The sequence below is a fragment of the Pinus tabuliformis genome, chromosome Q (assembly GCF_031772625.1).
Source record: "Pinus tabuliformis cultivar Carrire ecotype Pingquan chromosome Q, CPIR1, whole genome shotgun sequence".
In the NCBI taxonomy this organism is placed as follows: Eukaryota; Viridiplantae; Streptophyta; class Pinopsida; order Pinales; family Pinaceae; genus Pinus; species Pinus tabuliformis.
This window is the reverse complement of record NC_142296.1, coordinates 536,684,789-536,756,877: the sequence shown is the minus strand read 5'-3', so window position 1 is coordinate 536,756,877 and position 72,089 is coordinate 536,684,789. Positions and strand designations below refer to the sequence as shown.

The following is a 72,089-nucleotide window of genomic DNA, read 5'->3' as shown; positions in this document are numbered from 1 at the left end:
TCCAGTTATTATTAGAAAACAATTGTAGTATTTCAGTTTTCCTAATTCGAGCAAGTTTATGCCTCTGTATTTGTATAAATACTTTCATGTCTCATTTGTAAGAGGGGGATATATTAGACGTCGATACTACTATAACACTTGTTTAGATTAATACAAAGTTCATGTTCTGTTGATCTTGTTGTGTAAACTCCTTTAGCAGTTGAAGGAGTTGTGAGTAAGGGAGGGCCCCCTTTACTCACAACTCCCATAGTTACAGATTGTGTTCTTTTAATTATTTTCATGAATTGATATAGTTTTTACACAGCTTTTGATTCCTCTTTTCTAAATTATAGCAGCACATGTGTGATGATTAAATGGTGAAGCTTATGTGATGAATATGTTTGGAGTATTTGAGTAGGATTTAATCTTACATTTCAAATTGTTGAATTGATTTAATTGTTGTTTGATTGATCTATTATCTTTTTCTAATCGACATCAGCAATTTTCAGAGCTTTAGAGGGATGATTAAATCCACTCCATAGCCTTTGCTGCTAAGTGTTGATGGGAAAAAGGGACATTAGAGTTGTGTGTGTATGTGATTTTGTTTAGGAAAACACTGAAAGTATTAGCCTGCATATATTTTTCGCAACATCTCACTAGGTTACCTAACCCTAGTTGATCATTTATGTCTGTCAAATTATAAGTCTATAATTTGCCCAAAATGTTTGGCGTTGTTGTAGGGGAGGTGCTAAGGAATGATACTGAAAGTGTTTTAGTATGATTTCCTTTTGTTTAAATTTTTTAGGACTCAAGGAGTCGAAGTCGTAAGACTAGGGGTAAGGCCTGCGCACCTGTAGAGATCTGAATTCGCCAAAGCCATGTCCTGAATGTTTAGTAAGTAGAAGTTTTGAAAAAAATAATTGTATGGGCCAATATAAATTATGAAGTATTTTTGGTGGTGGTGTGAGAACCACTTCGTTCACTAATAAACTGACATGGAAAAATTAATTTGCAAATAACAAGGGGGAATCTGAACCAAGGACTGACAGTTCTGAACAGGGATCGACAACTAATCCTAAGCAAAGCAATACCCCCACAGTAGAGAAGAATCCTTCTGACATAGAATCCTTTGTTGCTACTCATCAAGAATCTCCTCATACTAGGAGGACATTGTCTTTAATTAGTGGTCAACCTAAAGAAGAATTCCTCTTCAATATTATTCAAGAACTAGATTTCCAGACAGCTAACTCTGAAGGATCTGTAGTTTATCAGGGTCCCACTCTTTTTTGGTTTAATATGGTTCATTTAGAGGGTATTGGTACTACAAATGGGGACTATCATGAGAAGGAAGGGGAACCATTTACATTCGAATTTCCTATCAAAGATTATGTTGGGACCAGTCAGATGAAAAGCATTCCTCCCTCTGCTTTGCCTAAGTTCGTGGCACCTCTAGTGAAGATCCCAATGCTTTCTTATTCAAGTTTGATGTATTGTGCAAGAGCTGCGATTACTCTTCAAATGCTCAAAAGTTGAAGTTGTTTCCTGCCACATTAAAATATGCAGCTCTCGGATGGTTCATGGGACTAACTATGAATTCCATTTCGACATGGGATGACATGAAGAAGGTGTTCCTGAAAAAGTATTAGGATTATTGTAAGACCAAGGACATTAGGGAAGAAATCTTTGGCATTACCCAGAAGGAGGAATAAAGCCTGGAAGACTTCCTAGAAAGATTCCAGTATAATTTGCAAAGATCCAAGATGAACCAGCTGAACAAGGAAACCCTAAGAACGATCTTACTAAGATCCATAAGATCAGGATCTCTCAAGGTTTTGAACTTGATGGGAGCAGGTGATGTATCAAAATTGAGTTATGATGATGTGTACGAGTTGTGTCGACGATATTCAAGTGGAAATTCTAAGGTTGGAAAAGGATCAATAGATACCTCTTCCAGATTCACTAAATCAGTTGTAGGGGCTGGGGTAACCAAAGCTGAAATGGGAAGCTTATTTGAAAATTTTAAAACTGACATTCTTAGCACTTTGTCTTCACAGTTAGATGTTTTACAGGCTAAGAAGAAGCATGAGGAAGTGGAGAAATCCTTGGTTGTGTTCTGCTCCAAGTGTAGGAAAAAACATCCCTTGAGGGAATGTCATGCAGACAGTATAGAGGTATGATGAATTTGTGAGGTTAATCATTCCACTGATCAGTGTCCTTCTCTTCTAGAGATTAAAGCAGCATATCTAGCAGATCAGGAAGTTTTCAATTCACTCTATGCAATGGCACCTAAAAAACCATGGCAGTCATGTCCTACAGGTATGTCACAACAACATTCTAAATTTCCTTATGCCCAAAATTAGATGTGGAACATTCCAATGCCCTAGTAGCCCTGGCCTCCACAACAACCTTGGCAGGGGAATTTTCCTTATCCTGTTGCATTAAATTACCCCCCCTCAAAAATTTTATCCACCACAACCCATGCCACAGGAAATGGTTCAACCACAACAGCAACAACTTCAGTTGCCTGCCCCACCAAATCAACCACGACCCACACAACTTCTTGCCCAGCCAGTACCCAATCCCAACAATAAATCTGTCAAATATACTCACAATATTGGAGTGGCCACCTATCCCACTTTTCCTACCTATTGTATTACACCACAGCCTCTACAGGAAATTTATGTTCCTGTGCTGCAGGAATTTCTTGTGTCGCTGCAAGAATTTCCTGTGTCACTGTAGGAAATAAAACTCAGATCAGGAAAAGTGGTGACTCAGCCCAGAAAAATTGAAGATATTATAGCGGAAGACACTCTGGATATTCCTAAAGTAGAAAACACACCAGAACCATCTGAACAAACCATTCCAAAGTCACAAGAACCTTCATTGTCTCATACTGTCCAACCTCCTTGTCCAGAGAGGTTGGAGATGAAAATAAAAGAGCCTGAGTTCGATCTTGTGTCTGAACTAAGAAATGTATGCATTAATATATCGTTACTGCAAGAAATCAAGGATATCCCTATTTATGCCAAAACAGTGAGGGAGCTATGTACTAAGAAACGAGGGGGAAAGAAGAAGGGACCTTCTACAATTCAAGTTGGTGGAAAACTTGCAAGTTTGATGTCCACCGGATTTGTTACTGAGATATATGCAGACCCCGGTGTGGTTACCACCTTTATCAATGGGTATCCAATAAGAAACACTCTAATCGATTTAGGTACATATATCAATGTGATTACCATGGATTCATTGTCTCACATAGGATCCTTTGACTTACTTCCTACTCCTACCATGTTAGAATTGGTAGATAGGTCTAAGGTAAAACCAGAGGGTGTATTAGAAGACATTATCATTTCATTGGATTCTTGGGAGTACCCTGCATATTTCTATGTTCTTCAACCTAAGACCAACTTGGGAGGGCATCCTTTGATCTTGGGGAGACCTTGGTTGGCTACGGCTGATGCCTACATAGGGTGTAGGTCTGGAAACATGACCATCACTCATGGGGCTGAAACTAAACACATCAACTTATACCACCTTCCAAACCTCTCCTAAAATCAAAAAATACCTATTGGGATGATGAAGAAAAAAATTCAGAAGTTATTCACCCAGTATTGACACTAGCCCAATCCATGAGCCTTAAGGAAAATTTGGAGGAAAATATGATAAATTGTCATATTTCCAATCCTGACTTTTCACAGCATTTAGAGGGGAAATCTAGTCCTAATCTAGGTATCATTACTAACCTATAAAAATCTTATAAATATGATACAACAGCTGAATTACATTCAACCCTCTTATCTGCATTTCCTGCATATTCAATGACTAAATGTGGAGGTAAGGTAATTGAAATTTTTTCTGGAAAAACCCTAAATATCAATTTTGCCTTGACTCCTTAATACGAGGAGCAATTAATTCAGACATTAAAAGATTTTTCGGATACATTTTCTTGGGAATACATAGACATGAGGGGTATTCACCTGGATACATGCATTCATCATATCTACATAGAGGGAAATTCCAAGCCTATGAGACAACCACAAAGGAGAATGAACCCCGCTTTGAGAGAAATTGTAAAAAATGAGTTGCAAAAATTGTTAAATGTAGGGTTCATTTATCCTATTTCAGACAGCCAGTGGGTATCCCCACTAGTTATCGTCCCTAAAAATAATGGTAAATGGCGAGTGTGTGTGGATTATAGGGAACTAAACAAATCTACATTAAAAGATCAATTTCCTCTTCCTTTTATATACCAAGTGATGGACACTCCAGCAAGGAAGAGATATTTTTTTTTCCTAACAACCAAATTAGGATAGCTCCAGAGGACCAGGAGAAGACAAAATTCACATGTCCTTGGGGAAACTATGCATATAAGGTACTACCATTTGTTTTATGCAATGCACCGGCCACATTTCAAAGGGTGATACTTGGTATTTTCTCTGATCTTTTGCATGATTGTGTAGATGTTTACATGGACAATTTTACATTAATGGGTGATACTTTTGAAGAAGATCTACATAATCTTAGGAGAGTTTTGCAGAGATGTAGAGAAACTTATATTTCATTGAGTAATGAAAAAAAATTCATGATTATGACTGAGGGTATTGTTTTGGGTAATCATGTTCTGCTCTAGGAATTAAAGTTGATCCGGCTAAGATCGAAGTAATTGAAAATTTGCCCCCACCAATTAGTCAAAAGGGAGTTCAAGGTTTCCTTGGACATGCAGGCTACTAAAAAGGGTTTGTTGAGAATTTTACTAAGGTAGCCTTGCCATTGTTTAAATTATTGACCAAAGAATCTGAATTTCATTGGAGTGATGAGTGTAAAGTTGCATTCGATACACTCAAGGAAAAAAATTCTTCAACACCTGTCTTGAGAGGTCTAGATTGGAAATTTCCCTTTCATATTTCCACTGATGCCTCTGATTCAACTATAGGAGCGGTATTAGGCCAAAAGGAAAATCTCGTAACCCATGTTATCTATTTTGTTAGTAAAAATTTAACTCCTGTAGAATTGAATTACACCGTAACTGAAAAAGAGTTCCTTGTTGTAATTTATGCTATTAATAAGTTTAGACATTACATCACTGGTTATGAATTTTTTGTACATACTAATCATTCTGCTATTTGATATCTCATGAACAAACCAGTCACTAATGGCAGGATTACTAGGTGGCTTTTGTTGCTACAGGAATTTGATGTCACGGTATTGGACAGGCCCGGAAAAGAAAATCAAGTAGTTGATTTCCTATCTAGGCTCAACCATGCAGGTGAGGATATTCCTATTAATGATAACTTTCCTGATGAAAATTTGTTTGTTATTTTTGTCAAAACACCTTGGTTTGCAGACATGGTCAATTACCTTGCTACAAGAAAGTTACCACCCTACTTCTCATCTAGTAAAAAAAAGAGAATTATTAGAAAAAGTGTTGATTACTCTTGGATAAAAGGAGACCTCTTTTGCACCGGACCTGACTTGATTATTCGTAGGTGTGTTAGAGAGGATGAGATATATGATATCTTGAGAGCTTGTCATGATGAACCCTGTGGAGGACATTTTGCAGATAAGCGGACAACCTATAAGATCCTCTGCTCAGGTTACTAAGCCAAGTCTTTTCAAGGATGCAAAGGAGTATGTTCATAAATGTGATAGCTGCCAGAGAATAGGGTGACATGTTCAATCAAATGAAATGCCTTTGTAGCCACAAGTTCTCATAGAACCATTCAAAAGGTGGGCTCTTGATTTTGTAGGTCCCATCAATCCTATGTCCAAAGGTAAGAAGTATATTTTAGTTTGTACTAATTATGTTACGAAGTGGGTGGAAGCAAGGGAACTACCTAGAGAAACGGAGAAGGCAGTGGTAGAATTTCTTTTTTCTGATATTTTTGTAAGATTTGGAGTACCAAGGGAAATTTTTACTGATCAGGGTACTCAATTTGTGTCAAAGCTTGTGCAGGGAATTGTACATAAATATCAGATTACTCATCGGAAGTCCACCCCTTACCATCCACAGGCCAATGGGCAAGTGGAATCAACAAATAAGGTGTTGGAGACAATCCTAACTAAGACAGTGCAATTACATAAGAAGGATTGGTCTGATCGACTTTCCAAAGAATTATGGGCCTACAGGATCACATGGAGAAACACCATTGGCTTCTCTTCGTATGAATTAGTGTATGGAAAACAAGTTTTACTGCCAATTGAATTTCATATCAAAACTTTTAAGATGGCAGTAGATTTGGGCATAAACCTTGATGAAGCACAGCAACAGAGAATCCTGCAGCTTAATGAGTTGGATGAGATTAGGCAAGATTCTTTTTAGCATATTGATCTAATCCAACAAAAACGGGCTAGATGGCATGATAGATACATTAAGAAAAAGCAGTTCAAAGAGGGAGACTGGGCATTGTTGTTTGATTTGAAATTTAGGAATTTTAAAGGGAAATTTAACACACATTGGCTTGGCCCCTATGAAATTGAAAAAAAAATGATAATGGATCTGTTCGGGTTAAAATAATTGATGATGGGAATGTTACCTTCTTAGTGAATGGGAACAGACTCAAACTATATCAAAAGCCCCAATCTAAGGAGGAATGTGTGGAAGAGATTTTGAAGTAGAAGGAGATGGAAATGGTGGAGAAGAAATTCATTCCTTTCACTACCTATTCTTGATTTTCTGCCATAATAAAATGAGCTTACTTTGTTCCTTCTCATGCTCAGTAAACCATGAAAGGAAAGTCTATCGGGTATTGGTTTATTCCATTTTTCCGGTTCCAATAGACTAATTAAGGAAAAGAAGCCCCCTTTGGAGTCTCCTTTTTCAGTATTTCACTCTCTAAAATTGAAATTTAGCAAGCATGAACTGCCCTAGGCTCGTTAAAATCACAGGATAGTAGATCCTTTGGATCCTCAAAATAAATTATATCTTTAGTTAATTTTTGGTTTGCTCGTGTTGGACTAATGTGGGATCTCTTAAGGCCCTCCTTCCAACAATCTTGGCCCATCGACATCAGCAAATTATTTGGGTTCGAGATTAGAGACTTTTTTATGCCTTGAAGCTTGTATACCTCAATGACAAGCTATCTCGTTAGCAACAATGGGGATTCATCATGGCTCCTTGACTGTTGGATCCTACAGGGGGTTTGAAAATAGCTCATACATTCACATCTGATAGAATGCATCGGAGGTACCTTGCTCCCCGTTGTCATTAATGGTGATGGACCTCGCGTTGGTTAACAGCTGACCTTAATGGTTGGTAATCCAACGATATTACTGCACATTTGACCTCAACACCTATATTCATGTGCAGTAAATTGTACAAGAAAAGGGGAGAACATGGTTTCCTACAGAAGGATTTCCTGTAGAAAAGTTTGGCAGTTGCATTTCCTACAACAAAGCACTTATTTCCTGAAGAATGAATTTCCAGCAGAACATTTTTTTAAAAGAATCTGGCAAGTACTGATCATCTTCATTATTAGTTGAAGCTATGTAATTACACAATCTGGCACATGATATGGTTTTGAAGGTGGTTTATGATTCCAAAGAGAGTGCAGGCATCACCCAAGGTACTCAACCATTGTAAGGTAAGATCAAGCAGGTATGTTTGGCATCAGAGTACTTAAGGTAAAAAGGTAATGGTATGAAAATTTTGAATTTACATGAATATAAGTCACGGCCACCCTCACGGAATAAGGTGATGATTAGCCGTTATGTCATGACATGAGTCCCCATTCCCAATTATTATTTTGATTATTTTCCCTACATTTGTCCCGCAAAACGAATCATGATGACAATCATGATCATGTTCTGCGTTGTTTGATGTTGCCTTATTACCCTACACCTTTCCTAAATAAACATTCTTGTCTTTATCAGGTTTGGATTATTTCTCTTAGTCTAAGAGGCATATCAGAGAACTGATTGAACTCTGCTCTCTCCCACTCCTAGCGACTACTGAAAATGTGGTCCGTCGTCAGATTCAAACCTTAGGGTCTGGCATTACTTGACGCTTATCCATATAGTAAGAATAGGTTGGAGAAGGTAGGATGGTTTCCTTTGTTCTTAAAGTTTAGCGGGCATAATTTAGAAGTGACGAAGTCTTTTTCTTTAAACCTAAATGGCGACAGGGCGCAGGTGGGTAACATTAAGTTCAAATTGATAGAGGAGTTGGTGGCCCGAGCTTGTGGAGTTCCACAAGAAGGAGAGTGTTGGTTTAAAAACCAATGATTCAACAAGGATAAGTGTGCACCCTTCCTCAGAAAAGAGCATGCAAACCCAGACTAGAGCAAGGGGATTCCGCAGGATTACCTTAGAAGTAAGTATTAGTGGCTCTTGTTCCTCTTACAGAAGTACATCACCTGTGAAGGTCATTTTGGGTTAGCTTTCTTGTTTCATATTCGTCTCCTTGACCATTTCTGAGACAAACCCTTGAATTTACCATATTATCTTAGAATGTCATTGTTGAAGATGGCTACTTCTACCAAGGAAAGGGTATCACATATAGAGGAGAACCTCTATCATCACAGTCTTGTTAAAATTATCATGACAGAGGTTTTGAAGAAATAGGATAAAACGTGGGAAGAGTTTTTAGTAGAAAATTACTTCGTGGATGACGAGAAAGAGCCCGACTTACCAGAAACCAAAGAGGTAGAACCAGCGGAGAAGCCGAGAAAGAAACCCCAGACCCGTGGTCAGCTGACAAAGGAGGTTAAGAAAGATGAGGAGGTGATGGTGATCAGGGAAACTAAGGGGAAGAAGTTGAAGCTGTCAAAAGGTACCCCTGCTCCTGCATGTGTTTTATGACGAGCCAGGTAACGAAGCTAGAGATAAAGGAAACTCCGGAGGAGGAGGTGCAACAAATTAAAATTAAGAAGAAGGATAAGAAGCCCTGAGACTTGTCTAAGGGGAAGCAAGTAAAGATCAAGTCAGCTGTGTTCATTGACAAAGAAGAGTTGGAGGTCGCGTCTTTCCAAGACCCACAGGAAAGTGGGGAGAAAACAGTCGAAGGTTTCACAGGAAAGTGGGGAGAAAACAGTCGAAGGTTGCAGAGAGTGGGAAGAACCAAGTCTGCCTCAGTCCTCTCAAGGGAAGCATGGGGATGAGGAAACCTCTAAAAAGAAGCAGTCCCTGAAGGAGATGGAGGAAGCTATCACCGAGCTCACTGTGTCTGAGCGGGTTCTTCAAAGGGAAAATGAAACTCTAAAAGAGAACAACCTACGTCTGCAGAAAGAACTGGAGGAGTGGAAAGCGAAGCATCAAAAGGCATGTCAAGTCATGAAGAAAAACCAGGCTCAAATCAAGCACCTGGAGAAAAAGAATGAAGAATATCAAGGTAGGGTTCAGGAGGCTGAGTCCAGCAGGGCGCAACTAGATCACCTAGTTGTAGTAGCTACAGCACAGGGCATATAATGATTTTTTTTCTTCCGATGTGCAACATTTTTGCTTGCATAAGGGACATGCAAGGAGCTAGGTGTGGGGGAGATGTTGAGTCTCGATTTTGTCCATTTTTTATAATGTTCTAAGGCCTTGCTCCCCCCTATTTTGAACTCTTTTTTACCCTTCATGACTCTCTTTTTTCCATATCCTATGTGTTTTGACCAAAAGGGTGTTGTGGGCTTTAAGGTATGCAAATTAGTCTAAAAATTATCATTTCCCTTTATTCTTGAGTATTTATGAAGTTAAATGATACCTAATCGAATTATCTACAACTGCAAGAGTATTGACCGAATCCTATGCAGATCAACTATCTTTCGAAGCAGTTCCATGATTTCCTGCAGACAGACTGTGATTTCCTCCAGAGTCGCGAATTTCCTGTAGATATGCCAATTTCCTGTAACCACTCTGATTTCCTACAGCAATCTTGATGGTTGAGTATGTTCCAGTCAGCCTCGAAGAGAACAAAAACATGGGTTTTGTCAAGAAAACCATCTACGATGATGTTGTGCTATTGGTTGCTTCAAAATGGCCACTGAAACCACCGAGATATTCAAACCTCTCATGGATGGCCGAAGTGGGAAACAACCTCAGCAACCCAACGAGATTAGTTTGATCCATGCTTGCAGTCATGGATCAAACTCAGCATGTTTACTTTTATTATCTTTTCCAGTTATTATTAGCAAACAGTGGTAGCATTTCAGTTTTCCTAATTCGAGCAAGTTTATGCTTCTGTATTTGCATAAATACTTCCATGTCTCATTTGTAAGAGGGGGGTATATCAGACGTCGATACTACTGTAATACTTGTTTAGATTAATACAAAGTTCATGTTCTGTTGATCTTGTTGTGTAAACTCCTTTAGCAGTTGGAGTTGTGAGTAAGGGAGGGTCCCTTTTAATTACAACTCCCATAGTTACATATTGTGTTCTTTTAATTATTTTCATGACTTGATATAGTTTTTACACAACTTTTGATTCCTCTTTTCTAAATTATAGTAGAACATGTGTGATGATTAAATGGTGAAGCTTATGTGATTAATATGTTTGGAGCATTTGAGTAGTATTTAATCTTACATTTCAAATTGTTGAATTGATTTAATTGTTTTTTGATTGATCTATTATCTTTTTCTGATGGACATCAACAATTTTCAGAGCTTTAGAGGGATGATTAAATTTTCTCCATAGCCTTTGTTGCTAAGTGTTGATGGGAAAAGGGACATTAGATTTGTGTGTTTATGTGGTTTTGTTTAGGAAAACATTGAAAGTATTAGCTTGCATATATTTTGCGCAGCATCTCACAAGGTTACCTACCCCTAGTGATAATTTATGTCTATCAAATTATAAGTCTATAATTTTCCCAAACAATACTATCTCGGGGTCTATGTACTTTCATACAAACACACACACACACAAACAAAAACACATATATATACATAACATTAGGATTATCGTCATTGTATTAGAATTTGTGACACTAGATTTGGATATGTGCCAGTGCATAGGATAATGATAAAGACTTTACACCATCATAATATGCCACATGGACCATTCCTAGAGGGTGCACTTTCCTTCTTGGACATGTATACCCACACACGTGACTTATTATGCCTTGTTGACAACACATAATGGGTCATTGAGATTTTTGGGGTCAATTATGAAGTGGTTTACATGTTGTTATGAGTTGATATGATTTTTTTATGACTCCACTTGTCCAAGTATTGATGGAGCACCTTTTTTATGATGCCACATATGCTACTTATGCTTGGAGCGCCTCACCTCATATTCCACAGATGCTACATGATGTCACCCTTCTTTGAGGTGTACTTCACCTTGAGATTCATCATCCCTTGCTTCATGGAGTTTTTCAATGGGGCACCTTTTTCCTTAGGCTTCCTCTTGACCAAGCATGTGATTCTTCAAGGTTGTTAGTACATTTTGGAAAGGTGCACTCGCTTAGGAGGTTTTTGTTGATGGTTTTGAAGTTCTTCTTGTCTTTTCCCATGGTTTTATCAAAGCTAGTACTGGTACAAGTTTTTGTATTTACACTTAGTTTCCACTCATAGTTTTGTGACGAAATTTATCTATATGAGGGATCCTCTTCATTTGTGTTTGTTGGAGAATAGTGAGAAGAAACTTGTCTTTATTTGTCAAACTTATTACATCATCTTTGTCTATTCTTTGGTGTTTTCTGAAGGGCATAGTTGAAGAGGTTTGTTATTTGTAGGTATGTTGGAGGAAGAAGCTATTGCAAGGTCAAAGAAGGGCACCATGCCACATTCAAAAGGAAATCAATTCATAGTTATACTTGCCTTATTCCCTGTGATATTTTAAATTTATATTTCTTTTGCATAGAGTGTATAGATCATAAGGTTTCACCCTCTTACACTAGATTGGGTTTATAGTTCACCTTGAATACTTAGGTTGGATTCTCATAAAACCAACCTCCTCAATCATACTTGAGTATTTTAAGTACTTTATTTGATGCTCACGGGGAAATCCTTTAATGGCACATGATGTTCCAATACATGAGAAGCATGAACAACAATTGAACTAGAACTAACAACAATCAAACTAGGACAAGTGACCCAATAACCTAAGTAAGTTAGGCAGTAGTCTATTTTTAGACTTCCCCAACCACAACCTTCAAAATGCTTTCCTTCTTTAATTTATTTGCAATCTATGGATTTAAATATTGCATTCATTAGAGCTAGATTGTTCATTTTCAAGTTCATTAGACTATTAAATTTCACTTCTAATTAGATTGGCTTCTTATAATTGCAAATAATTTTATTTTCATAGTTAAATATTGCATTCATTTTCTAATATTATCTCTTTGTTAACAAGGATTTATTCATTTTAAGGGGATTTTAAACTAGATCTAACAATTTTCACTCCAATGGATTCCATACATCTAATTCCTAAAGCTTTATGGACCTAATCAATGTATTTATTAAGCCAATGATTTGATATTTCCACATGAGTCATTACTGGAATTTATTATCTAAAGGGCCAATTTGATTTCAATGGCATGATCTTGACAAATTGAATCAATTTAATAGTTTGTCTTTTATAACTGGATGGATCTAATAAGCAATGAAATAAGCATGCATTAAATCTTGATTAATATTGTGGTTTTGATCTATTTCTAAGTGCTAGAATAAACTCGCCTATCTCCATCTTAACCCTAGATCTAGTAAGCATCAAGAGGGATCAAATATCTTGAGGTACAAACCACTTTTGGAGTGAAAAACTTGAGGAAAGGTTTGCACATAAAAAGGTTTGATCCTTCTCATCACTTGATAGATATGAGGTTAAGATGGATCTGTGTTGGTTTCAATCATGATGGTTACATAAAATTTATAAATCATCAAAAAAGTGTCTACGTATATCCTTAAAATTAACGTAATCATTTGAAATTTACTCACTTTCCTAATCTAGTTGAAAGTATAGAGATTATTATCAAGAAGGATTAATGACAATCTATCTTCTTTAGTTTTTAGTAGAATGAAGCAATTTGTAATTGATCAAAATTATGTATATGTATATGTTTGAGATAAATCTGATCATTTCAAATTCATACAGTTTCTTCAATCTGTTGAGAAGATAAAGAGTATTATTGAAAATTATATTTCAAGAGTTGCATGAGGAATAAGTTGAATAAAAATAAAGTAAAAATGTTGAATGATGAAAATTTTATATCGAAATCAATACATTGTTTTCAATGCATATGTCAATTTCTAAATGTATTGAATTCACTAGACATGTTCATTTTTGTTTGTGTTTAGTGGGATATATATCATTGTTGATTTTAGTGTACATGTCAATTTCTAATGCATTGATTTCAGTGTATTGTTGATTTCAATTTCTAACACATTTATTTTAGTGTACTTAGTTTCTAGATGTGTTGATGTAGCAACAAAAAAAATGTACATTGAAATCAATACATTGATTTCAATGTCCATGTCAATTTCAATTTGAATTATATTTCAATTTCAATTCCTATGTTAATTTCAATTTCAATTTCCATGTCAATTTCTATTCAATGTCAATCTTGTTTTCAATTTCTATTTCTTTTTATATTTCCATGTCAATTTCTATCCAATCTCAATTTCTATTTATATTTATATTTCTATTTCTATTTCTATTTTATGTCAATTTCTATTCAATCTCAATTTCTATCCAATGTCAAAGTTAATTTCTAACATTTTATTTCAATGTACATGCCAAATTCTAGATGCATTGATCTATCAATATTGAAAATGTACACTAAAATCAATATATTGATTTCAATGTACATAGGCATGCCATCAATTTATTGTGGCACTGACACAAAGAACTGTTCATTTTAGGGTTTGCAAATACAATCAAAACTTTTCAAATTAAGTAAAGGATGTGCTATTAGTTTATTGTTTCATTAGCCTATTTCCCATGAAGTAGAAACATCCAAAACTTTACCTAGCGATAACAAATAGGGGTTCATGGTAAGTGAGATAAATACTATGATTCCATATGTTAAAGCTAATCTCTATTTCTATTTCTATTCAATTTCTAGCGCATTTATTTCAATGTACATGTTATTTTCTAGATGCATTGATTTTAGAAATGATAAAAATGTACATTGAATTCAGTGTACATGTATGTTTCTAGATGCATTAATCTAGTAAGGATGAAAAATGTACATTGAAATCTGTACATGTACATTGAAATTAATATATTTATTTCAATGTACATGTGAATTTCAATTTCTATTTCTATTTCTATGTCAATATCCATTTATATTTCAATTTCTAAGACATTGGTTTTAGTGTACATGTGATTTTATTTATGGATTAATATAGAAAAAACATGCACTGAAATCAACTCATTTACATTGAAATAAATGAGTCGATTTCAGTGTACATGTCAATTTCTATTTATATTTTTTATGTTACTTACATAGTACGTACACATAAAATTATCCAATTAAATCAAACCACAACATATGAGCACCTCACTTCCCTCATGGCAAGTAGGAGAGATTGTATACCTTGAACTATGAATCTTTTTATCTTTTAAGATGGATGGATAATAGTGGTTAATTGTGTTAATATCATCAAGTTTTAATAGAATGAAAAGTATTCACCTACTTACACATCTATGCCTACTTTTTTTTTAAACATATGACATTATTATTTAGCCATATTTAGCTACAAACACAATACTAATGTAAAGGGAGGTCAAAGTCCTTTGTATTCATTCTTATGAGTGAAAAATAAGGCACCCAACTTCCAAGGTTATGAAAATGTGAATCCATAATACATCTTATAGATTAAGAAATCTTCATTGCATAGTGATACTCATCATTTAGTTTCCAAGTGAGTTAAGGTGAACTTATAAGAGAATGGATTTAACTTAGCTAGTTTTTTAGCCCAATAATTGTGAATTGCGTTCTGGTTAGCAACCACCATCATCAAGTTTAGTGGCACACTCACATGAGGGTCAGTGCGCATGCAGATTGGGGAAACCGCAAGATAAGCTAAGGTTCAAGAAATTATCAAGTGATATTGTTTGATCCCATAGAAAGGGAAAAGTGTTATACCAATTCAATCTTGTGACTAGGGTTAGAATACCAATTTTATCATTCTATTAACAATGAAAGAGACCATTCAAGTTCACTTTCATGATAATGATTAGGTTTTTTAGTGCATTTGTTAGGGGTTCCACTATTTTATGATGGCATTGCTCTATCAACCATTTTTTTAGGGTTTGCAACTATGATTAAAAGTATCCAAAGTGAGGAAAGGGCATGTCATAAATTTATTGCACAACTCGTAAAAAGAATTGTTTGTTTTAGGGTTTGTGACTCTGATTAAAACTTTCCAAATTAAGTAAAGGGCATGCCATCAGTTTATTATGTCATTTGTCTCTTTCCTGTGAAGTAGAGACTACCTAGATTTTACCTAGTGATAGTGAATAGGGGTTCACGATAAGTGGGATAAATACTACAATTCCATATGTCACTTTCATTGGATGAAGTGCAAAGGAACATAGAAATGAACCATCACCCTTGTACCCACGATTAGAGTTTCCAATGCATGAGCCAAATGTTCTAACAATTATATATCATTTTATAGCTTTGTTAACTGTGAAGGATGGGGCATTCACCCTTACGTCACTTATTCACTTGTTTGTGATGATCTAAGCATGTTATGGTGAAGGACAGGTCATTCACCCTTAATATATGCTCTATCGGGTGTGGGTTTTTTCCCTAGTTTCTTCATGGGATCATTGTGATCGTGCATTCCATTTGGTAGTTTAATGCTAGTGCTCTCAATGTGGTAAATATATATCATGTTTGGATCTCAGCACATGATACTTCCCTCTCTAACTCGAAATGGTGATGGCACCTATGTGAAGGGATCAAATTGCAGTGGCTAGGGTTTTGCCTTAGCTACACATAAAGTCCCTCAATGACTCAACTTTGACCTCACTCAACCTCTCTCTCTCTCTCCTCCGAGCATAGTTTCTTCACCTTCTTCTTCGATGGATGCAACTCAAAGAAACTCTTACCTTCGCTAGGGTTTTTCTCGTAGCATCACTATGGCCATTTTTGTTTTTGCAATGCCTCCTCTGGTTTAGATCTCACTCATAAACCTCTAGTTTCGATATATGTGATGTGGAATGGAGGTGAGATTTCACACGATGATTTACAACTATTGTAATAGAATGCATTTGGGTTAATTTGAGTTCGTCTAATATTAATCAATTTTTAACCCTGCATCTGTGATAATTGACATGCTTTGAATTTTAATATTTTAATGTAATGTTAGTAACATGACAATATTTTTATTTTTTATTTTTAATTGAGTTTACATTATGTTTTATTATTATTACTTTTTAAGCTAATGATTCATTACAACATCTCCCACATATTGAACTATAGAGTGCCTCCCGATGCAATTATTTAAGGGTTCGGTTACCTACAATATGCTTGGCATGATTTATTTAAACATTTTTGAAATGAATGTGATCTAATTCATCTCAAAATATGAAATGAATGCAAGAGAAATTCTAACAACCTTGGGATCAAAATAATGTAAGATAAATTCTAACAACCTGCTTAATAAACTAAATGAATCACTTAATGTTGGAAAGTTGATGCTCTAAGATACCACAGGTAGGAAGCGTGAACAATATTGAGAGTGGGGTTGAATCAATATTGTGCCCTATGATCAATTATTACCAATTTTTCCTTTCTTTACACAATTACTTAATCATGCATTAGTATGCCAGCAGCACATTAGCAGATCATATAAACATATAAAACATGTGATCAGATAAATACAAACATATAACCATGAGTAACAACACGTCAATCAACACATGAGACACAAGATATAAGGTGGAATCGTAAAGGGTAAAAACCATTGTTCGTTGATAGTCTTTGTCTTTATCTTTCTATTAATCTCAAATCTTCTTTTATATATGATCACTGGCCACCACTAGTGTGCAAGCCACAACTTGTCGATCACGTAAGTTGCTACTCGCTCTGGGCCTCTACTTGTATGAACTTTGCAAGCCACCACCTGCTGGAAGCCACCACTCTCATGACTTTGCAAGCCACCACCTGTTGAAAGCCACTGCTCCCAATAAGTCTTTCCTAGCCACCATTGGATGGAATCCACCACTCCCAAGTTCCCATACCACTACCTGAAGTATGTTGCTACACCTTGAATCTGCAAGCCACCACTTGTTATCATTGAAGGCCCCAACCTTCAAGCTCATCTCAAACTATATCCCATACAAACAATAATCTCATCAACAACTGAATATAAACACTTGCAACACAATACCCTCCAACACACTCAATCTCTACAATACAAACTCAACCAATATATCATCCCAATATCATTTATACACGATAATAGAACATACAAATATTTCCATGGAAGCATATATAAATCTCTTCAAAATTAACAACAACAACAAAACAATATATTAGGAAACTCAAATAATCCACCCTAGCAAACAAACATGTTAGACATAAACAATAGCTCTACCATCCTCTAACATATGCTCTTCATGCAACAACTAAATCGAACAATCTACTACAGGCTCTAATCCATGTGCTCATGAACTGCTACAGCTATATCACTCCTCAAGCATTGGCTCTCAATTCTCCACAATATCTCTCTCCCTCTCTCTATATCAATGTAACCAACCTCTCCAACATGAAGCTACCTCATATATATAGATAATATGAAGTGATTAAACAATAATAGCTCAGAGATGTAGAGAGACAGACGCTCTTGTTCATACTCCGATATTTTTCACCTTGACTTGATCCTCCATCATCTTCATTCAATGAGATACTTATCCTTGACTTAATCACCTTCTAGAATGAAGACCAACTCAAGTCGACTACAACCACCAAATACCATGCGCAAAAACCATAGAAAAGGTCCTTGGAATTGACTGAAATATGCACACAATTTAGGAAATTCACCTACAAGGTATAACACACCTCCTGCACTCGAAAAGTGCATTATAATGCAGGTAAAAGGTCTACTAGAGTATGTTATAACACAGGACCCTTACTCAATTGCACTAACACATATTCACCTCCTTTTCTGACTAGAACCTTGCTTCAACACTTTCAGAACCTTTCCAAGCATCTCAGGAACCTATACATCATCTGCAACCATCAAAAACACCTCAGTAACATGTCATCGAGCCATTGATCATCATGAAAAAACCTCCAATCTTGTTGACATCAATGCCAACAAAATCGATTCCACGATTGACTCATTAGGTAGACATCCTAGGTTGACATCAATTCCAACACCATGAGGCCAACATGCCCAACACTTAAATGTTAACATTGCATGTTGATAAGTGCATATTTACTTTATTTTGCAGCACACTAATACACTTAAATAATGGCAATGAAAAATTAATGATTTAGTAACTTTGAATTTCGTGTGTTGGCTAAAGTTTGATAAAAGATTATAGTGTGTGAACACCTTGCTAATCTAATGTTCCATGTTAAATATGATAAAAATCCTTGGATGTAATAAATTGGTGACATAAGTAGTGGAATTACTTGCATAATAAGACTAATATCTCATTTACTTTGCTGAAAATATGTCCAAAGGAGGGTCCATGTTTCTTTAAATCATTTTAATAACATTCTTAATGATCCAAGTGACATATTAGTACTCAAACTTGGTCTGAAAGGTTAACATTTTAGTTTTCTTGCTCCTAGCTCACTGAATATTTGTTCAAATCATACATGATGAGTGAATGATGCAAGAAACACTCAAATATGCTGATTTAACAACCTCTTCATGGCTTGAATATGTTTATATGAGTACCAAATGTTGGAATGCTTTAATTGGTTCATGTTTCGTACAAACACTAGTTAAATCGATGCTTCATTTTCACTGGAACTTATTGTTGTTTAGGCTATGTTTATGGACGATAATCACATATAAAATCAAGCACTTTTAATGGTTGTTGAGACATATTTCAGTTGATCTACTATGATTTTGAAAAATCTCCATCGTTGAATGTTGACACTCAATTATGCCCATCATGATTTGATCAAATTGCATTGTTGGTATATGTCTTTAAAGTATAATGCTCACATAATTGTTGATTAATCCAAAGTGAATGGTTTTATGAATATGATACACAAATATGTTATAGGATTTTTTGATCATATAAATGGATTCTCTTGCAAGCTTATGATGATTATTTAAATTTGTTTACGTAATCCACATAGTCACTTTGATAATTGAAATTTGTTAGTTTTTCCTCATAGTTCAATCTTTTTCACATGGCATTTTTTTTTAATGATAAACAACATCTTGTGATTCAAATGGTTCATTGGTTTATTGTGGTAAATAATTTTTCATTTAGGCATTTGATAGTCATAGCCAACATTCTAATACAAGTTTAATGGCTAGTCATTGTTAGCGATAATATATATTGGGAAAATTGTGCTATATTGGTTAATCATACAAACATTTTGTATGTTTGATCTCATTTTAACTTAAAGCGATCTAATTTTTTGGTTAATAATTCAAAATCAGTGTAAACTAATATCTCTCCTACTTTGACATGGTTAAGTTTGATTGATTTCAAGGACACTCCCCTAACTAGGATAGTTTCCTTTCCTTTAGTCTTAAGAGTGAGGCAAAGCTATTAATGTGACAGTGGGTGGCTCGCCTATGATTTTCCTCTAGGCTCTCCTGTTGAGGTTAGGACTTTTCCTCTTATATGAACATTTGAGTGGTAACATGTCCTTTATAAACTACACACTTCTCATATAAGTTGATTCTCTGGATTTCTGAAAGCTTATCACAATATCAATAATAAACTATGTGGGCTATAATAATTGTTTGGAATTAACAACAAAATTGGAAATCATTTTATATATTTATAAAGTTGTAAAATCATTGTAACGACTAGGTATCATTGATTCTCAAGCGGAACTATATTAAGGCATTTGAAAAAAAAATTAGAGCAAGCTCGTGTATAAAAGAAGATTCTCAAGAAGAAAGGAATATTAAATGTGTTTTGTAATAATTTTTCTTTAATATAATTATTAGTCTCGTTCTTATTTATTTTTTGTTGTAAAAGTAGTAAGTGTTGATATAGATTAATATCAAAAATATGTTCTATAGAGATAGGGTTCACTCCAATAGAACATAGTGTTGTGTAGTTTAGGTAGTTTTTCATTTTTTGTTGTGTAATTTCATTTATTTATGCAATTATTCATTACATGTTTATTTGCTGGATTATATTTATTTTTCATGTAGGATTTATGTTATATTCGTTTTAGTTTTATTCTTGTAAATCTTAGTTGTTTTATAATTTATATTTATTTCAATAGAATTGAATTTCACTTGTAAATTTTATCATATTTATTTTAGTAAAATTACATCTCATTTATAAATTAGATTTGCAAATTATATTCATTTATTAAGATTGCACTTATTTTAATAAAATAATTCCAATGATTGTATTTATCTCAATAATCGCATTTATTCATGTGTTATAGACCATGATCATGGTTGGTAATACATTACCTTTGCACTCTCCTTTCTTGTAATACTTGATTTTTGCACTCTACTTTCTTGCAATTTACTTTAGTACCATGCTATATAAAGTGGATATCCACAACTTTTACAGTTAAAAAAACTCTATTACAAACCAGTATAAAATGAACAAAGATAGGACAATGTCGAAGCAATAGTAGGCAATGTGAGATACCTACAAGTAGCATAAAATAACCAAGCGTCGACACAATATTCCAAAATTATGGATAACTCAAAAACTATGATTCTCCCCTACTCATAGTTTATTGAAAGAATTAAGCCCTCTGGAATAATTGTCTTGCCAAATAGATAATAGGATGATTGATAAAAAAATTAACAAAGTAATATATAAAAATAAATTAACATATGGTTAATATATAAAACATTTATTATATAATTATAATTATATATAGGGGTGGCAGGAAGGGGAGGGATTATATCTAATCCCGAAGGAAAATTTGTTGCCAAATACTCTTGAGGGATGGGTAGGAAAACCAACAATCAAGCCAAAATGTATGGTTTTTTATTGGGTCTAACTCTAGCTCATGACATGGGAATTTTCAAACTAATAATCCTGGGAGACTCTATGATTACTATAGAACATCTAATTAATGGTTCTTATCCTAAGGAGAATCTCCTCAAGCTCCTCCTCAAAAGAATAAATTGTGCTTTGGACTTCCTGCTCTCAAAGTCTCTCTTCCATATCCTCAGAAGCCAAAAATCAGAGGCAGGTCACCAAGCTTGTTGACATAGATTGTCATTGATGTCAATATGGAAATATTCGAGGAACCAGAGGAAGCAAACAGAGCCATAGGAGGAAGCAAACAGAGCCATCGGAGCAATGGAGGAAGTAGACAGAGCTATCAGGAGCTATCGGAGCAATGTATGCCACAAAAGGGTCATATGCATGCAAATGAGCTATCGGGAGCCATATATGCCACAAATTACACTATCGGGAGCTATCAAAGGAGCAAAGGACGCATTAACACTATCGGAGGCATAAACCCAGATATACATGCGCATTTAACACTATCGAGGGCAAAAAGACTTAGTTATATGGTGAATACACTATCGGAGCAGAGAAGGTTATGTATATAGGCGCATATATACATATGTATCGGCAATGTGATAATCAGCGGTTTGGTTATGTGCCATCACCCCAAACCCCTGACTATGATATCTATATGTATATTATACAACTGCAATACATGCGGACCCGTTGCAACATTGTGCTATGGCTTAATGCTATATCGCATCCGCCCATCACAATAATACACAAAGGGTTGTCACTCTCCCGAGCACAATATTCGAGGAACCAGAGGAAGCAAACAAAGCCATAGGAGGAAGCAAACAGAGCCATTGGAGCAATGGAGGAAGTAGACAGAGCTACCAGGAGCTATCGAAGCAATGTATGCCACAAAAAGGGTCATATGCATGCAAATGAGCTATTGGGAGCCATATATGCCACAGATTACACCATCGGGAGCTATCAAAGGAGCAAAGGATGCATTAACACTATCGGTGGCATAAACCCAGATATACATGTGCATTTAACACTATCGGGGGCAGAAAGACTTAATTATATGGCGAATACACTATCGGAGCGGAGAAGGTTATGGATATAGGCGCATATATACATATGTATTGGCAATGTGATAATCGGTGGTTCGGCTATGTGCCATCACCCCAAACCCCTGACTGCGATATCTATATGTATATTATACAACCGCAATACATGCGGACCCACTGCAACATTGTGCTATGGCTTAGTGCTACATCGCATCCGCCCATCGCAATAATACACAGAGGGCTATCACTCTCCAGAGCGTAGACTGCGATGTATGTCACGGACCCGATGGTCCAATTGTAACACAACTCAATGCTATATCACATCCGCAGGAGGATCGGCCTGTCGGCCATCAGCAATGTCATGGGGTCAATATATAAAGGACCCCCGGAAGCCTCGCTTTGCCGATTGCGATTGCGCAGTGGGACCCGATGGGTTTTATAAACCCGACTATATAAACCTTGAGTTCCGCGCGTAAAGGTTTTTCAATGTATTGGCGGGTTTTGGTGTAAAGACCAAAATACAAAGGAAAAGCCCTGGAAGCCTTGATCGCGATTGCGATTTATGTAGCGGATCTGATACAGGAATAGTTGCGGGTGAAATATATTTGAAGTCCGCCCTTTAGAGTCTTCGTCGCATTTTTTCTCATATTTCTTGTGTAATTGAATATTTTCGTGCACGAGGTTTGGAGGCAAAAATACATTAAGGAATGCTTTCGATAATTCTGGAGGCTGAACTAAAGTCGATTGTGATTGCGATTGGGACATGGCATGTCCGTTAAACAATGTTGCCTCTGTGTATTCCTATTATCATTGAAAAAAACGGGGCTCTGTTACAGTTTTAACACACAGCGACCGAAAAGCCAGGAAGCTAAATGGAAAGCCAGCGCAGAGGAAACCGAAAAGCCAAATCAATGGAAAAGAGGGAAGCCAAAGGGAAAGCCAGTGCAGAGGAAGCTGAAGCAACCATGGAAGAATCTGAAGAGTCAGTGGGAAGTGGAAACGAATAGTCAGAGGCATCAAGTATACAAAAACAGAAAAAACAAAGAAGTGTGTGTGCGAAAAATGAGTGTTAGAGGAAGCCAAAGTGTAGGCTGAGGGAGCAGAGGCAGGGGAAACAGGAGAAGCAGGAGGACAGGAGTGAATCGGAAGCTCAATAGGTTTGGGAGCAGAGAACTACAGCAAAACAGTTTATACCAAGTTTGGGTTGGAGCCTCAGAACTGAAAGGACTGGAATCCTTGGGAGTTGGTGCTCCTAAGTGCAGAACTATTGCCTTGGAAGAGCAGAGTTGGTGCTCTGGAGGTTGGAGCCTCACAAAAGTCTAAGTTGGTGCTTGGCAACTGATTACAACCAGTTATATATTGTATTTATTTCATTGCACTGCTTTTGTTAATAAAAGAAATTATTTCAGCTATCCATTTATGTGTTCCATATATATATGTCTTGGTGATAAAAAGAACAATTAATAAGAAACACTGATTCACCCCCCCAGTATTTCCAACAAATCTAATCTAGCGTGCCTATTAGAAGTGGGTCAAAAGAAAGTTAATGGGATCAAAGATTTACATATTATACCATAATTTCCTCAGTGTGCTCTCTCTACCCCAAGCAGTCATCCCCATATCGTCCCCTCGAATTCACATTAAGGGGCAATTTAAACTTTGGTATTAAATTATTTTGGGCCAAGATAGCCAGTATCGTGGTTGCAACTGAGCACTTGACCAATGCATGGGAAACTCTATTAATTTCACATGCTCCTCCTTGTTGAAATTTCTAAGCCTATCCATTAGAAATTTTATCTGTATTATTTTGGTTTATTTCTCCTACTTGTTAATTACCAACAAGTTATTTAAACATATAAACATCGAAATAAACACAATACAGTCTCAACCATCTACAGATCAGCCATTGAAAAAAATAGCAAACACACAAGTGACACCGTTATTTTTGGACAACTCGTCTCTGGAAAAAACCAATGAGGGAAAACCGGTGCAACAATTCTAAGAGTTATATTATTATGCAGTATATCCTTAAGTACAATTGGGTGCCAAACTGGCTCACCCGACAGAGAAAATATAATCGGCAATAATACCTCTCTATTTGGAAGCAGATATTCAGAAAATCTTCCCCACGAAACCCTCTCCAGCAACATTGAAGCACTGTGTCAGCCCTCCTGGCCTCTGCATCAACCTCAGAACCCTCTGCGTCATCCCTTTGAGGCATTGTGCAGCCTCTGGGACCCTTTGTGTCACTCATGTTGCCCTCTGCGTGGATGATGCAGGCCCTCGACCTCTCCATTGTCTCTGTTGGCTCTATGTGGCTTGCTCTGGCTTTTGTGTCTACCTCTCTACCTCTGCATTGGTCTCTCAACACTATCTCTGCCTCTCTGTCCAGTATTCATTGCCCCTCGTTGTTGATCACTTATTCGAATTTACTTAGCAACCTTGCTCTAGTAAATCAAATCACTGATCACTGTGGTGTATTCTCCAACTGACCCTCAAGCCTCCTCTTATACTTTTTTGCTGGTCCTTCAACAGCCGAAATTACATATCTAATCAACGGCTAAGATTAGATTTGGCTTGATCCATGTCTTTTGGAACCTTCTAACCCAGTTTTATATTGATACCCATTAATATTTTATTTTTCCTAAGTTTAGACTTAGGAACTCCATTAAAAATACTAATTATTTTAATATCTCCCAATCCGGTTAGAATCTGCCCAAACCATTTTTGGGTCTTGGAGATATCATGTGTTGTAGCCTCTCCACAAATTTTCATTGCTAAATCACATCCGATGCTAACCCAAATCAACACTCCCTCTTAGCGAGGATTGTGCTCTAGTAGTACTCCATACTAAGCATCACTCTGCTTATATGGCACTGGTACCTGTGATGATGCTAGGCCTCCCCGCCCAACGTCCTCTGCACTGTTGCATCCTGTATTGCTGCCCATGGCTCTGTCACTGCCACTGTTGCATCCTACGGCAACTTCCTCTGCATCCGTGCTATTGTTGGTCCTTTCGCCCAACACTACAACCCCCTCTCATCATGCTACATCGAGCTATTTCCAAATGCTACTGCACTGCAACTCATTTATTGAGAAGTAAGTAACCAATCCACCCAACTATTGACATCCCTGTCAGGCTAGAAACACTCTCGATGCTGAAGCTCTCTCTACCGCTATCAAGTGCTCCCTCTACTGCCTCTGCGCTGCTGCAACAACTCCCTGCATCTCGCGCCGCTGCAAACCTCTATGTGCCATCCTGCATTGTTGCAACACTCTCTGTGCCTCTCGTACTGTTGTAGCCTGCTAGCCTTGCATTGCCTGAGGACTCTTGCACTGTAGCACCCTATGTTGCTTCATCCGCATCCCTCTCTACCGACATCCGCCAGTCCTGTTACTCTCTCTTCAGGGCTCCCGTAGCAAGGTATAATCCAAGAAGTTGGGTACCTCAAGGATCCTGCCCCTCATTGCCTGTAGTCTCCTGACTACAGCTCGATGGCTCCCCACCTCTTCTCTAGAGGTGCATGAGCACTCATGGCACAATCGTCATCCTCCTCTGCCTCCTTCTCCACCTTCGTTGGCGCTACCTTGGAGTCAGACGCCTCTCCCTTAGTCTTCTTCCTCAGACATTGGTTCGCATAATGACCCAATTCCCCACAATTGAAGCACTTGACCTTGGAGAGGTAATTTTTCTTCCTCTTCTCCTACTTTCCCGTAGATGCCAGAGCTACATCCTCTTCATCTTCCTTCTTGATCCGGACTCCTTTGCTACTACTTCCCGTCTTGCTCAGTCGTCTGATCTCTTCTTGACGAAGATCCGCCCACAATTCTTCCCAATATGGAAGATTCGCCCTGCCCAGAATGCTCTGGACAAATGTCTCCCACTCCTCGGAGACTGTGTTTAGAGCGGTCCTCACCAACATCTCCTGATCCGGCGTGGCCCCTATGGAAGTCAGTTGGTCCCAAATCTCCTTCAACAGACCGAGGAAGTGATCTAACCGCTCCCCATTTTGCATCTAGTATGGCCGCAGTTGATTCTCAAGTAACATCTTCCTCTGCACAGAATTATGTTGGTACAACGTCTTCAAGGCGTCCCACATTCCCTTTGTCATCTCCTTCTCGGAAATATGTTGGAACACATGATCCTTGACCCCATCAAGGATGATACATTTCACCTTGGCCATCGCCTCCTCGTACTTCTCATTATCAGTCGGGTCAACTAGGATCGCCACTGTTCTCAAGGCGAAGGCCTTGATGCGATGTCTATCTAGAATGGACAGGATCCTAGCCTTCCAGACCACAAAGTTGGACACCTCGTCCAGCCTGTCCTGATCTCTCAGCCCATTCTTGGCCATCTCTCTGCTTGTCTTGTTGACTCCTCCGAATCTCTCTACTTCCCTTCGGAAGTTCTCTCTTCGACTCCTGCTGAGTCTCTCTACTTGCTGCCTAGAAGTTATCTGTTAGAATCCCTCCAAGTCGCGATTTCCCATCTAGAAATCCTCCTACCAATCGTAAAGTCGCACCTCTCCGATCTTCTGTGCACCTACAATACTGATCTGGATTCCTTGGCTAGAAATCTACCTCGGTACGACTCCCTCTACCTTGGTTTTTCCCTGTTAGGTATTGTTCTGCCCACAACACCCCACCAGCTTCACTCCTTGCAAACTTCCCACAGCTTCCTAAACCCCAACAACCGAAGGACTGAGCCTCTAGGCTCTGCGCAACCCTGGCACTGGCTGAAATGCTCCCCCAGCCAACTGCGTCAACCCTCCTGATCTCTGTGTGGCTTTGCGTGACCCTTTTCTGCCCTCCTCAGCCTCCGCGTTGGCCTCTCTCTAGCTCACACTGATGATGCAGTCCCTCTGCATCAACCCTTCTCCGATGCTTTTTGCTAGGAACAACTGTTGTCACTCAGGACAACTGTTTCTACTGCAAATGCTCTACTTCAGCTGGTGCTTGCAACTCTCCTGTGATCTACAACCACCCTCTGATACCATGTAGAAATTTCTAAGTCTATCCGTTAGAAATTTTATATGTATTCTTCTGGTTTATTTCTCCTACTTGTTAATTACCAACAAGTTATTTAAACATATAAACATCAAAATAAACACAATACATCCTCAACCATCTACATATCAATAGCTTAAAGAAATAGCAAACACACAGTGACACCATTATTTTTGGACAATTCGTCCCCGGAAAAACCCAATGTGGGAAAACCGGTGCAGCAATTCTGAGGGTTATATTATTATGCAGTATATCCTTGAGTATAAATAGGTGCCAAACTGGCTCACTTGACAGAAAAAATATAACCGGCAATAATAAGTCTTTATTCAGAAGCAGATATTTAGAAAATCTACCCCACGAAACCCTCTCCAGCAACACTGAAGCACTGCGTCAGCCCTCCTGGCCTCTGCGTCAACCTCAGAACCCTCTGCGTCAGCCCTCCTGGCCTCTGCGTCAACCTCAAAACCCTTTGTGTCAGCCCTCCTGGCCTCTGCGTCAGCCTTAGAACCCTTTGTGTCAGCCCTCTGAGAACTACGCAGCCTCTGGGACACTTTGTGTCACTCTTGTTGCCCTCTGCATGGATGATGCAGGCCCTCTGGCCTCTGTGTTGTCTCTACTGGGCTCTGCATGGCATGCTCTGGCTTCTGTGTGTGCCTCTTTGCCTCTGCACTGGTCTCTCGGCACTATCTCTGCCTCTCTGTCCAGTTCTCACTACCCCTCACTGCTAATCATTGATTCGACTTTACTTAGCAACCCCGCTCTAGTAAATCGAATGACTGATCACTCTTGTGTATTATCCAACTGACCTTCAAGCCTCCTTTATACTTTTCTTGTTGGTCCTTCAACGACCGAGATTACATCTCTAATCAACGGCTAATATTAGATTTGTCTTGATCCATGTCTTTTGGAACCTTCTAACCCAGTTTTATATTAATACCCATTAATATTTTATCTTTCCTAAGTTTAGACTTAGGAACTCCATTAAAAATATTAATTATTTTTATATCTCCCAAACTAGTTAGAATCTGCCTAAACCATTTCTGGGTCTTGGATATCTCATGTGCTTTAGCCTCTCCACCAATTTTCATGGCTAGAGCACATCCAATGCTACCCCAAATCAACACTCCTCACCTCATACATAGGTATTTGTCGCATACAACACCACCTCCTCGCAGAGTGATGAATCTAGAGAAATTAAGATTGATGTGTTTTAATGGCAATTCGATTGTCATTACGTACGAGAGCCGCCATTTTGGTGTTCAATTCCAAGCCTAGTTCGAGCACTTTAACAATTTCTCCTAAGAAAATTCTACGTGTGGGTTCTCTCCCGCTCATTTCTATTTGAATTATATGTTCATCCCTTTGGAATTTTCATGGCGTCTACAAGTTTTGGCATCAAGAGGCTTTGTAATGAACCCCTATGCATGTCAATTATTTTAGCATAAGTGGGTCGAAGAATTGGCTTCCCCACCCCTACAGTCTAGTTAATTGGAGAAATTCGCTTTCAGGAACCCATCCTATGCAAAAAGTAGGCAGTGACAAAGATTGAGGTAGCCTCCACACCTTGGAATTTCGCTGCATTGGGCGTCTCTTTCAGGTTTTTCTCAAGTCCATTCTCCCTATAGAAGTTAATCACTTTCCTCTTTTTCCCTCAGTCAACTATGGTCACTCAGGAAACTTCTCTAGCCATCTCCACCATCCTGGGTTAAGCTCCATTATTCCCCATTCAGTAGTAGAAGCTTATATTAGTTTTGTAACCATCGATCCCTTATGCTTCCCCTTCATCAATCTTGCCACCTTGTGATCGCCATCCTTTGCATGAATGAAGTATTTATCTTGAATAATCATTCATTCCTTGATGTGGCTCCATCTTTCACTACCACCCTGGATATCCTTGCACCCGCTGGCATCTCACGAAACCCTGTGACATCCTTTGCCTATAAAACCTGAGACCGACCTCCCAAACCTCCCGAACCAAACCCTATTGTATAGTTCATTATGTCTACAAGTCTCTGCAATTCAACCACCACTAGAAGTACCAAAGCTTATAATGTATGCAAAAAATCATATGAGGCCTTGCCGATGGATAATTCAAACATAAAATGGCAATTTCATCAATAGGCTAATATACTCACTTTCATCACTAAAGGAACACATGCTCTTAAAGACAAGATCTCTTGTCATGATCAGTTAGATGCTCTGTGAAGACAACTAGAGGACCTAAAGCATATAATCCCAACTCTAGGGAACCAAAACATTACTAGCTCTGCTTCAAGCCCTCAATCTGATAATTTGAAATGTGACCTAAACTGGCCTCCAAAGGAAGTTGTCTTCTTTCTTTTCTAATGGGCTCATTCTAAAAATTTGTCCTTTTGTTATAACAATTTTGTAGAATATATGTATGTCTGCCCACCATCATAGTCTTTTCTTATAATAGTTTATTTGATCTAATAGTCAGCTCCTCAGTGAAGGGCCCATCAAAAATGATGCAATGTAATGAATTCCCCATGTATTTGTTGCGACCGGGAGCAGATTTAATATAATCACTACTCATTTATGTATATATATATATATATATATGTGTATGTGTGTGTGTGTTAACAAATTAATATATAAAACATTTTATGATATAGTTCTATATTAAAAAATAAACCATCCTAGATCCATCTTAACCCGTAATCTATTAAGCACTAAGAGGAATAAAATCTCTAAAGGCGCAAACACTTCCTCAAGTTTGCACTCAAAAGGAAGTTTTCACTTTGAGATATTTGATCCCTCTATGTGCTTGACAGATATGGGGTTAAGATGGATCTAGGCTGGTTTACTTTCATGCAATTTACTTCCTATTATGTAATTTACTTTCCTTGCAATTTACTTTTCTATCAATGCATGGTGTGATTTCTTTCCTACACTTCACTTCCAACATTGGTGTGATTAATTATCTCCTTGTCAATACTAGTGTAGTTTTCCATTCCATTGCTTATAGATATGATTAGTGAAACTAGTACTAAAGATTAAAAAAAACGGTGAAAATAGGAAGTGTAGTATGCATATACAATGCATAATAACTTATAAGTCAAATCACCCTAGGTTGACAAATTTAATGTACAAAATATTTAGTTACGTTACCATTATATTGAAAGGTGATTAAAGAGCACATGAATAGCCACAACATTCATGATACATTTCAAAAGCAACATGGAAATGCCAAGATTACAAAGGCCCCATTTTCCCTAATAACTTTTAAATTGATTCACTTGCTTGTTTAGGTACTCCACTAGCTCACTATGCAAGATTGTGATGCCTAAGATAATGAGTAAACTGAGATTGTGTATAAATGTTTTAAAATTTTATTTTTTTGCTTTGCATCTAATAAAGATTGGTAATGGTGTTGAATTTTGTAGCTATGGTTGGCCTTCATAATTACTATTTTAGCCCTCCAAATATATGTAATAATAAATTCAAGACATGTTCTTCATGTTGGTTTCAAAAGAGGAAATTTTGAATTTTTAAATTTGAATATTTTAGCTTCAAGAAGGTCAAGTCGGCCCTCCACATGATCAAGTCAGCCCAACTTATTGTAACACCCATTTGGCCTCCCAAGAAGTCTATGTATATGACATTCGACCTCCTCTTAGCACCATTCAATCTCACATATAAGACAAGTATCTTTTGATCTAAGTGAATGAGAAAAGGCAAGAAGGACAAAGATTAATTCAGCATCTCTCTCAAATTAACTTTGCACGTGTGGAATTTACCTCTATTGACCTTGCACGTGTGGCCATGTTTCTAGGCATATTTGGGCAGCAAGCCCGAGTTTTTCTTGGGTGTAGAAGTAGGATGAAATTCATCCCTAGTAGAGCAAACCAAGCCAAGTCTTTTAGGCAGCATTTTGACTTGTTATGAAGAGTGGGCCTAATTTGTGATTGTTTACTTTACATAATTTATTTTATACACTATAGATGCAAATGTTTTAAATAGAATATAAACAAATTTTAAGATTGTACACTCAAATGGATGGTAATTAATAACTAGTCATAATATATAATTTGTGATTTAAAGGTGACTTCTTCTCAAATAAATAGCTCTTATTCCAGCTAACTAGTAGCCCTCTAATCTTCTTGTAATTTTGAAAAACTCTAGAAACATGGCTCGCAAATGAAAATGTACTTTCATTCACTATAAATGAAAGTATTTTTTTCTTTCTGAAGAAAAATAATAATAATAAAATAGTTCTTATTCCAATAAATTGCAAATACATGTGTTTCCAAAGTGTGTGTAATAATTTAGATTAAATTCTAAAATAAAATGAAGAAGATTTGTCATAGGTGAAAAGATAGTTGAATTTTGGTAGTTGTGGTCTATATTAGCCCACAAAAATAAAAGAGAATGAAAAATCCCAATTTGGATTCAAGTTGGCTCAAAATAAAAGAGGTAAAATTTAAATTTTGAATTTTGAAATTGCCTCCAAAAGTCAAGTCAACCCAGCTAATAGAAACACCAATTTGAGCTCCTTAAACGACTATAAATTGGAATTCAACCTCACCACTTGAGAGACAATTTGGATCACCACAAGAAGCATCTAATCCTTTTTTCACACATGCGAAGGAGTCTAAGGAAGAAGTCGAGTTTTCTGAGGAGGAAGTTATTTTGTGGCAGCCGAGTTTATCCACCTTTTGACTTGCGTTGACCTCACACGTGTAGATGTAGCAGCAACTGTTTTGACCAAAATTATTCTAGGCAAGTTCTGGGCAGCAACAGGAGGCCGAAATTTGGCCTCTTTCTGGTCAGTTTGACCGGAGGTTGACTAAGGCTATTTAGGCAATTTCACAACAAGGTTTGACCTATGCGACTTCGTTGGTCTTGTTTGACCTAATTCCACTAGAAAATCAAATTGTGTCTCTTGCTGAATTGAACAATTTCTCCTAAGAAGCTGGAAAATTAATAATGATAACTTATTATACTTATTTTCTTTAACCTTGATACTTGCTTGTGAATCTAGATTATCTTCTTTGAGTTCTTTAGTTAGATCTTATCATTAAACAATATCAATAATAGTGAATGCAATAATAGAAGACACAAATATAGGCTCTCATATAGGGAAAAACCCAAAAACTCCTCTCTTCTTAGAATCTAATCTACTTCAAATGGGATACAAAGATCCAATCCCTAGACCAAGTCCTTCTCCCAGTACCACATAGGCCCTTTCTCAAGTCTTTCATTTGATTTGCACCAAACTGCTACACCCAACAACTTCGACTTACCAGCTACACCACTTCCACTCGACCTACAATTTCAGCTTTGCAACTCCTAAAGGAACCCTAGATCAGCGTCCTCCTGGGACCTTCCAAGAGCAAGACAACTCTTCCTAAGGTCATCAAGGTCTAGACAGAGTTTCCTTCCTCCCAGGTACAAGATGTTGCACTTCATCCTACTGCAACTTCGGCCTCTTTGTGCAGCCCAGAAATCCTAAAAATTTTGCTCATTTGAGAGAGATATATCCCAAAACTAAGAAATTTCGTCCTTCTTCCTTCTCCTTGACTTTCGCTCTCCTTCTTGCAGCTACCCAACTATAGATCAAATTTATGAGTGAATGTGTCTCAAGTGAAGTTGAATTGCTCCTTTATATAGCCTTCTCAAGGGGTAGAATTCCCTCCTTTAGATCGATTTGATAATCCTAGGGCCGAATTGTACTCTTGGAGGTTCCAAGACTTTCTAGACTCAAAATTAATTCTTTTTACAATTACAAATTGCCTGAAAGGGTCTTATAAGCATGTTGTTGACTTCATTGACTCATGACAATAAATCCTAAAACCTAACAAACCCTAGAAGCACAAAGAGCATACTTTTACCTAGAAGACCATCAATAATGAGCATGAAACTCATGTTTTATTGATAATAATTTCTTTTTTCTTTTCTTGTTTGTAACATAAGATACATATTGAAATGAGTACAACAATTGCGAAGACTTAAACTAATTACATTTCTCAACACTCCCTCTTAACTAGGGAGGTATTCATAATTATACAACTAGTACAACATCACATCTCAATCTAAAGAGTTCTCACAAGAAGAGTTGGATTGACAAGCCATACTGTAAGCATCATCATCATGACCAGCACTATCCCTGAGGCCTAGTTGGACAAGCTTTACTTTAATCAAGAGCATTATGTTGGGAGGCTTTACGTGTGATACCGCACTACCTCTACAAAGTACATACCCCATCCGGATGTCTACAAGGCTTGTCCTTTTAGGACTATTCTTATCTTGGATCTCCAATCCTGAGTCCTCAAAGAATATTGGTCCTCTTCTGCCATTCTTCTCTTGGATACCTATCACATCCTCAAAGAGTGTCGGTACCTTTCCTTTCTTGGATGTTATATCCTTAAGGAAACTACAGATGATTATCCAATCCTCCGCCATTCTCTCTTCATCACCTGAAGAGGAGAAGGCACATGTGATGTCCAACATCACTCCCTCTCAACAAGAGAAAGCATCCCTATTCTCTTTTAATCTTGAGAATAAAACCTTGCTCTTATACAAGGAGACTCCTTTACTCCCTCTCAAAATCAGAGGAGATCTAGACTTCCTTTCTATATGGGATGTCACCATCATAAGCCTTACAACTTGTCTTCATAAGAGTATGTCAAGCTCACTCTTTCCTCTGCATCATCGAGCTTTCTTTCTTTTAAGGTATCATGGATCCATCTTCTCTCTTTGATCTTGTGACAGGTTTCAGGCCAATCTTCTTGCTCAACACTTTCTTCTTTGACATGAAGGCATTACATTGTGTCTTCCCAAACTTCAAGTTGATCTTAGCTTCTTCTTTAAAGTGATCTTTCTTTGACATTCAAGTTTCTTCTCGCATTGTACCTTTAATCCCAACATGTCCAAATCTTGACTTCACAGTTGTCAGGTACCAGATGTCGAGCTTCCTCAAGACCCTTCATCCATACAATTGAACTTGCTTTAACTGCCATCATATATACCTGCAACATTCTTATAGGTAGAAAAATAATATATTAACCAAATAACCAAATCATTAACAAATTAAACTTACCCCGCCATGATGACCTCACCAACATCCTCATTGACCATCTACATTTGAAACTTCCTTCATACATCAAAGTGCCCAAGAATCGAACTTGATTACCAAGTTACAACTTTTCTTCCGGAGATTATAATGGATGTTAATCATTAATTTAGATATTCTAGAGAAAGTCTTAAATCTTTTATACATCCTTAAGTAAGTCAAATCCTAAGCATAATATATCCATGCACCTAATCATATTATATGACCAACTTTCTTTCACAAGATTCTTTACACATCAATATTATCCAAAGTTTTATATCTAGCGTGCATTCCTATGCTTTCATTCGATCATTTAACTATTCACATATCTCAGAAAGAGCCTACATCCTAAACCATTGCATTCTTTCATCCCTTTACCAGTATTGATTCCACATTACATGGAATGTCTACTAACGTTTGTCATAGTGCTTCTCCCAAGAACCCTTCATAATGATGTTTCTTCTAGGATCATGATGATCCATCTATGCAAGATGACTACCTCTAACATAAAGTTAGATAATATCTGGATGAACAATATGCAAAATGGTCTATCTATCCATTTATCTAGATGATCTCTACAAAGCAACTTAATCATGTAAATCCTACATATCTTTCTATCATATGCTTCTTTCTATGATGTTATGCAAAACATATTATTCTAAAGAAAGATTAATCTTCTCAAAGAACCTAACAGTTAGTGAACCTTCTTTAGTAGTAAAGATCCTTCACTTCTTCTTTATTTGCCTTCTTCTCAGGTTCTCCCACTGCTTTGGCTACATGAGCTTCACTTCTTCCTTTCTCTTATTGTTCTGCTTGTTTGGACAGTCCCTCTTAAAGTGTCCAAATTCATTGCATCCAAAACATTACACTTTGGATGTGTCTTTCTTCTTGGACTTGCCAAACTTACCCTTCTTCAGTGTCTTGACTCGAGCTAGAAAGGCTTAAGATTGTTCATCATATCCAATATCATCCTTGACCTTGATCCTTCCAATATGCACTGCGCCCACAACACTTCAAATGGAGTTGAATCCTTCTTGGAGTAGAATCTTGTTGCAAAGATGCTCCATTCTAGTGGCAATGCATTCAGTACAAAGATGGTTACTTCTAAATCAGTAATAGGTTCCCCAAACCCTTGCAGATGGTCTCTTAGTTGAGAGAATCTCACGAGGAAGGATGCCACATCCTCATCCTTTGACTTCTTCATTATGTACAACTTGTTTCTTAACAACATCTTTTGCCCTGTTGTACTTATCGAATACAAATTCACTAGCTTGCCATACATGACCTTGGAATTATTTTAGATTTGCAACAAATGGAACAAGAGAATCCTTAATTGGTTCAGCTATGATCATTTGAGCTCTTACTTCCCCTTTCTTGTGCTTTGCTAGTTTTTGTGTCTTATCTTTCTCGGGTTCAGCAACTTTTCTAGTAACATATCCCATTACTTCTTGTTCTGTGAGTATCAAGTCAATCATTTTCTTCCATGTTAAATAGTTTGATGCCCCAATGAGCTTGTTTCTCTCTTTGTGGAAATAACCCATTTGACTTAAAGATTCAGGCATGACGTAATAATATGTTACTTAATAATGTCTCCAACCTTCTTGATTCTTTTGAAGACCTTTGGAGAGTTCTTGATGATGTCCTTGATAGTTGTTCCGTAGGATTCCTCCACCAACAACTTCCAAGATTGATGTCTTGCAAATAAACTTACTTTTGCGAGATCAACACCCTTCTTGCGAGATTGATGTAGCCTTGATCTTCTTCAATGTAGAAACCCTAGATCATAAGGGTCTTCTACATACCCTAGATCATAAGGACAATTCTCTGTGTAGTCCTTCAAGAGACAATTCTCTGTGTAGTCTTCTTCTTTCAGGCTTCGAGAGCTTCCTATCTTTTGATAAGCAATTCCCTTTAGTGTCCTTCCAGCTACCTTTCCTTGTTCACCTTAGCTCTGATACCATGTTGGAAAATCGATAATGGTAGCTTATTATACTTATTTCTTTAACCTTGATACTTGCTTGTGAATATAAATTATCTTCTTTGAGTTCTTTAATTAGATCTTATCATCAAACAATATCAAGAACAATAAATGCAATAATAGAGGACACGGCTCTCAGCTAAGGAAAAACCCCTCCAAGGGGAAAACCCAGAAACTCTTCTTTTCTTAGAATCTGCTTCAAATGAGATACAAAGATCTAATTCCTAGACCAAGTCCTTCTCCCAGTACCAAGTCGACCCTTTCTCAAGTATTTGCTTTGATCTGCAGCAAATTGCTACACCCAACAAGTTTGACCTGCCAACTACACCATTGTTACTCAACCTGCAATTTCGGCTTTACAGCTCCTAAAGAAACACTAGATCATCCTCCTCCTAGGACCTTCCAAGAGCAAGACAACTCTTCCTAAGGTCAACGAGGTCTAGACAAAATTTCCTTCCTCCCAGCTACAAGATGTTGCACTTCATCCTACTACAAATCGATCCTGCAACTTCGGCCTCTTTCTGCAACCCAGAAATCCTAAAAATTTTGCATGTGTGAGAGATATAGCCAAAACCAAGAAATTTCGTCTTTCTTCCTTCTCCTTGACTTTCACTCTCCTTCTTGTACCTACCCAGCTATAGATCAAACTATTTCTTGTAGATCGAATTTGTGAGTGAATGTGTCTCAAATGAAGTCGAACTGCTCCTTTATATAGCCTTCTCAAGGGGTCAAATTCTCTCCTTTAGGCTGACTTGATAATCTCAGGGCCAACTTGTACTTTTGGAGATTCCATGACTTTCTAGACTCAAAAATAATTCTTTTTACAATTACAAATTGCCTAGAATGGTCTTATAAGCATCATGTTGACTCCATTGACCCAGGACAATAAATCCTAAGACCTAACAAACCCTAAAAGCACGAAGAACATGCTTTTACCTAAAAGAGCATCAATAATGAGCATGAAACCCATGCTTTAATGATAATAATTTATTTCTTCTTTTCTTGTTTGTTATGTAGGATACATATTGAAATGAGTACAGCAATTGTGAAGATTGAAACTAGTTAAATTTCTCAACAGTTTGACAACAAGATTTGACCTGTTCGAGTTCATTGGTCTTGTTTGACTTGATTTGACTAGAAAATCAGATTGTTTCTCGTTGAATTGAACTATTTATCCTAAGAAAAATAGTTGGGTGTTTCCCTACTTAGGGTTTTCCCAAGGTAAAAATTTGTCTCTTGTGTTTGGTTGTCTCTTTATAATCCTATTGTCATTATTGAATTACTATTAATATTTTCTATGTATAATTGTTTAATGATCTATGTGATATAAGTGAACTTGGTTAAAGAAATCATTGGAAGTAATTATCACTTTAGAGGATCCATTTCACTCATGAAAAATCAACAACGACTTGGATTAATGAAGATAATTTGTCATAGGCAGAAGTCCCTTGTTTGTCATTGTTGTCTTTATGATGCCTTCTTAATAACAAGGTTGAAAAAAAGGGGTTAACTCAAAATATCTGCATTAATGTCACTACCTTACCACATTGTAATTTGTAGATTGCTGTGTAGTTTCTTTTAATAAAGAAATGGCCAATGTCAATGATAAAGTTAATAAACAAAATGGCCCATGCCAATGATGATGTTATGTTTTTGGATTTGAAGGTGACTCGGCATGCAAGTTAGAGAGAGTAAAGTGTCACTCGTCAACTATTAGAAAATCATGAATGGCCTTGCATTGACAACCAAATACAATTTGCAAATTCAACGAAAGAAACAGCGAGTCATATCAATGTGATTGTGATTCTTGCAGACTATATTGGAAAAGTATGAATGGCCTTGCATTGATAACCAAATATAATTTGCAAATTCAATGAAAGGAACAGTGAATCATATCACTGAGATTGTGATTCTCACTGACTATATAATTGTAGCTTCAAAACATGATTTGAATAGTTGCCCAATAACTTCGACCAAATGCAAATAAAAACAGTATCTGCTGATGTTGATAAGCCTTCTATCAACATGTCAAGAAGAACCTAGCCTAACTATAAAGCAAAAGTTTGAATTGTTACAACAGATTTATACAGCAAATGTGAACCTTCTTACCACTAAGTTTGACAATAGCTTTCCAAATGGTTCAGGATGTCCGAATGCGTTTTGCTTGTCTGGAGGCACATTCTAAGTCTCCAACAAAGAAAAGTATCTTGTCAAAAAGACCTGCACATGGCCCTTTCTTTACAGGCAATATATCAATATTTTCACCTTCAGTTGGGTTGTTAACATTTGAAATACCAAAACTGTCATTCACTGTTTTGGAATCGGGTTGCTTGTATTTAGCCTTCGCTGTTTTCTTTGAACCCAACCAGCGTTGAATCTCACCTTGATAAATGATATAATAATCACTGCCCTCGCATGTAATAGTCAACCCCCTGCACATGGCACAACAATGTATCGTCAGAGCTAAATGAAATAACAGATAGTCAATGCTACTTCAAAGTATTATGTAAGTGATAAACTATCGAACAAAATTACAATTTTTACTTACAATCCCAGTCGTTCACAACGATCTTGAATTTCATATGTCATCCTCCAAGTTTTGGGATAAGAGGGGCTAAAAAAATTAGCCTGATCTACTCCCCACCTTTTGATGAATAAATTATGCCATAGCTCATCATCTGTAGCAAGGCTCCTCCAATTCCTGCAAACTGTTGGATAATTGGATAAAGAGTTTTAGCCTACATGCTAGAAAGTGCCAAGAAAGGATGGACAGAAGAATCGAGAAAGAGACTCCACCAGGGTAATTTAAACTTCAAAATATTTTGCCTCAATCAACAAGAACTTATTCATTACTTGCATTTCCCTTACTGTACCTAAAAGAGAAATGTGTTTTATAATTTGTGGACTTCTTGGAAACATTTTAATGCAAACAAAAGACAACAACATAGATCACAAATTAGTAAATTATAAAACTCATAAATGGTATCAAAACATATATTCAGCATATACAGTATTGAAATTCTTTTCACTTTTGTGGTTTACAGTAAGATCTATATCGAGATGTAGACTCACGAACCCATTGGCCATTTTTACTTTATGCTAAAAAAATATTTGTTTAAACAGTTTCTTAGTTTAGATCCTTGATCCACTGGGGTCATTTAACAGGCTAATCAATGATGTCAGATTCAAAAGTGTGTATGATTGGCAACTATACTATTCGGTCTTATTCAGACTTCCTCGATGTTATGGAACCTCATGTTTCCAGCTTAGAAAAAATGCCTTTACCATGCTTAACCGTGAAGAAATTAAGTTTGAACTCACAGTTTTGTGTTAGATGGACTAGGCATGGATTAAGGATGATTTATACCATGGAAGAAAACACTAGAATGGGATAGGTTTGTTAGAAAAAAGCTAAATAGATAGGCTTGTTAGAACAAAACTAAATAATTTATATATCTTGTGGATAAGATTTGCTGATTGAGTACATGGTTATGGTACAATGTTTAGGAACCAACCATGGATTTTGTATTAGGGGTTTCTTGTACCCTTTGTCAATGAGAATTAGGGTACATACAGCTTTGGTCTTATGGGTAATGCTTAGAAGACTAAGTTGGGCCAAGAGCAGTGTCCATGCTGCCATGGATAGTTATCGTCCTGTATTGGGATCCATACCTTGATATTTGTGTTGCTGAGAATCATTGCCAAGTTAAACTTATTCTATTATTTAAATTTCATTAAGATCATATCATCTTTCAAAAATGGGCTTATAACATTCAAAATAAAATGACACCACATACAACAAATTATAAGAATGACCAAGCACAAATCATGATAGAGCTCAAAATAAGCATACCAATAGTTTGTTATTGAAGTTTGTGAGTGACAAAGATACATGGGCAAATTTGTTAATGTTTGTTTTACCAAGTATAGAAAAGTGCAATTTCCAGGCCTCCCTTCCTAAGCAATAGTAGCAACAATAGATAGCTTATGCATCATTGGTTGAATATATTTTTTACAGTTATTGCTTTTTGGTTTTTCTCTTTCGTAATCACCTCATTGTTGAACATGCCTGCATATTGGCCTCCAAATTGACCAAAACATTTCTATACCACAAGCATCCAGAGGATGGCCATAAATTGCAACCTTGAGGTTTAAACTTTAGAAGTTAAGTGTCCAAATTTTAACATTACACCAAACCTCAACATGCATTGGAAAAATTGTTATGTGAAGCCATAAAATTTTGTATGTAGTAAACTCTCAGGAAGAATCTGATCCATATTCTTTGGCTGTGGAAATTTCATACACTTAGGCAATTAATGTAAAACTGAAATTCCACCTTCTTCCTAGAAGGTTTCCCAAATCTTAAACCTAGAATTTTTCAGCCTTTCGGACTGCAGTAAATTAGAATATAAAACAGCAGTGAAAAGATAGCAATAATTCACTTTAAGCAACCCCAAAATTCCGTACAATTCAAAGAGAAAAGACACAATATAAAGATACAAGGTTTTGCCCCTTCTAGGGCAATATATTACCCAATAATCAAATCTGAAATGCAATTTTATAGCAATATAAAAACAACAAAATCAGCCCCTTATATTCTTCCTTAGATGTCAAATGACTCAACAATTTGCCCTTTTACTTATTTCCAATCAGCAAGATCCTAATGGTTGTAAATAGCAAAGCATAAAGGACCTATATAGCTGAAACAGTGAAATTCATATCTGAAACTGACACAAGATGTGGAAAGAACTTCATATATAAGCTCAAGATGAAGTAGGAGTACATACCATAGCCTTCTCTCAAGTGCCCATCAATGTTCTTCTTATAATCCTCCAATTGAGAACCAATGGCCCAAATTAGATCCTAATCAATGGCTCAGATCATTTGGACTCGATCTCCATCTTCTTCTAGAAGTTTCACCCACATTTTAAATCAATACCCTTTAATTATTTTAATTCTCTAAGTTTAGACTTAGGCCTCCATTAAAAATAATTAATTATTTTAATAAAGTTGTCTCTGGGTGGAATTTCTCAAAACAATTTCTGGGTATTGGAGAATACATGTGTCCAAGCCTCCCTGCAAATTTTGAGGCTTAGAGCATATCTGATGCTACCAGAAATCAATAGCCTCAAATTCCTGGCAGTGTATCTCAAACTATAGTTGATTATGCCATGGAGATATCTCAAGAGATTCTTGGCAGCAATCCAATATATGTGATGAGGCTCGACCATAAATTGACTCAATGTATTCATAGCGAAGCATATGTCTGGACAAGAGTTTTCCAAGAACATCGGGGCCCCCACAAGTTGTCGATACTCGAAAGGATTTGCCAATGCAAACCCAGCAGCACTTCCACATAGTCTTGAAGTTGAGTTCCATCGGAGTAGACACAGACTTGCATTCCACCATCCCTCATCTCTTGAGTAGCTTCACAATGTATTTTCCTTGAGAAAGGAAAATTTCACCTGGCTTTTGCCAGACCTCCAAGCCTAGGAATTAGTGCATCAAACCTAGGTCCTTCATCTCGAATTCGGAAGCCAACTCCCTCTTGCATTGATATATGAGAGGGTATGCAACTATCAAAAAAAGATCATCCACATAAAGAACCAGAATGAGAGACCTATTCTTTTCAACCTTGAATTATAGGTTCGGGTCAGCTTCACTCCTTGTAAAACCCAGCTTCATAAGATAGCTATCAATCCTCTCATACCAAGCCCTAGGGGCTTGCTTCAACCCATAGAGGGCTTTCTTCAACCTGCATACATGTGTCTTTCGGTCTTGAACTTCGAACCCCTTGGTTGTTCTACATAGACTTCCTCCTTAAGTGAGCCATGTAAGAAAGCAATTTTGACATCCATTTGGTGTAGGCTCCATCCTTGAGAGGCAGCGAGAGCAATGATGTATTAGATAGTGGTGTATCGGGCAACTGGTGCAAATATCTCGTCATACTTCATTCCTTCCTTTTGAGAGGAACCTCGAGCAACGAACCTGGCCTTAAACTTTTCAGCACTCCCATCAACTCCAATGTTTGATTTTGTAAAGCCATTTTGAAGTGACCACTGACTTGTCCGTGGGTTTAGGAACCACATCCAAACTTGGTGCTTCACGGCTTCTTCAAACGTACATCGCTGAACAATGGCACTCATAGCAGCGAAGTACCCTTGGTACCTGTTCAGCTTCTTGCTTTCACAAAATGTCCCCCTTAGTGCAACATGTCTTTCAACGTCTTCAAGAGTATCTTTGAGCCAAAAAGGTCTTTTTCTTGAGGTGGAGGGCTCGCCAGGAGGTGGATCAATGGGATCCATCGGGCCTTCAACATCGGGCATCGATTCATCTGTCGAAGATTCATCCTTCTTTCCTGCATCATCATCATTGTCCTTCCTATGGATAGGAAGATCTCTGACTTTCCCAAGGGTAACATCTTCATCGAAGGTGACATCATGACTTATTTCCACTTTTCTTTGACCAAGCACATAGATTTTGTATGCCTTCGAAGTTTCACTGTAGTCCACAAAAGTTCCTTTCTTTCCAAATGCATCTAGCTTGTTTCTTTTCTCTTTCGGCACATGAAAATATACGAGACAACCAAAAATTCTAAAATGAGAAACATCAACTTTCTTACCGATGAAAACTTCTTTGAGTGTCTTGACGTCCAATGCTTGATGTGGGCACCTATTTTGAACATATACAGCAATGTTGGCAGCTTCTCCCCATAAGAACTTCGATAGGCCTTGGTCATGAAGCATAGCACGGGTAGCTTCTATGATTGTTCGATTCTTCCTTTTGGCAACTCCATTTTGCTCAGGAGTATATGCAATAGTGGTCTCCCTCTTAATTCTAATTTCTCTACAATAGTCTTTGAATTCATTTGACTCATATTTGGTTCCATTATTGATCCTCAATATTTTGATCTTGTTCCTTGTTTGATTTTCGACCAAAGCTTTGAAAGAGCGGAACCATTTGAACACTTTGTCCTTCTTCTTCAAGAAATAGATCCATGTTTTGTGAGAGAAGTCATCCACAAAAATTGCATAATACAAGTATCCTCCTAAAGATGTTACGGGCAACATACCTGATAGATCAGAATGGACCAATTGAAGAATATCGGTTGTTTGACTTTCACTTGATGGGAATGGACCCCTTGTATGTTTTCCAGCTGCACAACCCTGACAAACTCCTTCATGATCTATGTTGAATCGAGCATACCTGTGACCATCTTCCTTACATCAAGTAACGCTTTGTAATGAAGGTGAGCAAATCTTTGGTGCCATAATTCGGATTGAAGAGAAGTATCGCAAGTCATAGCTCCCAAAGGACTTCCTCCAGCCTGATAGAGACATTCAACCCTAAATTCAAGTGTAAATGCATCTTTCGGTTTCCTTAAGCTTGTCCTCAGATTTGAAGTATGATGTAGTCGTCATTGAGGCTAGCTCCAAATTCTTGTCCAACAGCGTCCCTTAGTGATTGCTTTACTCACTCTTGCTTGGGCTTTGTCTTCACCTGAGCTCTGATCCAATGTTAATTTTAGATAACAATGGTATGTTATATGCTTAGCACAATTTAATTCAATGCTCCTTTGGCAACCCAATAACAATTTCCAATTATTTCCAGTAGCAATCACATTGACCATTAATCACATTCACAGTAAATGCAGATATAACATAAAACAATATGCAGAAGACAAGCCAAGACAAGAAAACACAGGATTAGCAGATGTCAAGGAAAAACCCCAATGTGGGGAAAACCCTTTGATCAAATCTTCTTATTGCTATTCAATAGTTCAACATAGAGAGAGAGTACAAAAGTAAAATAGATTAGCCCTATCAAATTCTGCAGTCAAACTTCAGCCCTAACCAGAAAGTCAACGTTGGTCAAAACAAGAGGAATTCTTCCTTGAAGCAACTCGGTCTTCCATGGTCAAACTCGGCCTGATCAAGAGGATAAATTCAGCCCAAAACAACACAGTCAAACTCAATCAAAGGAGAGAGAAGACTGTTGTAATTTTCTGTGGTCAAACAACAGTCAAACCTGAAGTCAATGCAAGTCAACCAACCCGTAATTCCTCGATTTTTGTGCCCAGCAATGCGGCTTAATAAAATCGAATCTTTGACGCAAAAATCGAAGTCAAACTCAGTCAAATGCCTCTTGGTAAACGTTGGTCAAACCTGCTCCTGAAGTCTGAAATTCGGCCTATAATTTTCTGCCCAGAAAATCGTCCTCCTTGCCACACAAGTGAGAGAGAGAGAGGCTCCCCCAAGCTGTACGAACCAATCTGATGAAAAGGGAGAGAAGAATGTGTGGGTGATTGATGTCCAAATGAGGTGTGAGGTCTCTTCTATTTATACACTTCATTGTGGGTGAAGAGACATATCCATTAGGCTTCTTGAGACTACATTAAGTTGAGGCTAACCTGAACAATTTGCACATGTGTGGCCATAAATTCAAAATCACACTTCTGCTTGTCCGAATGAGATGATCTTTATATCAATCTTGGACCTCTCGAAAAGAGGAATCCAATGCAATCATCATCTCCATCAAATGAGTTGTCGCAAGGTGGAATTTGGCCCTAGTTTCCAATTTAACATAACTCAACCAAGATGATTCAAGTACAAGAATCTCTCCAACACAACCTCCAAAGAAAGACACCCCCCCTGTTTTCTTCTTCACAAATCCATGCAAGGGTTTTCTCTCAAAATCCTAAATCCAATCTCCAAGGGATAGACATTAACCCTAGAACTCCAAAAAATCCCAAAAAGGCCAAGAAACCCTTACATGTCAAATCATTAAATAATTTTCCCTTTACTTATGTCCGGTGAGCAAGATATAAATAGTTGTAATTAGCAAAGCATAAGAAACATATATAGTTGAAATTCAAATCTGAAACTAACACAAGATGTGGACAGAACTTTATATATAAGCTCAAGATGAAGTACAAGTACATAACATAGACTTCTCTCAAGGCTAGTACAAAATATCCAACTATCCAAAAAGCCCTAGCTAGGGTAAATCATCAATCCCTAACTCAACAAAGATGATTCAAGTGCAAGAATCTCTTCAATACAACCTCCAAGAAAAGACATCCCCCTCTCCTCTTAATCTTCACAAATCCATCCAAATGTTCTCTCAAAATCCTAATCTCCAATCTCCAAGGGATATACACTAACCCTAGAACTCCAAGAAATCCTAGTGCCTCAAGAGAGAGAGAATATAAGTACGAGTGAAGGCTTAGAAATAGAGAGAGAGAGAATATAAGTGAAGACTTAGAGAGAGAGAGAGAGAGCAAGTATACTCTCTTCTCTTAGTCACATCTCTTCACAAGAGTGGATACAAGTGAGTGAATGAGTATGTTTGATCATCATCTCCAATGTCTCCTCTACAAGAGAAAACCCGAGTCACAAGAGAAAACTCCAACCCAAAATGTCCTCTTTCTCTTCCATAGCTTCTCCTAGGGTTTCCTTGTGAACTCATGAACCCTAGCAAACCTCTCCAAGAAAACAAATGCAAAGAGGAAGATATAAAAGGTGATTGATGGAAAGACTATACATCCTCTATTTATATGACAAGGGTAATGGATGCCAAAAATACAATGGGGTGTTGGTTTTTGGTAGCATCGGATGTGCTCTAAGTCTCAATTTGCAAGGAGGTTTGGGCACATGTATTCCAAAGAACCCAGAAAGCGTTTTCGGAAATTCCACCTAGAAACTGTTTTATTAAAATAATTAATTATTTTTAATGGGACCCTAAGTCTAAACTTAGGAAAATAAAATGGGTATTAATCTAACTGTGAGTGTAACTTCTAGAAGAAGACAAAGATCAAGCAAAAATGATCTTAGCCATTGATTAGCTTCTAATCTGGGTTGTTGAATGTCAACGAGGAGATTATTTAAGAAGGCTCGAGGGTCACTTGGAAAGACACACAAAGTGAGTTCAGAAGTTCGATTTTCTGAAGCAGAACAGCTGCCGGGAGAGGAGATTATTTAAGAAGGCTTGAGGGTCACTTGGAAAGACACACAAAGTGAGTTCAGAAGTTCGATTTTCTGAAGCAGAACAGCTGCCGGGAGAATATCGATAGTGAGCTTGTGCAGTAAGGGGCAGGGATATTTGGGTTGGAGTATCTTCTCCAAGGCCCAGGATACACAGCAGAGAGGCAGAGAGACACCAGAAGGAGGCAGCACAGGACCCAGGAAGGGTTGACACTGAGCCAAAAGGGCTCACGCAGAAGCAACCCAATTCTCCAAGCAGAAGTCCAAATTTGCTGAGGGAGTTGACATTTCTGAGCCAAGAGGGTTGGAAACTGCTCCAGAAGGCAAATTGATTCCCAGTTGAGTTGACGCAGAGCCTTTGAGGCTGCCACAAGGCCCACGCAAGGGCAATGTAGAAATAGTCGGGGACACATTGGTTCAGCTGCCGGATCAATCGGAACTTGTCGAGTAGAGTGAGGTAATCTCACAAATTTCTTTTGCCAATTTATTTCTTTGTAACTAGATTGTCGACAGGACATCTAGAGTTGTATTCAGAAAACTACTACATAATAATAAAAACCCTCAGATATGCTACACCGATTTTCCCGCATTGGATTTTTCCAGGGACATTTGTCCAAAAATAATTGTCACTTGTGTGTATCTTTCCCTATTGTTTGTTCTTGTTTCGACATATAATTTAATTGGTGTAGGTTACAGTGTATTAGCTTCGATATTTTCTATAGGAAGCAATAAATAATTTGCTGCAGTAGGGATTTCGGTTTCTAGAATTTTCACATGGTATCAGAGTTGTAGGTGAAATAAGAAGAGCAGAATCGGTAGATCCAGCGCTGAGCAGAAGAAGGGAGTTCGAAAAAGCTACAAAAGGCAGCAGTTTGAAACCCCAGAAGGCTAACACAATTCCAAGCCGGGAGTGCAGATTTTCGAGGCAGTCTCTCTCCGAGTGAGTTGACGAAGAGGACTTCCAATTCGAATTTTTGCAGGGGCAGAGGGAGCAACGCTAAAGCCTCAACGTGAGAGAGCTGGTGGGACACAGATTTTCAGCGAGTCGTTGGTTGGGCTAAAAAACGTCAGAAGAGAGAAGAGAAGCACTTTGAGGGAGCTTTTCCTCAACAGACTTCCCGCCAAGAAGTCCAATTTCTCATTGGTTGAGCAACAGCAGTGAGAAGCAGTGGGGATTTTCAACAATTTTGGCAGATATGGCAACCAGTGGCTTGAGGGATCAGGATAGGTTGGACAGAGCATCCAACTACGTCATCTGGAAGGCTAGAATGTCTTTCCTTCTAGATGAGCATGCCCTCAAGACATACGTCGACAGCGTGGTGGCTGAACCTGCGGATGCAAATCCGCTAAAAAAGTACAAAGCTGAGATGGCGAAAGCCAAGAGGATGATCCTGGATGGAGTCAAGGATCACGTCGTGTGCCACGATGCTAGCAGAGTGACTGCTAAGGAGATGTGGGATGCCTTGGCCACATTATATCAAGGATTTTCCGAGCAACAGAAGATGTACTTGGAGCAGAAGTTGAGATCTGCTCATATGCAAAAGGGAGGGCGTGTGGATCCATTCCTCACGAAGTTGAAGGAAACCCGTGATGAGTTGTTTGTTGCGGAGCATACACCTCAGGATTCAAAGTTAGTTAGACTGGCCCGTAATTCTATCTCAGATGAGTGGCAAGTCTTTGTCCAAAGTATCTTGGGCAGAACAGCATTGCCGAATTGGGATGAGATGTGGACAGCTCTAAAACAAGAGGAGCTGAGGAGAGACCTGGTCAAGGTCAAACTTGACGAAAGTAGCAACAACAGTGGATCGAAGCCCAAGGAGAAGGAAGATAATGCAGCCCTTGCATCGAAGGGACAGTAGGGGCAACAGAAACGAAAGAAGGACGTCCCCAAGTTGAAGTGTTTTAGATGTGGCAAGATGGGCCACTATGCATCCCAGTGTCCTTTGAAGAAAAAGGACAAGGATGAGAAGCACAATCCTAAGGTTGCAGCCGCAAAGATCAAACAAGAGGAGTTCACCATGACAGCCGAGATACCTCCAAGAGGGAGGTGGGCTAATTTGGAGTTGTAGTTCGAAAGAGCTACAGATGGGCAAGATCCTTGAGGAGTCCACCTCTTGGATCAATACCTTGTTACGGGAGCCCAGATCAAGAGTAGCAGGATGGACTAGTGTCGGTTAGTGCCAAGGAGTGTTGGGGAAACAGTTGTTGTGGCTAGGAGCGCCAGAGACTGAACAGCGCCAAGCAGAGTTGGCAACAGTGCAGATGGAATAGAGCAAAGGTCAGCAGCAGCATAGTAGATTCAGAGGGCAGCGCAGAGACTAGCAGCAATCAGTTCCAGCATTCACGTGGTATCATACTGAACACAGTTAGTTCAGTAATTTTGGATGTTTTTTAGTTGCTTCTCTTAGCAATTGAGTTGCAGTACAGATGCAGTGTTAGCAGTGGCAGTGCTAGCAGTATAGCAGATACAGCATTTGCTCAGTGATTGATGGAAAGCATGTCAAACATCAGCAGCACAAAGGGAGATGTTACAAAACAGAGTAATGCTTCAGCAGGTTGCATTGCTAGAGCACATTCCTCGCTAAGAGGGAGTGTTGATTTATTATAGCATCGGATGTGCTCTAAGTCTCAAATTTTGCAAGGAGGCTTAGGCATATGTATTCCAAAAAACCCAGAAAGCGTTTTGGGAAATTGCACCCAGAAACAATTTTATTAAAATAATTAATGGGTATTAATCTACTTTTGGGTGTAACTTCTAGAAGAAGACAAGGATCAAGAAGAAATGATCTTAGCCATTGATTAGCTTCTAATATGGGTCGTTGAATGTCAACGAGGAGATTATTTAAGGAGGCTTGAGGGTCACTTGGAAAGACACACAAAGTGAGTTCAGAAGTTCGATTTTCTGAAGCAGAGCAGCTGTCGGGAGAATATCAATAGTGAGCTTGTGCAGTGAGGGGCAGGGATAGTTGGGTTGGAGTATCTTCTCCAGAGCCCAAGATACACAACAGAGCAGCAGAGAGACACCAGAAGGAGGCAGCGCAAGACCCAGGAGGGGTTGACGCTGAGCCAAAAGGGCTCACGCAAAAGCAGCGTAGTTCTCCAAGCAGAAGTCTGAATTTGTTGAGGGAGATGACATTTCTGAGCCGAGAGGGCTGGAAACTGCTCCAGAAGGCAAATCGATTCCCAGTTGAGTGCCTTTGAGGCTAACGTAGGGCCCACGCAGGGGCAACGCAAAAATAGTTGGGGACACGGTTGAGTTATCGGATCAACCAGAACTTGCCAGGTAGAGTGAGGTAATCTCACAAATTTCTTCTACCAATTTATTTCTCTATAACTAGATTGTCGGGAGGGAATCCAGAGTTGTATTCAGAAAACTACTGCATAATAATAAAAACCCTCAGATCTACTGCACCAATTTTACCGCATTGGATTTTTCCGAGGACATTTGTCCAAGCATAACTGTGTCACTTGTGTGTATCTTTCTCTATTGTTTTGTTCTTGTTTCGGCATATAATTTAATTGGTGTAGGTTGCAGTGTATTAGCTTCGATATTTGTTGTAGGAAGTAGTAAATAATTTGTTTCTGTAGTTAACAAATAGGAGAAGTTTAATCAGTTGTTGTAGTAGGGATTCCGGTTTCCGGAATTTTCACATGGAGGCCCAAGGCCTTATTGGCAACCTACATGAGCACATGTGACACAAGTGAGACATCCACTATAGAGTACAAGTGTGATGCTCAAATGGCAATATCGTGCACAATAATGACTCTAAGGCAATGTAGCTACACAAGGAAAGTCCACACCAATTCGTCACAAGCCACCATGAACTCCATCAATCCTCCAAAACAACATACTCCACTAGATCAGCTACCCCCTACAAAAACACTATCGAAGACTCAAACATCCCCGAGCCATCTCCAATCCTCCAAATAGGATACCAAGCCACCACATGTGAGTTAGGGCTTGAAGCCTTCCTCCATGATGCACGACACTCCACATACCCTATAGGTGTCTCTAAACAGGTGACTTCTCCCTGAGGCCTCAATGAAGGGCGTCCACCAAACTACCAAAAGGTCTCCAACACCGAGGCTACAAGCAACTAAGGTCAATCATCCACTGAACAAGCTATCTGAACTATATGCATATCCATCACATACTCTCTCTCATGCTACAGTCCATTTCAGACCATCCATGTGCTGAACTAAGTCACAGGACACGTCCCCCAGGGTCCCGTGTCCCGTATTTTACGTATTGGACACGAAAACGGCCCTAATACGTGTCGAATACGATTTTCAACATGTCCTGTAAAATTGAATACGTATTCTCCGTTTTGCGTTGTGTCCTGAATTTAGAAAACGCGTATTTGGTTGGTAGAAAATGTGGCCCTAACGTATGTCAACAGGTTGAATACGTACCCCGCCAAAAAATGTAATTTAAAGCCTACGCGATGGATTTTTCCCGGTTATTTTCGTCCTGCTGTCGTCTGGAGCAAGGTGTTTGAAGTTATCATTGAATTTGGAGTTTGGAGCAGATTGTGGTGCAGTTGGTGCCCGTGCCGATTGCTATGCAGTGTGCAGCGTTCAAGACTGGTCCGTAAACCAGTAAGCCGGAACCCCTAAACCCGTGTTTTATGATCTGTGCATTTCTTTTTTTTTGTCAAACAAATGGCCATCCGAATTATAGTTCAAGACCAGGTGCACTTGCTCAGGCAAGGCCAAATATTTGAAACGACATCATGTGATATACATAGCACTGTGATATGCGAAGAAACTGAGATTGAAACTTGAAGATCAAAACCTATGGTGACACTGTATCATACGAATTCAAGGCATACCTATTTGAGTTTTGTAGCACACAAAGTCTGAGTTTTGAGGTACACACATATTCGAGTTTTGGAACACACATATCCAAAGTTATGAAAACACCTACATCTGAAATTCTTGAACGAGATTTTGAGGAATTGTTCGTGCAAAGATCCCGTGGCATTATTTTTGTACTAGGCTGAAATAATGAACAAAGTTTAAGCTTTTGTTGAGGACAAATATTTGGCTTTTATGGACAGTCTTGTGGACAATGCCAAGTCTGCATCAAAGCTCTATTTACACATTTGAAGCACTCCATATTACATCCAAGTCGAAGAAGGACTATTGAAGGATGAAATTAGAAGTTACAATTGATCTCTGCTAGCACTCATAAAGATCAAAAGACCAAGAACATTCATGATATCTAAGTAACCAAAGTATTGTAGCTGACATCTATTATTGTTCAAGTTCGGAGGTTCTGTGGCACTTCTATGAGGTCTATCTGAAACTTTATAAGGCAACTCGACTCATTTGGAGACCATCCATTTTTGACATCCAAAAAGATCATCATCTTTGTAATCAATACAAAATTGTTGACAGTAATCCTTGACATGATAGTGATGACTGTAACTGTAATGTGACAGTGATAGATTATTGTGACCTTTGACAGTGCATAATTATTGCGGTTTGTGACAAACAGTAAGAAACAGCAAGACTGCATGTTATCAACAGCTCCATCTCTGGGGCAATTTGAGTTGTTTTGCTCAATTTGTATGCAGTGTGCACATATTGAATCATATAACAGTTCTGAGTTAACTTTATAAGTTTATAAATTATAATTTATAAATTATAATTGTTTAACTTTAATTGTTTTTTTTGTAGGTGAAGGTGTGTGGACTTTATAACAGTGAGAAGATTAATGGCTCAATCATCCAAGGCAGCCGGCAGAGGTCAAAGGAAGGGCGGTGCTTTTCGTGGTCCCCCCCCTCCAAGTGTTTCTGTTTCACCTTCTCTTGGTCATAGTGCCCCAAGTGCTTCAAGTGAAGCTGTAGGTGTTTCTCAGCCAACATTAACATATGATGCTGTTGCAGCAAGACAACAAGCACAGCTAAAAAAATACCCTCTCTGGAAGTATGTAACCAAGAAGCAAGTGCCAAAGGCTGGTCCGGGAGGGAATGTGCATTGGTCTTGTAATTTCTGCAAGGGTGAATTTAAGAGCACTTACTTTCGAGTTAAGGGCCATTTGTTGGGCCTTCCTTGTGGAATTGGAGCATGCAAAAATATCAGTCCTAGAGAAAAAATGGATTTGGAAAGGGAGGATGCAGCTGGCTCTGGGAATGTGGTGGCAGCAAGCAGGAAAACTAGTAAAAATGAAGATCCTCTTCCATTCTTGAGGAATGCTAATAGTAGTAGATTTGGGAGAAAAGAAATTCAGCCAACAAAAAAGAGGGCAGCCCAAACTTATGGTGGTCCAATGGACAAGATTTTTCGGCGTGAGCAGCGAGATGAGGTTGATCTTACATTGGCATTCTTTTTCTATCTCAACTTCATTTCTTTTAATGTTGCACGGTCTCCTATGTTTATTGAGATGTGTCGAGCTCTAGTTGATAGGGCTCCAGTTGGGTATGTGCCTCCAAGTTTAGAAAAACTTAGAACCACATTGTTGGTTAAGGCAAGGAAGGAGGTGGATAAAATTCTACAACCTATTAAATCATCATGGATCTCATCTAGTGTCAGTATTGTTTCTGATGGATGGACAGATACAGCACGCCATCCTCTCATCAATTTCATGGTATATTCTCAAAATGGACTGGTTTTCTTGAAAGCAGTTGATGCTCTTGAACAATACAAGGATGCACAATATATGGGTGAGCTGTTTATTAAAGTTATTGAAGAAGTAGGCATTAAAAGTTGTGTGCAAATCATCACAGATAATGCACCTGTTTGCAAAGCAACTGGCTTGATTGTGGAAACTACATATCCACAAATATTTTGGACACCATGCATTTTTCACTCTTTGAATTTAGCACTCAAATCTATTCCTTCAGATGTGACATGGATTGGCAATCTTATTGAGGATGCACGCCATATCTGAAATTTTGTGCAAAACCATACCAATGCCCTCACAATATATAAAGAGTACACACATCTATCCTTGTTGAAGATTGCAGATACTCGGTTTGCTTCCTCATTCATCATGCTTAAGAGGTTGAAGGAGGTGAAGGCCGCTCTTGGGGCCATGGTTATTTCAGATCTTTGGTCTTTTTGGAGAAAGACGGATCAAACAGCTTCAAAAAAGGTAAAGGACATAGTGTTAGATGATGGTTGGTGGGAGAGGGTGGATCTTACCATAAAGATCATGAACCCTATCATTTCTTTCTTGCGGTTTGCAGACATGGACCAGCCCATCTTAGGAGAGGTTTATGAGGGTTGGGATTCCATGATTGAGTCTGTGAAGACTATTGTTATGGAGAATGAGTGCCCTGCATATGAGACATCAGCAGAGAGCTTATGGTCCACCATACAGGATATTCTTGTCTCTAGGTGGGATAAGAATTGCACACCTTTGCATTGCTTAGCTCACTCTTTGAATCCCAAGTACTACAGTCAAGAGTGGCTCCGTGGTGGGACCTCACACAGATACCCTCCTCACATGGATGGAGAGATTTCACAGGGGAGGAAAATAGCATTTAGAAGGATATTTCAGGATAACACATCTTTTCTTGAGGTGGAGGAAGGCTTTGTCGAGTTCTCCACTGGCACCAGGAGATTTGGGTTGTATGATGTACTTGGAGATAGGGGGGTCAAAAGTGCCTAGGCATGGTGGGAAACTCATGGGGCAACATGCCCTATTCTACAACAGTTAGCCTTGAGGGTCCTCTCTCAAATTACTTCATCTTCTTATTGTGAGAGGAATTGGAGCACTTACAAGAATCTATATAGTTTGAAAAAGAGCAAGCTTGAGCAATCCAGGGCGGAGACAATGGTGTATGTGCACACCAACCTTCGTCTTATTTACAGGCAGAGACAGGAGTGGTTGAAGGGAAAAACAAAGATGTGGGATGTGTTTCCTGATGATATGGGCTTGGACGACAGTATTGAGTTGGCATTAGCCAACATGGATCTTAATGACCCAGTGCTAGAGCCAGTGACTTTTGATGATGAGACACAGCATCTTGAGGGGTCATCCTCCACACCAACAAATGCAGCAGCAGATCCTGGATTGGGCATAGAGGAGGAGAATGGAGTACAGTCAGAGGGCAGTGGCAATGATGGTGACTATGACATAGAGGACATGGACTATTGATAGAGTGATGAGTCATGACTCATGGACCAGTACCGAGCTATGATATTCCTACTTATTTTGTATCTAGTATCTACTCTTTTGTCTTTTCCATTGGCATTCTCTCAGGAGTCCGTATCTACTATGATCTATCTATGTACATTGTAAACACTGAACAGTGATACATTTTGATTTTGATGACTTAATGGAAAATCTGCATTTTATGGTTTTAATATCTAAGTTCTAAATTTAAAATGGGGGGTGGGGGGTTCTAATGTGTCATTTTATGAAATATTACAAAGGATAAAAACTGAATACAGGATTCGAAGGTGGCACTTATCAATTAGTATTTTTGGTTGGCACTTATCATATAGGATTTGAACTTAACATTCGAGGAGCTGAATTATAAAGGAAAACCTGCAAAAGTAGAAACAACAAATGCAATAACAAAAAAAACTTTGCCTGAGTAAGTTAAAATTTATTTGTGAAGAAAACTGCAATTGCCTACCAAAACTTTCCAGTTTTCTCTAATCAGAGAAAGGAGCATTTTTTTACTCCAAATCCTGGTGAGGCTTTTTGGCTGTTTCAAACACTTTTACAGGGCACACAAACATGTTGACTGATAGGAAGCAAACAGATCACCTATGCAAGGTCACAGCATGCAAAACACACCCACAGCTCACAGTTGTTAGCCCAGAGGCAGATGTCTTTAGAATAAAATTATAAATTAAGGATAATAATTATAAACTACAGCATCAACATTTTGGCATCCTGGTTGTTCTTTTGCAATATCCCTGCTCACTGGCCAAGTCCTATGCTATCTACATGTTGAAGCCAGAGTTCAAATACACATGCTAGGATTTTGCGTGAGAAGTTTACACTAGGTGGCATCCATTGGACTCATTAACACGAAGGACCAAGGGGTACTAACTTAAAATTTCCTATTAAAGAAACACAATTAGACTGTTACAAAGATTTTGGGGGCAAAATGTTGATCGGCCCATCTGAAACAGTACACTCAAACATGGTACTATTTGGATAAACTGATGTAAAAAGAGTTGATACTATAATAGCTAATATCTTTTACTTTCTTATTTCAGAAGCCTTTATGAAAATAATAAAAGGAAATATAACATAAATGTTTTAATAGTATTGTAAAAGATATGAACTTAAATTTTGGACTTTCAATTCCTCTATTTTTTTGGTATGCGTGTGAAGATTAGATTTTTGGCATGATCTAGGAAGTTTTGTTTCATTTAATGGTTATTAATGCCTTTTGTTTCTTTTACAGTGACCACTGTCTACCCTAGTAGCTCTCTGTTTATTTTTTCTGCAAGAATCCCTTTGTGTTGATATTGTTTTATAAGATAGTATAAAAGAAGCATTTTTACCGCAAGAATGGTATAATAAAAGGCTGAACTCATGTAACACGTTTATAACACAACATAAAACTCCATTTGAGCACAGTTGAATATTGAAAAATGCCATCTCTCTTTTTCCTAAAAGAGCACCATGAATTGGACATGGAATTTGGTAAATCAACTTGGCTGTTAAGTTCTGTTCTATCACTTATACAATGAATTGGCTGAAAGTGACTCATCATCTAATTAACATATTGCATTCATCATACAATTAACATATTTAAAACAATGAATTGGCTGAAAGTGACTCATCATCTAATTAACATATTGCATTCAAACCATAGTTAAAATACATTTCTTCCTTTATTCTAGGTCAATTGAGTCTAGCCCAGGTGGTGGAGTGGAGTATTACTCTCCACCCGGGTTCAATTCCTGTGAGTGACATGTTTGAGCTCTTAGTGCTAGAGGATATGTGTTATAAATGTATAGAAACTGGATTTTTTTGTGGAAATAAAATTGTATCATTTATCTGGCAGTGCCATTAACCCCCAAATCCTCAAGAAATTGTCATGTCAGGGCTGACAATTATTTAAACAAGTAAACAGGGTGATTGAAATGGCACACTGTCTCCATCTATTTTTATTGGGCATTAAAGACTTTCAACTATTTCAGCGATTGCCAAGTAAAGGTACCCAGTGTTAAGGCACAGTGATCCTTCTCTTCTGAGATGGGGAAGGAGTGTCCTATAAAATGAATTTGATGGATCAGTTATTTAGAACGGAAAACACATCACTTCCACCTACAAATCTGCAAACTCTGGACCCCTGTGCAGATGTACAGTTTGAACCAGTAAGAGATTTTCAGAAATTTGAAAAAAAAAAAAAAGATGAGTTAAATGTAAAAAAATTTCAAGCTGGAGTAATGAATTTAGGCCAAAACAATTAGAATCGTGTTAGAAAATTGATCAAAACCGAGCTCAACCTTTAATTTGCAGAGCTATTCTTCTTTGTGATCACTGGTGTTGCCACAAATCTGGTTGGAGGGTCTGGCATGTAATCACGATGGTCACTCTCAATTTCGTGTGGCAAAAGAAGTGTGACAAGATGTTCAAAGATCGTCCAAAGAAAGGTTTACAGAAATCAATAATCAGCGTGTTTGGTGGCCTTATGAAAAGATTATCAAAACCTACATGTAGGAGCTAGATCTCATGCATCTATCATATATCAATTTTAACCCGGGATCTGCATCGAGATTGCAACCTCAAGCAATTCAATAGCTCTTGGTGCATAAGAAATGGGTTTCTGACATCTGTTAGAGGTGAATTCAGTGGGGGTGTCAGGCCAGCCATTTTAACCCGAAGGTGTGTGTGTGTGTAAAGCATTACAAAGACCAAACGTATGAAGTGTTGATGGATGTCGACCTACCTGAGCTATAAAGTGTGCCTCTTGAGGCAACTCTGTGTACAATGATATAATGGTGTCTTGGAAAATACTATGTAAAGGGATGACAATTGCATCCTTTCCAGTAATAGAAGTATCAGAATCTTAGAAAAAAAAACACAAGGAAAGAAAGAAAGTTCACAAACACCTAATACTGAGAAGCCCTGTCTACAACAGCACCGACTCAGAATTCAAGATACCCATTACCAATTCTCTTCAACACATCCCAACAGTTCGCATTATGGGTATATTAGGGACACTAATAACAGAGACCCGAAATCATAAGGACCCATTACATAACTAATGAACAAAAAGGTAAAAACATACCTCCTCACTCTGAGTGCACATCTAAAAACTTGAATTTGATGCAATAATTGAGGGTGGATTTTGCAAGACACAGAAAACCAGATCAAACCCTTTGGGCTCTTTGGTCTTTTAATTACCGCAAACATCGCTTCAACCAAGAAACCCACAACAAAATAAAGAAAAAGAAAATACCCACGTCACAAGGAAAACAGAGCAACCCTTAATCAGATAATTGGAATCCTTAACCGCCATAATTGATGACAATTTCCAATAAGAAGATATATGGGCTTCTCAGAACGAAAATTTGTAGAAAAAACCTGACCTTGTTGAGCAACGGCAAGATACTGGAAATCAAGTAAGCAGAAAATCCTTTGACAGAGATCGGTAGGCAGAGTTTCCATTCTGGCGACAGGAAGGAAAGTGAAAACGGCCTCAAATTCGATCTCAGATCTGGTAATTCTGATTCGTCACCTAACTAGCATTCAAAAACAATAAATGTCAAGTTCGATCCCCGCACAGATCTGGCCGACCAAATGGTTCCTAGCAAGTTGCGACTGTCGACGCCACTCACTGTTCCTGTCTACCTGTCCAGCAGCTTCACCTTTCGAATTTTCAATTTCGCATTAATGGGTAGTTTATAGAACGTGCCGGGGATTATATTGTTGACACGTGTATGACTGTTGCGCGGCTAAATTCAGTGGTGTAGAGTACTCAACCAAATTTAAATTGCTCATTGTGCCCCACAGTAGAGTTTGAAATTTATGAAAGTTACAGTCTGAAATTTATGAAAGTTCGAATCACAGTGAATTACTAAATTTCTTTTTTTAATATTTTCTTTTTAGTTTCATGGACATTAAATTTGACTTGGATTTTAATAATTTCGAAGAGTTTTAGTTATATGAAAAATAATAATAATAATAATAATAATTTTAAAGTAATAGTTAAGCGCATTTTTTAATACACCCCACCCCATTCCCATGGTTACGAGAGGGTTATGAGCATCCCCTATGGCTATACTTTGAGTAGCAAGAAAAAGCTAGGAGGGAGAACCTCCAACGAGGCCAGGTTGTAGGGAAGCAAGTGAAACCATCCTAGGCCAAGGACACTTAGGAGGGGAAAAATCCCAAGTAGGCATGCCTCATTTCCAAGATTTTCATCCTCAGAATTTGTGCATAGTCTAGTGTCTTCTTATCATAAGTTTTTCTTTCAGGATGATGGTGTCATATTGTCTAGTTAATGTCACTTATATCTTTAGTCTGCTCAATTTTGTGGAGTCTTACCATCAAAACAATGGTTTTGTACTTCTATAGAGGCCATTTGGTTTCCCTGCCAAGGGAAAATGACATCTGCTAATTTTTCCTCGAGCCACTACAAGTTGTTGGTTTAATGCTTAATACTATGGCTCAAACTTTTTGGGAGATCCTCTGGTTTTCCTCTCATGGGCATATGGTCTTTGCAAATTCCTCATGGCTACCCTATCTCATGGACTCAACTCTCTCTAAGCATTTTAGATTGTACTTTATGTAAAATTATGATAATATAAAAAATTTGACTTGCTTACAAAAAAAAACACTTGGTTTTCAAATGTATATAAAAAGTTTACATTTGTATTAAACTTGGATTTACTAAGCATTTACCATTTTTTGAAAACCAAAGCGGAATTTATATTAAGCCAAAAAGGCTACAACCTAAGCTTGGAATGAGTTACATAATGTTGGTTCCTATTGTCTTCAGCGGAATTAAACAATTGTTTGAGGTTACTACAAAAAGTTGTAACAAGTTACAAAATAGTTTTATAGGTTAACCTATAAGTGGCCTACTTCACATTAGCACCTAAGAGACACATAATTCTGAAATACATAAAATTAATAATAAATTAGAGCATTGAAATTTTCTTTTTGCGATCTTTAATTTAATGGACCACCTCTTCTTCCTTGGGTTCAACCTAGATTGAATTCTCAATTTCCCTCTTATTGGAGTCCATTGATAAGGAATCCTTATGCAAATTGAATGCTAGATTGTGAAGCATGTTGCACTCTATGTCAAGGGAATCAAGCATTTGCTTCTACTGCACTATAATGCTCATAACATTAGTGTTTGTTTGATGCATGCATGCTAATTGTTTACGACTTTTGAGGTCATTGATAGAAGAGTGCTTTTATTTACTTGAATGAGGTTTTCATGATGTTTGTCTCATGGTTCTTCAAAACTCGTGCACATCTCCATTGTTCATATTGACAAAAATTGCACAATAGATCTTAAAAAGATAGACAAAAAGAGAACTAAGCTTTTTGTTCAAATCAGCAAGGAGGACATTAATAACATTATTGAGCTTCTAGCCCCACCGGGGGAGCTCACATGGAAAAACCAGTGAAAATGTAAAGTAAATGTGAGTACAAGGTCCCATGTTCAAATCCCCTATCTATCTAACTCATAGCCACTTGTTGGGGCGAGGTGGACCCACCTAGGGGTTATAGTGGTAGCAATCGAAATCTACCTTATGTCATGTGAGTACGAACTCAACCAAGTTGTCAATGAGACATTATTGAGCTTATAGAATTATGAATTTGAAATGTCAATGAGACATCTATCATGCATGTAAGGTAAATTCTCTTCACAAGAAGTCAAGGACAGACACAAAATCTCAATTATGATCCCAAACTCAAAGCACAAAGTTTTAGCACAAGGATGTTCCCATTTGCTCTTAACACACTAGTTCTTGACCTTTGCCATATTATGATTGTGTCTTCCAAGACGACTAGATTCATGTTGTAAAAAAATATGCAAGGGACTAGGATTGAAACAAAGTTGTCTACACAAGGAAAACATTTTTCTCAAAGGGATAAACCCCACCCCACCCCCTTACACCACTAAATTCTTGTAGTCTTTCATGTGTTGAACAATGAAACTGACACTAAAAATATGAAAATCATACGCTTATGCCTCTTTGAAGTCTTTCAAGGGGAGATTAACTTAGGAAAATAAATAACTCAAAAATTTGTTACCAAAACATGATGATACAATGTAATAGTGGACACTTAGAGATTCTAATTTCTTGTTCTCAAATAGGGATACTGAATGAATATGAACAACCTAGAGAAGATAAGGACCAATAAATTGCCCAACACAAACCAAAATACTTGCCAAATGTCCTTGTGCACAATTGAACCAACCTGAGAAACACCATATTCAATTCCTCAACTTTGTCATTATCCTGCCATGCATATACCACTCGACATAAATGCATGAAATTTACCCGAACCAAGATATCGTTCGCAATATATAGAAGATGATATGTGTCCTCAAGTCAGCCATCCCAATGACTTGTCAATGCATTGATAACAGTTAACTCATGCCAATAATAAAATGCCATTGAAACCCACTAAAGCAAGATTTTATGGGATGATCATAAATTCATGGCCTTCATTTTAAACCAAGATGCTCGAGCTAAGTTTAGTTGCTCGTTTATCCCATTTATCTACCTCCTCCTTCAAATTTTCACTTAATGTGGAATAAAGAGACTTTGGTGACAGAGGTAGCTTCTTTCTTTATTATGGTGATGATTATTTTCAATTTGCATTTCTCAAGAGTGGATTTGTCAATCGATGTCTTAATGACAATCATTGAATCCCCAAAGACTGAACAAATTCAAATGTTTTCTTCCTTGTGATTCAGATTAGATTATTATATTATTTGTCATATATCTCAATGATTTCAAAGTGGAAAATTTTGAGGAATCAGCTTGTAAGTTCATTTTATCGGTGGGTCCCCATTTGGATAATTGAGATTTGAAACATTCTGAGGCCATTTTTAGGCATTAAATAAAGTTTTCCAGAGTCCAATAACTCTTGCTTATTCTAGATCCCTTAGCATTTTTGTACACTCATATACCTTTCTAATGTTGCAAGAAAGACATCAATTAGAGTTAGTATACAAAAGTTATGCCTCTCAAAAGTGGACCTTCTAGTTTGACCACCATCATTTGAGAGGAAACCATGTTAACCCTTGTTACTCATGAAAAAGGGGCTAGCCACATGTCGACTATGAAGAAAACTCTAGAAGGGTCGACAAGGTTGTAACTCCAGTTAACAGTTCAAGGAGTCAACCCTAACTCCTAGTTGGTTATTAGCTATGTTAAAACTAGGCCACTAGGAGGAGAAAGGGTTTCATTCCATGTTATTGTATCTTATTCCACAGTAGAGCAAAGCAATTGGGAGTGGTATTTAGAGAGCATAATAGATGGTTTTAGTGTTTTGAAGCATCCTAACAAGCCACACGTCTCAAGTAACTCCATAGAGTGTGCCTTCTCCTTTGTACTTGCATTAGTTCCATCACAGAGAAAAAAGAGCAAAGAAAACTCACCTTCTTGTTTGGTTTTCTCTTGTAAGGATTTTCCAACAAAACAAAAAAAAATCATCATGGATGGTGTGTGATTTGTTTGGATAGGATCATTATATTATTTTTCATCCATATTGATACTTTTAGAGTGGAAAAATTGGAGGAAACGACTTACAAAAGCAGTTTTGTTAACAATGCCCAATTTAAAGAATTGGGGTTTGAAACTTGTTGAGACCATTTTGAGACATTAAATGAAAATTTTAGAGGGGGGGGGGGGGCAAATTTTTCTTGCTTAAGTTTGGACCTTGTTACTCTATTCTACACTCAAATACATTTCCAATGATATAAGAAAATCATTAATGGGAGTTTGTATGCAAAAATTATGCCTCTAAGAAGTTGACCTATCATGATTGGTCACCATAATTCAAGAGGATGCCATGTCAAGCCCCGTTACTCATGGAAAATGGAATAGCCACATGAAGATTTTTAAGAATACTCTAGAAGGGTAAATTTTGTAAATCTGGTTAAAAGTTGCATTCAAACCTAACCCCTAGTTGGTTATTAGACCATGTTATCATCGTGTCACTAGGACGAAAAAAGGTACCATTCATTTCGATTGTATCTTGTTCCATAGTATAGAAGAACAACTTAGGAGTGGGAGTGGGAGAGCATAATAAAGGGGGTTTATTATATGTAGCAACCTATCAAGCCAAATGTCTCAGGTAATTCCACATAGAGTGTGTTCTCCTTTGTACTTGCATTATTTCCATTCTAGAGAAACAGAGAGAAAAGTACCCTCACCTTCCAGTTGGGTTATCTCCTATAAGGGTTTCCCATAGCATAATTTTTATTCATTTTGGTTAGTGTGTGATTATAATTTATTGTTCTCTATTTTTCATATTTTACCTATTATGTGCATAAGCAAAAAATTGTAATTAATAACTTTTGAATCTAAGGAAATTAACCCTCGTAGTATAGATTCCAATATATTTGTATCAAATCTATTATGACAAAATATCTAGTAGAATAGCCACTATAGATTTTAGATCATAATGGTATGAGAGTAGGATTCTTGTTGAGTGTGGTATTTGACAAACAATTGTCTCAGCAATGTCAATCTGGGCTTTGTAAACTTCGAGGCACAACTCAATCTATGTGTAACACACCTCTATTTTTTTTCTTTTAAGGGTTGATCATCCCTAGCCTAATATTGTGCCAACCTATAGTTCATGCCTTGTAAATATTTCTCAAATGTCCCTCTTATAATTAGAGTCTGAGTTTTGATTGAGTTACTGGATATTTGATGGAGTTTCTAACTAATGGTTATTGCACTAAGTCAATGCAAGAGGGTTGTTAGGAGGGTAGTGTACTCTACAATTTGTCATTTCATTCCATATGATTGTTAACCCTAGAGAAACCCCATTTTATGCCTTAATGGAAGGCCACTCTACGTTGTTGTATTTGTAGTCGTTTAATGCATTTTGTTGGTACTATCCACAATAGAATAAACACCATTCTTTAGGAGATATGCTTTATATGTGGTGGAGGTATCATAAGAGTTTCAATTTCCTTATGCAAGTATTCACCAAAGGAAATAAAATTAAATGAAATATGACGAATGAATGATCATTGTCTTGATGTGACAAATGTTTCTTATTGATACAACTTGATCCATAACTTTAAATGAATAATTAATACTTCCAAAGAAACTGAGAATGTGTTATATCTCATTATCCCTGGAAAGGGACACCACTTTAGAGTCTAGTCTAAGTACATAATTTAGTTTGTTCAATACTTCTCCAAAGTAAATATATGCCTAACTTCATGTGATATCAATTTTGGATAGCATACCTCATATCACATATAACCAATCTACAGTGGCTCCTATATTTGAAAATGGTTTGCTAACCACATTAGAGGAATTGTCTTATTGTCTGAGACACTTAGAATACTTATGGGGATGGAGTATCAACATAAAATACAGGTTGTAGCAGGCTACTTTTAATTTCGAGTCCACATTCAGAAAAATACATTACATATCAAATACAGAGACTTACAGTCTTACTACTAGTTGCATCTACTTGTCATTACCATCCATTGGCCCAAGAAGAATATAAATATCCATACCTTATGAACCAAGGCATCCAACCACATCCAAGGATGAGGCATATGCTATCAGAATAAGCCACGACACATGGCCATATGTGACTTCGGGCTCACAACCTCACCAAATGAAGTAGGGTGTTTTATACTATCACTAATATACTTCCTAATGAAATTGTACATTGCTTGGCTACAATAGCAATTGAATATACACTTAAAGGTCCTCCTAGAACTCGGGATGGGTCCTATGAACTTGAAGTAACCTTAGTTGTATTTTTCCAAGATTAACCTTCAGTGCATTAATACAAACACCTTGAGGTTTGGCTGGAATAACTATGTGACAATTATTGAGTAGATTAACAGTGATTGCTTCCTTTGTTATTGTAGCAAGGCATTCGATAGTTCAACAATGAAACTAGGCTACACATTTGGTGACATTATTGTTGGGTGTGTGTTATATTCTTTCCATGACTAATCGCAGACACGGGGGGATCACAGTGGGGGCGGGAACCTCCACACTGTTCTTTGTGTCGAGCGCATAAGGGGGGTCACAGGGGCGGGGGTAGCCCCTCTGCACGAGATATGGGGCAGTGCCCCGGGAAAACAAAATTGGACCCTATATTAGGTGGGTGGACCTACCTATGGTTTTGTGCATGGGTTTTCCACATGGTTTTCTGCATGATGGTTTTCTGCCCATGGTATTTTGTAGATCTATTCAAGGGAAATACAATTATGCTCTAATCTAGGGTTAATGGATTGGGGTTTATGAATGCTTCGGCATGTATATATATGTATTGTAACATTGAAAGGAGCATAATGAAAAATCAATTTGGTAGTCTCGATTTTTTATCAAGGGGAAAATCTCTATGTATTTGTTTTATATTCTCGTCATTTTTTGTTTTTTATTTTGTTTTTATAATTCGTCTACACGTAATTTCTATACAGGGTTAAAATCTGCATTTGGTATTAGAGTTGTTTCAGCTTCAAGGGGACGCTTTTGCTATTGAGGGGTTTTGCTCAGGCCTGTGGTAGACCTTGTTCAATGGGAGATCTGTGGGATCGATTCTTGCGATGAAAGAAGATGGCGATTAGTGGAAATATAGATATCGAGAAATTTAATGGTCGGAATTTTGAGTTGTGGAAACTAAATATGGAGGATCTACTGGTGGATAAAGATCAGTGGATCGCGATAGATCTAGGTACTAAAGAAACGACAATGTCAAATGAAGATTGGGTGAAGTTGGATCAGAAAGGAAAGAGCACAATACAATTGTGTAGCTCAGATTTAGTATTGTTGAATGTATCAGGGGATGCTACGACAAAGGCTTTGTGGGATGAGTTAGGGACTTTGTACCAATCTAAGTCTCTAGTGAACAAGTTGTTCCTACGGAAAAAGTTGTATAACCTGAGGATGAAGGATGGAGACTCAGTGACAAAGCATCTGAACGCCTTTAATATTGTGGTAAGCCAATTTTTATTTTTTGATATTAAAATTTTAGAAGAAGATAAGTGCATTAGTTTTCTATTTTCTCTACCAAATTCGTTGAATAGTCTAATTGTTGCAATAAGTAGCAATACAACTACCTTGAAGTTTGATGAGAGAGTCTCATCCTTGTTGTCGTAGGAGGTGAGACGGGAAAATATGGAGGGACAGAATGGAGATGCCTTGTCTGTATGAGAACGGTCCTAGAACAGAAACAAAAATAAGTCCTCGAGTGGGATATCTAAATCTACAGGAAAACCTTTAAAGGTGATGCAAGAACATTCAACCCAAGAGAAAATCATTGTAATTAAGTAGACATAGGGGGTCATGCATTTTAAGGAAGTTGGATTCCTAAGTGATGAATTAATGTAATATTTAGGCTTTTGAGTGCATAGAATAGGAATTAATAAGATAAGTGAGATGTTTTGTAAATGCTCTCGAATAAATGAGAACATGAGTGGTTAATAAAGACAAAAGAGTTAGGACTCTTAAAACAGTTCCATGATTCGAGGAATGAGAGAGAGCTCTTAGGAATTAAATGGAGATTAGAAGTGGACATAGAGAATAGAGGACATCTAGGAGTCAGTTCAATAGATTTAGGAATCGACCCAGAATTAGTTCAAAGAACCTTTCTGATATAAATGTAAGCCTACGGGCAGAGTGGAAGGAGGAGGCCACGATATTGAAGAACAGGCCTGTGCGAGATACAAAGTCTCGAATATGTAATTGACTGTTTATATTTATATATAGATGTTTATTCCTGACTGTGTAAGTGTTTTGAAGAGTATTTCATGAATGAATTACTTGTGAATTCGTAGGCTCTGTAACAGGTTGCAGACATAATTCTAAAGGACACAGAGGAACATAATGATTCAGAGGAATCATGAATGGATCCTTGAATCCAATTGAGGAACAGAGGGAAGCTCTGGGGTGAAATAGCGAAGTGAGATTTCGCAGAAGAGTAAAGCTCAGAGGTAGCTATACAATGGAAGCAGAAGATGGAGTTATGAAGAACTGTGCAAGAGAAGAGCGATTCAGAGGACCATAATGGGTCGTTGAATCCATTAGAGGGGTTAAAGCCAAGCTCACTAGGAATCACGCATTAAAACAACAGAAAGGCTGAAACCTTTGAAGAAGAGCTGAAGACTTAGCATAAAAACTAAGTGAAAAGGAGGAGCGAAGGAATAAAGTGTCAGCGCTCAGCAGCTGTTGGATTTGGAAGATCAATGGTCCAAATGATGTCACTGAGGGGCAAGCGGAATATCGCATCAGCAGAGTTATTTATGTAATTTTGGCTCGTAAGCGAAAACCTCGTCTTACACTAAAAACGAGTGCAAAACATAGTCGGATTTGAAATCTGAACTTGATTTTTTATAGATGGAACCCTATATCCTTATCAAGTCCATAAATATTTATCGCATCGGCGGAAGGCCCTAGTTGTTAACGGAACCGGCCGTGGGGTGATTGTGATTGCGATGATGCAATAGATCGTGAGCCGTCGGATCGAGATTCAGATCGACAGTCTAGATCTAATCGCTAATCGCATATTGGAGTAGTCAAGGGGTAGTGCAATGGTGGATATGACATAGCGATATGCTGATAGCGATAAAGCCGATCGGCGATTGGAGATTAGGTCGATCAGAGGTCGGAGGAGTAGCACTGTGGAGCGACTAAAGAGTGGAACCGACGATATGTTATAGGTGCGGGTGCATAGAATTTGAGATCCACTATATGTGTTCGGAGCAGGATTTCAATGTATTTCCATGTGTTGGCGATAGATGTGTTGCGGAGCCTTTTTAATTCTAAAACATATATTAACGATTCTGATAGTCGCATATCGGAGTCAGAGGGGTGATGAGGCATGTATGTATGACCCACGAAGGGAGCGATGCCCGATTGCGATAGAGGTAGCCTCGGGAAATGTGCAGAAGCCGTACAGAGGTGGAAAAAGGTGTGTTTGTGTATGTTTTTCCTTTGTAAATGGTTTGTAAAGGAAAAGAGCGCCGATAGAGTATTTCATGCGATAAAACATATGTAACCAATGCATTAAAGGGAAAGGTTATATATATGCGGCTTAAAGGGATAATGAAGGTTATGAGGAGGTAAATAGTCCCGATAGGAGGTTTAAGTGGGGTGATTGAGTTCTGATATAAAGGAACTGTAAAAGAGGGCCTTAACCATTTAAGGTGAGAGGATTTGACTACTTTGTGAGTTAAATAACTGGGACAGACGTGTTTATGCATTTTAATGCATATTGTGGGCATAAGCGGGGGTAACAATACGTCATTTTGGTATCAGAGCAGATTAAAGAAGCTCTGTGTGAACATTTCTATGTGAAAGAATTAAAATCAGAGTATGTGTTAAGGTGTTTATGCAGAAAATGAAGGATCAGATTCTAATCTGACAGAAGGAAGGCATATAGAGGGGATGTGTAGCAAAACTTGCAGATGCAAGAGACAGAGGAAATCCATTCAAAGTACAGGTGGAATGGTGAAACAAGATCATGCTGAGATCTTGAAAGTGAGGTAATATGTTCTGTTTTAAATTGAGAATGTGTGTTTTTATACTAATGCACAGGTGACAGCAAGAGAAGCTGTGAGAGGAGAACCAGATGTGTTCTTGAAGACAGAGTAAGGAAAATACTCTGAAGAAAAGTGGCAGTGAACCTGAAGAATCCAACAAGAGATTGGATAGAGAGGACAACTAAAGTGTTCTCAAGAGAGAGTGAGAGATTGTAGAAGCCTAGAAGGAGCAAAGGTGTTGCTCAAGAGGAGGTTCCAGACAGAGGACCGTGCTTACCAAAAGATTGAGTGAGGAGAGCTTAGTGAGGTAAGATTGCAGCGAGGAGAACTAGCTATTGCAGAGGCTTATTGCAAATGAGTGAGGAGCTCATGAAGAAAGAGGAGAAGAAGATGACTATTGATAGTCATAGCAGAGGTTCAGAGAGAAGCCACAGCAGAGGATATGAGAAGAAGAATGCCAAAGCAGATGGCAAGAGGATGAGTCAAGAGGAAATTGACAAAGAGATTGCAGAGTTAAAAGAAAAACTCGATGCATTAAGGAGGATACTTGAGGAAAGCCAGAGACTAGGTTGGGTCTTGAGGAAGAAGCCAGTGGAATGGCATGAGATGCAGAGAAGGCTACAACAAAAGCAAGTAAAGTGGTTGAGGGAAAAACTCAAGGAAGTTGAGTTGGAAATGGAAGAGTACATTTGTGAACCAGAACAGGGAGAAATTCTGGGAGAAAGTGAAGACTACACTGAAGATAAAGAATGGAGATCAAGTGAAGATCTCATGGACTATTGGGATAGTTCAAAACAACATGAGGAGATGTTGACTGAAGATGAAGACTTGAAGACTGAAACTTCAAGTGAGACCAAAAGGTCTGATGATTTTAAATCTGACAATTTGTGTATGTTTGCAGGTGAAACATGTAAAGAAGGACAATTTGCTGATATTGTCATAAAGGAGAAAGAAGACAAGAAGAATCTAAATTTTGTTCTGGAAGAAGATGAGATAGATAGGTCTCATATATAGTTGGGGAAAGATATCAAGCAACCAAGTGAAGGGCTTGAAGAGATTGAAGAGGAGACCACTGAAGAATTTCTGAGTCATAAAGAGAACTTGGAACAGCAAGGAGATATGATGGCTGAAGCATCTAGTGAGACCACAGGGTCTTATGTTTTTAAAACTGATAGTTTGTGTATGATGGCAGGTATTGCAGGAGAAAAGCAACCTATTGAAGATATCTTCAGAGTAGATGAAGATCTAGAAGTGAAAGGTGACAAAGAAAACTTCTCAGAAGAAGAATAATTTGATTGCATACAGAAGAAAAAGTCTATGGATGAGTCTAAAGAAGCTGTCATAGAGATGAGGAATCGGGATCTTATTCTGATGAAGAATGAAGGAATATTGTCTCAGAAAGGTAATCAAATGAGTTTGATTAATGTTATTGATGAAAACCAAATGCAGGAGAATATTAATGCAGATGGTGAGACAAGGATAACTCTGGGAGAAGAGTTACAGAGGGACAACAAGGCAAAATGTACTGAAGAAAAAGAGACTATGTTAGCTGAAAACATAGTAAAGGATCATCAATTCACCATGATGATAGGCACAGTGGAAATAGCCGTGGAAGCTGTTGAGACAATCAGAAAAAGAGAAGGACATCTACTGAAAGATGTTAAGGAAGAAGAAGACTATGCAAAAGACTTAGCAAAGGGAAAAAGGACATCTGATGATTTATCAATAACAAAGGAAGGTATGGAAAATTGTGTGAAATTTCCAAAATCTACTCCAATTGAAATTATTGAGTTATATAGAAAATTAGATTTTCAAACAAGGGAGTTGGAAAAACAGAGAATAGATGTTTAAGAGAGATTGCTGAAAAAGGAAAACAAAAACATTGTCATGAATGACAATCATAAGAAAAAGGAGATGGTAATGAAAGTTCAACAAATTAACACTGCAAAAGAAGGAGTTCACTGCAATGGACAAGAGCAAGAAGACATCATTAGAGCAGATGATGTGGAAGAGAGACTAGTTGACAATCTCATGAGTTCTTTTGAGAATTCAAAACAGCATACTGATGTGCTGACAGAGGAGAAAGAAACAGAGCAACAAATTGAATTGTTGCCAAAGGAAGATAAGGCACAAAAGCCTTATGTTTTTTATTTTAACAAGTGTTTTGTGAGTGCAAGTTTAGTTGCAGATGCTGGAGGAAATTTGGCATAGATGAGCAACCAAATAAAGATGAAAGAAGAAGATTTTGTGGAAGAATTCAATCCATGGAACAGAGATGCTCAATTGCTAGAGAGAATGTTGGAAAGTCATGATTCAGTGCAGACAGAAATAATCATGAAAGAGGGTAAGGATGATAGGGAGGCAGTAAGCATAGTAAGCAAAGAAAAAGTTGGAACAAGAGCAAAAGAAGAAGAAAAAGTAAACCAACAACTACAAAGTGGAAGTAACCAGCAGCAGTTTGAAGAATTAGTGGACAACAACAACAACCTGAAGCAAAGAGAAAGAGGAAGAAGTAAGTGGCAGAGTATGGACTAGCCCAAAGATGTGCTGGAAAAAGAAATTGAAGAATTGTGGCAGCTGATGATGAAGTAGTACAAATGGAGGAAAATGGTAGCAGCAGGAAGCATGATCAATCAGAGTTTGAACCTGATTGACAAGAAGAAGAAAATGGAGCAGAAGACAACAGACATACAGCAACAACAAAGGTACAAGGCATTTGAGCAGTTACAAAACAAAGTATGGGATCTAGGAAGACAAAGATCAGAAGACACATGATCAGGAGATCATGAATATTTTCTACTTTGGGAGTCTGATGCAGGAGCATTCAACCCAAGAGAAAATCATTGTAATTAAGTAGACATAGGGGGTCATGCATTTTAAGGAAGTTGGATTCCTAAGTGATGAATTAATGTAATATTTAGGCTTTTAAGTGCATAGAATAGGAATTAATAAGATAAGTGAGATGCTTTGTAAATTCTCTCGAATAAATGAGAACATGAGTGGTTAATAAAGACAAAAGAGTTAAATGTCAATTAGGATGTACATGAGGAAGTATGCATTGAAGAAGACTCCTTGCACTGTAAAGACCAAGGCCTTCTCATACCACTTGGGTTTTTCCACCTCCATAAATGTCATGAGGTGCATCCTCTCATTCTCAACTTCTTCTAAGAGAGATTTTATCCATCCACCACTGTGCTGAAATTTTTTGAGGGACTTGCAGTTGAGGAGCATTCCTCCAACCATCCCTGGGACAGCAACCACTGTTTCTAGATAATATTAAAAGTATATTCTCATGCTCAGAGTATATATACTCAGGTTTAAGTACAGAGGTTATTTTATTTCCAAAAATCATAATTTTATTAATAAAAGTAGGATTGAATTCCTCATATTTTAAAAGGCAGGAACAAAGAAACTAAAGACTAAATAATCCCATTAAAATTACCCCACCCTACAGGTTAAAGGCATCACCTTAAAACTTCATAAACCAGCCAACAGGTCCAAAAGTTTCTCCTTAGCAGTCCCAAAGACAGTAAAAGCATAAATACCAGTGTCATAGCTCACATCAGAGTAGAATCTTTAAATAAAGTACATCATATACCCTTTAAAGAGATCTCAACAGAGGTCCATAAAAACTACAGTGGAGTTGAGAAAACATGACTCATCGCAAGAGAAAATTGTAAAAATGAAAGATGCTCATAATTTGAATACTCTACATCTTCAATTTTTCCAAAATTCAAAACCAAGATACCAAACCCCAATAACACTCCAACCTAGTGTCCCTCCTCCTCCATCAACACACACCACCTTTTCCACCTTTGTAATCCCTTAGACTATGCCACTAACTTTCCATGGCTTTGGCACAGTCTGCCCAAGAAGTCTCACGATATCGTGGCTCCAAGAGCTCCAACTGCCTCAAAGGTCTCCACATACTCTTTAAGCCCCACACAGAGATACCTATCTCTACACTTCTCCATCCAAGACTCCAGCCTCACCCAAGGCTACCCAAGGAGAAATGCATTCATACCCAGACCCACCTAGGATCCTCAAGGTAACAATAGCAAGGTCACTCTCTAGCTCTCCTTAATCTTGAAGTAGGCACAATATCTACACCAATAGAATGCTGGCACATTGAATGGTATATAATGATGGTTTTGTATCCATGGTGCCCTTTTACACATGACACCCATGCAGCCCCATTTCCCCTCTTTTAGAACTTCAGATAAAACATTCATATGGTTTATAGGATTATATCCTAATGTATTTAAACATTGGCTCCCTTTAACTTTTTGGGCTTATGATATATTATACACTGAGGAATATATGATTTATGACCTAGGATAGAATAACATGATATTTTG

General features: G+C 37.9%; 1 protein-coding gene across 1 annotated transcript; it reads right to left on the bottom strand.

Moving 5' to 3' along the window:
• Positions 1 to 37,987: 37,987 nt before the first annotated feature.
• LOC149220565 (uncharacterized) lies at positions 37,988 to 57,902 on the bottom strand. The gene is made up of 3 exons (XM_089384814.1): positions 57,608 to 57,902; positions 38,662 to 38,821; positions 37,988 to 38,545 (listed from the first exon to the last, which is right to left on the bottom strand). Exons 1-3 carry the CDS (start codon positions 57,684 to 57,686, stop codon positions 38,254 to 38,256), a joined length of 531 nt encoding a protein of 176 aa, XP_089240940.1. The 5' UTR covers positions 57,687 to 57,902; the 3' UTR covers positions 37,988 to 38,253.
• Positions 57,903 to 72,089: the final 14,187 nt, after the last annotated feature.

Coding starts and splice junctions, on each gene's coding strand:
- LOC149220565 (XM_089384814.1), bottom strand. CDS start 57,686: ATGGAAACTCTGCCTACCGATCTCTGTCAAAGGATTTTCTGCTTACTT. Junction 38,822..57,607: donor TCTTGCCGTTGCTCAACAAG/GTCAGGTTTTTT, acceptor ATTATCCAACAG/TTTGCAGGAATTGGAGGAGC. Junction 38,546..38,661: donor CGTTGTGAACGACTGGGATT/GTAAGTAAAAAT, acceptor TGCCATGTGCAG/GGGGTTGACTATTACATGCG.